The 72,089-nt window shown below is 37.4% G+C and overlaps 3 protein-coding genes across 3 annotated transcripts in view; 1 reads left to right on the top strand and 2 right to left on the bottom strand.

The window, feature by feature from the left end:
* The window catches only part of LOC574547 (muscarinic acetylcholine receptor M3-like), a 939-nt gene extending 660 nt beyond the window's left edge, over nucleotides 1–279 (bottom strand). The window contains exon 1 of the mRNA XM_774864.2: nucleotides 1–279. This exon is cut by the window's left edge and continues 660 nt beyond it. Within this exon, the coding sequence (XP_779957.1) occupies nucleotides 1–279 (279 nt within the window).
* A 20,838-nt stretch (nucleotides 280–21,117) lies between these two features.
* Nucleotides 21,118–28,808, bottom strand: LOC756005. The gene is made up of 7 exons (XM_001193049.4): nucleotides 28,060–28,808; nucleotides 26,952–27,074; nucleotides 24,807–24,959; nucleotides 24,302–24,473; nucleotides 23,358–23,930; nucleotides 22,065–22,269; nucleotides 21,118–21,644 (listed from the first exon to the last, which is right to left on the bottom strand). The coding sequence occupies exons 1-7, from the start codon at nucleotides 28,109–28,111 to the stop codon at nucleotides 21,282–21,284; spliced, it is 1,641 nt and encodes a 546-aa protein (XP_001193049.4). The 5' UTR covers nucleotides 28,112–28,808; the 3' UTR covers nucleotides 21,118–21,281.
* A 3,014-nt stretch (nucleotides 28,809–31,822) lies between these two features.
* On the top strand, nucleotides 31,823–58,700 carry LOC115920526. The gene is made up of 2 exons (XM_030976389.1): nucleotides 31,823–32,067; nucleotides 57,776–58,700. The coding sequence occupies exons 1-2, from the start codon at nucleotides 31,823–31,825 to the stop codon at nucleotides 58,698–58,700; spliced, it is 1,170 nt and encodes a 389-aa protein (XP_030832249.1).
* The last annotated feature ends 13,389 nt before the right edge of the window (nucleotides 58,701–72,089 follow it).

Below are 72,089 nucleotides of genomic sequence, written 5' to 3'. Positions count from 1 at the left end.
TCCAACCAGCAGATCCAGTATGGTGAGGTTTATGATGAAGTAATTATTGTAGGTACGGAGCCGTTTTTCTACTAGGAATGCGCCAAGACTGATGATGTTGGCAAGTACAATGAGCGCGAAAAAGACAGCGGGAAAGATGAGATTCCTCAGATTAGGTTGAGTTGTTCCAAATGGATCCAAAGATTGAGTAGTGACATTCATGTATTCACTTGCATCCTGGATATCAGTCCAAGACATCTCTGTTGAGTAGGTCTGCGTGCTGTTAGAAATATCGGCCATGATCAATGTTGCACCTCACACAGATTTGTATATACTAACTACTTCTATTAACGAAAAGCAGAAGGTTATATACAGTCATATTTAGATTCTATTTTTCTCAACCAATCAGAAGTGAGACGTGAAATTAATAAGCTGCGGAAGGTTAAATGGTAATAGCAAGTTACAGAAATGAAATTGGCAATCACTTCTTATTCAAATTCTACAATCTCTTTTCAAAGGCCGTAATATCCAGTGCAGTCTCTAAAAAAAGATGTTATCGACAGCGACATATTAAACGAACTCAACCTACGTATTATGTTTTAGTCCTTGAAACACATTCGCGTGTTCATATGAAATTGACAGGGAGAAGTTTTATTTTGATTACCGATTCAATGTTCTTTTAGAGGTGACAATACCGTTTTTCTCATCTCATTTAAATTTTGTTCGCTCAACAAAACCATCGTGGCACATATTGCAAGAAAATCCATTAAAGAAAACATAAAATAGAGAACAGTTGTAATGACTACCTCAGGGAATTGTACTATGGACTCCAAAAGGAATGAAGAGTGTTGTGGTTAAGGGGAAAACACTAAATTATTGTCCTAAGCGACATCTTTTCACAAAACACAATAAATTATATACCTCTCTTTAGTATATTGAATAAATCTAGTCATCTGATTGGTCAAAATCGGAGTCGTGATTTTAGCCATGCTCGCCTACCGGTCAATAGTTTTTAAAAGATGCCCGCATGCCCGCCTACCGGGCAATAGTTTGTTTTTTTAAGAAGCCCGTTGCCCCGGGTAACGAGCGCGGATAGCATACAGTGCATACAGGGGGGGGGGGGATAGAATTGCTCAAACTTCGCTATTGATTTTTGGAAGAAATGCTTCATAGAGAATGTTCCATAGAGCATGTTTTAAGGCTCAAAGTTTTCCGGAACCCTTAAGCCGGCTACGGACCCCACGCCGTAATGGCTTTGCGCTCGCAATTTCGTATATTTCACGCTCCCCTTTTTTTTGGTGCAAAATCTTGGATCCGCCCCTGTTAGACATGATAGAAGAATTAAACATCTAGACGATGAGAGAGTAGGTTCATTAAAAAAAATGATGAACCTTTACTGATTATTTTTTTCTCTATTGAAATACGACCTCTGCGAATTTCTAAAGTTTCATTTACTGATGAGAAAGATGTTCCCTTGAGTATGTCGTCTCTTCTTTTTACCAAGATGACATGTGATCAATAAAACCATTTAATCAGTAACTAATAGCATATTTACTAGAAGAAATGAAAATATAGAATAGATAAAGAGAGGGGTAGAGAGATAGAGAGAGAGGGAGGGAGGAGGAGAGGGGAGACCTCCATTAAAAAAGAAAACCGAAGCTCAATTTCCTTTGACCTTTGGAGGTAAAGATCTTTTTCACTGATTGAATTTCACGTAAAAAAGTGTTCTTTTGGGTTTTTAGAGACTTATATTTTGAATTCTTTGGTACTTCCGCAGTGCTGTGAGGCGTACATTCGAGGGAAAATTGTCTTTCTCCTTATTCTTTTTTCTCATTTAATATCTTGCCTGTATCTATACTTCTACTTCTACTTCTATTCTGCTACTTGTCAAAGCCTGTTCAGCATCTAGACTAGGGTTCTGCTGCCGACGGTGGACGGCTTGTGCGAATTTGTGCCAAAGTATTATAAGGTACAAGTAAAAATGAGCATCGGTGTAGATCCCGGGGGGAATGGGGGGATATATCCCCCCCCCAATAATTCACCATCAAAACAACAAAAATGAAGAGAAAAATAAATGTTGAGAGCCCGATAAGAGTAGTTAATGGTTATTACTCGCAAGATGACCATCGATTTTGCTATACACATTTTGCTATCTGATTTTCATAATACATACATAATATTATACGAAGTAAATGAGATCAAAAGTAACGCATGCAAACGCAAACTGGATGTACTCGTTTTAGCTTGATTAAAGTGTTTAGAAAACTACTTTGGAAATATTTCAACAAATTTGCTGAGAACCGATTGTGATTGCGAACTACAATGAGCGTTCCAACTACTCCAAAAATGAAAATGCGCTCTCAAACTCGAAATGAGAAGGAGAACTTTGAAGCCATTGAGCCACCGTCAAAGAAGGAGCCTGGAGCACGGGATCTGCCCAAACATTCACCGGGAGCTCGGCCGAGAGACTCCGCCTATAACTCTCCCGCCAGTTCAGGTGGTCACTCAACCGAGGACATAATGAATGACCCCCAATTGATAAATACCGTTCGGACTCAAGTGGACAAAGCGATTAGCGAAGAAACGCATTCACGTCTAATCGAAGCGATCATCGACGCAGTGAAAGAAGAAGTGACCAAACAGGTTTACGAGTCCATACAATTGGATCTTCACAAATACAGGGAAGAAATCGCGACTCTTCAATCAACGGTCAAAGACCTTTCAAGACAGATGAAGCAAATTCAGCGTTCGTGTGAAGACCAAGAGCAGTACTCGCGTAGACAATGTCTTCGTTTCCATGGTATCGCGGAAGGAAAGAGCGAAAACACTGATCAGCTGGTCATCGATGTTGTTCGTCGTAATCTTGGAATCAATCTTGATCCTGGGCACATCGATCGTAGCCATCGAATCACGCCGAGAGTTAGGAGCAGTGGATCACAGAAACCACGACCGATCATCATAAAGTTCACCCGATACAACACGCGTCATGAGATCTACTCAGCTCGATCTAAATTTCGGGGCACTGATATTTTCATCCATGAAGACCTCACCGTGAACAGACAAGCCATCGTCAACAAACTCCGCTTCCATGAGAATGTCAAGAAAGTCTGGACGCTTGACGGCAGGATCACGGCTGTCAATGCGAACGGCAAGAAGATCTCCATCACAAGCCTCGCTGATATTGACTCCAAACTGTAAGCTTATTTCGTTGGTTTGAAAACTCAATGAAACTGATTTTTTATGCCTCTAAGATATCCTTGTCTTTCTTGTGCAAAAACAGTCAGAAATAATCAGAATGCTGTAAAATGTGTAGTTTGTAATAGTTGGATTCATCTTTCATGTTCTTGTTTAGGTCTGGATTTGTTCAATTCTAGTCAAGACTGGATTAGTAGTAAGTGTATTTTTTCTGAATTGCCTTTTAATTTTCAATCTCAAGATAGCTGTGGAGAAAAAGATAGTAATATTCATTCCGTATTGTCTGATGTTCAGTCAAACCCAGTAGTTAGTGATTGCCTTCATAATAATCATGATAATCTAGTTCCAGCTAAGCTCAAAGAGTTATTTACAAAGGGTACGAAAATGGTACAATTAAATGTTAGAAGTTTATTGCGAAATGTTGATGAATTAAGAATATTATTCAACAAATATCCAATTGATATTGCAGCTTTCAATGAAACTTGGTTGGACGATTCCATTATGAACAGTGAAATAGATATTGATAATTACAAAATCGTTCGTAAAGACAGAAATCGGCACGGTGGGGGTGTCGCTGTTTATATACATGATAGCATTGATTTTGAAGTTTTAAATCATGAATCTTTACATAATTTGGAAGCTATAGCAATCCTCGTTCGAAATAAATTTTCTCACCCCTATGTCTTTATTACTTGGTATCGTCCTCCCAATAGTTACTCTGAGCTTTGTTGTCATTATGAATCGTTGTTGTCTTTTATGGACAGTTTTTATCATAGTACGGTCATTATGGGCGATTTTAATTGTGATATTCTAAAGACCCCTTTACATAGTGAAACTAAGAGATTGATGCAAATACATGAAATTTATTCTCTTGAGAACATAAATGTCACAACTAGCACCCGTGTTACTGATACCTCATCTAGCCTAATAGATTTGATGGTTACTAACAGGATTGATCAAGTTAAGTTATCTGGTGTTATCAATATTGGATTAAGTGACCATTCACTGAATTATGTTGTTTGGGGACTACCTTGTACTCACCATGTTCCTCGTACTATAACGTATAGAAAAGTGAAAGGTATTGATATTGTAAATTTTTGTGAGCAGCTTGATAATCAACCCTGGGAGAATGTTTACTTAGCTCAAGATATTGATGAAGCAGTTCAGTTGTGGGAGAATTACTTGATGGAAGTTGTCAATACTATTATGCCCTCTAAATCCAGAAGAATCAAAAATAAAATTTCTCCATGGATGACTTCTGAAATCATGAATTTGATAAAGAAACGTGATAAAGCCAAAAGAAAAGTACGGAAAAGCAAAAATAACGATGCTATGAATTGTTATCGTAAGTTAAGAAATAAAGTAACTTTTGCAATAAGAAAAACTAAAAGACAATGTAATGTTAATAAACTGTCCTCTGCTATGGGGAGATCTACTGAGGTCTGGAAGGTTTTGAAGACTGTTTTGCCAACATCTCGTACTAATAGTACTGAAGCCCATGTAAATGATTCTCATATGAGAGCTAATGAGTTTAATCTATTTTTTTCTTCTATCGGTGCAGAGTTAGCCTCTAATTTTCATGATCCTCCACATTCAATAAATGATGATGAAGTTCGTGTTAAGAATGATGCTAAGTTTACGTTTCATTTAGTCACTGAAAATGATGTTCGAAAAGAACTAATGAAATTGAAAGATAATACTTCTGTGGGCTTAGATGGGATTTCTTCCAAAATTTTGAAAATGTGTGCTCCTATTATTGTTCCATATCTTACTCACATAATTAATAGATCATTCCTCGAGTATAAGTTTCCAAATCAATGGAAGAGGTCAAAAGTCATTCCCATCCATAAATCTGGCAACAAAAATTCCCCAAATAACTTTCGTCCTATCTCAATACTACCTACGGTATCAAAATTGCTGGAAAGATTTGTTCAGCGGCAATTAGTTTCTTTTTTAGAAGAAAACAAACTTTTATCAGCAGAACAATTTGGCTTTAGGAGTAAACACTCAACAATAACGTCTTTGGTTAAAATTACAGATAGATGGATGAACGCTGTTGATCAGGGAAAATATACAGGAGCAGTATTTATTGATCTAAAAAAAGCTTTCGATTGCGTTGATCCTGACTTGCTCCTCGAAAAGCTACGTAATATTGGTATAGCTGAAGAATGTTTGCCATGGTTTAATGATTATTTACATAACAGGTTTATTTCCACTTATTTTGGTTCAACTCTTTCATCTCATTTACCCATTTCTTTTGGTGTACCGCAGGGTTCCATTTTGGGGCCTTTGCTTTTCATTATTTTCGTTAACGATTTAACTCAATATACACATTATTGTTCCATTCAACTTTACGCTGACGATACTGTTCTTTATTTTTCAGATTTTAATGTGGAAAGTGTTCAAAATAAACTAAATCATGACTTGTCATATATTTATAAATGGATGTGCAATAATAAGTTAACACTGAATTTTGATAAGACTGTATCCTTACTCATAGGCTAAATATTTCTCTCATGTTACTTGTTTTACTCGAATTTGTAATTATTATTGTAAGTTCTTATTTTGCTGTAAGTTTTCCTTACTTTTGTAATAACTATTTTCATGTTTTCTATTTCTATAGGGACCCCTCTGTAAACCAGCATTGTTATGCTAACAACGCTGAGTAGGGCCATCCCTCCGTCTTTCTTTTTTTATAAGTGTGTCTTTATGATTGTAAATATATATATATATATATATATATATATATATATATAATTTTGTTCATGTTTTTTTTAATTGACGGAAAATAAATACAATACAATACAATACAGACAACCGTAAATGAGACAAGAATAAATTAAATTTTCGCTCATACGGCTTCATCAGGAATTGATGAATTTATTCAATTTGTTCAATCAACAGCATCATAGAAATGCGGTGCGCCAAATGCTAAGACGCAGCGTTAAAAAGCAACGAGCTAAATTTTAAGCGCGAAGCGCAAAAGTAGCAATCTGCAATGCACATCAGACAATCCTGGACAGTGTAAACATAGATGAACTCTGTGACGAATTCGTAATGAGATTGGAGACAAGGAGTTCGCGCGGGAGCGGGGAAACTGAATTCATACAAGGATTTAAAGAACGGTACAACGAATCGTTTTCTTTCTCTAATAATTTAATGAAACGTCAAACCTTCCGCGCTTCGCGCGGGAGCCGGGAAACTGTATTCAGACAAGGATTAAGAGTCGAGAATGGTACATCGAATCGTCTTCTTTCTTTAATAATCTAATGAAACGTCAGAGCTTCCGCGCGTAGCGCGGAAGAAGGGGAATTACTTGATTCAAACAAGGATTAAGAGTCAACAACGGTCCAACGAACCGTCTTCTTTCTCTAATAATTTAATGAAACGACAAAGCTTAAGGGGGAAAAAAAAAAACTAAATTCAGACAAGGATTAAGAGTCGATAATGGTGCATCGAATCGTCCTCTTTCTTTAATAATCTAAGGAAACGTCAGAGCTTCCGCGCTTTGCGCGAGAGTGGGGGGGGGGGAACTGAACTCAAACAAGGATTTAAAGTAGAGAAAGGCCAACGAATCGTCTTCTTTCTCTAATAATTTAATGAAACGTCAAAGCTCCCGCGCTTCGCGGGGGAGGGGAAACCTACCCCTCCCTGCACCCAACCGCCTAGGGAGCTTGCTTCGCGTGCTCACTACCGCCCCCTAAAATGAAATCCTGGCTACGCGCTTGGGGAGGGGGTGAAATTTGCCACACGCTTCTACCTCTTGGTTGCTTTGATCCATTGCCGAAAATATTTTGGCACCTATCATCCCCCCCAACCGCGGATACAAATCTACACCCTTGAAAATGGGTATACACTCGACGGAAGGTAATCTTTTTCTCTTATTCAATTTTCTCATTTTATCTGCATCTTTATCCTTCTTATAAAAATATATATATATTTTTACCCTAGAATAGGCCACTATTCACTTCCGGCCCCGGCCGGAAGTGAAATATTATTGCGCAATCGCTTGTTAGCTGCTGGCACGCGCTTTTAATTCGAATTCGGCAGGCGTGCACTGAGGTAGTGATCATGTTTCAATATTGTTTTGTTATCCAATTGGTCTTCATTAGACTAAGGAATATATAATTTTCAAATATATTATCATAAAGATATATATTAGTTTGGATTTTTTTTAAAAAGCTTATGATTAGTAATGTGAAACACAAATTAAACGAATCAATTTAGGCCCGCGTCCCATCTAGCTAGCAGCATGTTCACGCACATGGCATGCACATGTATCAACAAAACGTCAACAATCACAACTAGCTGCTAGCCGGGTTCCGAAAAAGCGCGTGTTCACGGAACAAGAACGTCCTTTGATCATTCTCATCGGCGTTTTCCCCCGTTTTTCTTCCGAACCCGTTCATAGTGGCCGTTTCATCGGAGTCACACCGATAGACAGGCGCTGACCCATGGGGGGCGACGCCCCCCCCCCCCCCCCCTCGACAAAAAAAAAGGTTTTAAAAAAATGGTAACTTTAATTTAACCTATTTAAAACAAGAAATGGAAATGCACCTGGCACAAAAAACAAAGATAAGTAACAATATATATATATATATATATATATTACAAAAGGGGGATGTTCAAAATACAATGTGTAAAATTTTAGCTGTGTTGAGTTGAACAAACCATTATTTACAACAATCAGATACCGCATCAATTTGTGCAAGAATTATTGTACCGTCTGCATACAGTAATGTAAAAAGCCTGAGATAAACATCTATACCATTTTGATACGCAGCTGCATCAATTTTGTCAGGTAGAACATCTACTCCAAAATTTTCGCAAAGGAAATGTTTGAAGTCACTTAAAAAAAGGGCGAAAAGCATTTGAAATAACAATTTCTCCTTGTCGCAGACTCGCAGTACACCCATGTTACAATCAAAATATAAAGAAGACTTTTCTGATCCAGAAATTACGCAAACCTAAGTCTGAGCATGATTATGCTTAATTGCATTGAAAAAATTAGCATCAACATTATTCATAAGTAATTTATTCCAAAGAGAACTCCTGTCAATCAAATTAAATGCCTTCTGGTAGTCGATAAATGCATAATAAACCCTCTCTTTTGAAGAGAGATATGTAAATAGATCACTGAATGGAGAACGAAAATATGATAAAGCGTTGACCATGACCATTTCGAAAACCAAGCGATTTATGATCTTCGAGATAAGACGTAAGTCGCTTATATTCAAGACTGCTGTAAACAGCTTGTCAAGACAAATAAGCAACATTATTCCTTTTTAGTTTTGGGATCACTATGATTTCCTTTCTTCTGATAATGCATAATAAACCTTCTCTTTTGAAGAGAGATATAAATCGATCACTAAATGGAGAACGAAAATATCATAAAGCGTTGAATGACTATTTCGAAAACCAAGTAATTTACGATCTTCGAGATAAGACGTAAGTCGCTTATATTCAAGACTGCTGTAAAGCTTGTCAAGACAAATAAGCAACATTATTCCTTTTTAGTTTTGGGATCACTAGCATTTCCTTTCTTCTGATAAAGAGGGTGAATTAACCCTATTGTCCATTCCGATGGTACAATTCCACTTTCAAATACAATGCTACATAACCTAACGATTACTGATAAAAACAGAATTTGTGCTACACTTCAAAAAATCATTTAGAACTAAATCATCGCCATGTGCTTTACCGTTTTCAGCCTATTTAGTTGATGTATTTTTTCTTCCCTAGTTATAGAACGATTGATACATTGATTGTTCGAATAAACTTGATCAGGTTGAAATATGTCTGCATTATCTCTATGATTTTGGCATAGACTACGAAAGTGTTGTTCAAGAAAATGAATTTCAATTTTTCATTACTTAAACCATTAGCTAAATTAATAATTTTCCAATATGCTCATGGCTGATTGCTTTTAAGATTTCTTAATTCACCGTGGATTTTTATTTCAATTTTTGTTTGACCGAATAACTTTATATATATTTATTAAAACTTAGTATATTCATATTTAATACTATCAGATTTGTCAATCTTCCTAAGATTGTTTTAGATGAAAATACTGAGCCCTTAACCAAGCTCCATTTCGTCCAGATTGACAAGATTTCCACTTAATGATTTCCATAGGTTTTTACAATTTCGCTTCCTTTTGGGGGTCTGCCGTAAGGTAAACATTTTTTAATAAACAAGCTACATCATCGATTAATTCCTGGTCAACCTGAATGTCGTGGCCATCTAGACGATCAACAACATAATTTATATTTTTGACTAGACTCGATGTTATCAATTAAATCTTTAGCAGAATTTACACTCCATTTAATTTCCGTTGTTGTTCAAGAATCTGTTTGGATATTCAATCATAATAAAATGGGATTGTGTTTATCAGACATATATGGATCAAGTACATCAACCGCAAAATTATGGGAAAACTTGAAATGATTCGAGCGATTCGGCACAATAATCAATGGTACTTATTTTAGCGCATGTAAACTAACCCTGTTTATCAACGCTTCTCGACCATTTGCAATAATCAGTTCAAAATATCTACAAAGTTTAAGAAATCTTTTGCCATGGTTATTAATAACAGCGTCGCTGTTACATTTTCTCTAACTTATGTTAGAAGCCTGAAAATCAACAGTTTCGCAATAATCGTTATCAGAATCATTTCTGTGGTCTGAGTAAACATGCGCGTAATTAGTGTAATTGGGTTTTTACCGACGTTTATCAGTCAGAATAGTGTCATAACTTTCTGGAACTCTTTTATAAGAAAATGGGAAATTTAAAGACTCCAGGGTATATGTATAGTCTAGCCTAAATTAATGCTCACGCAAGGCCAGGGCCAAGTCATACACACATACAATTGCAGTCTCTAAGAGAAAGGAGTTATCGAAAAATGATTTTTAAGTAACTGATGTTTATTCACAAGAAACATGAAGGTGATAACCAATATATTTACTTGCCACAAACTAACAACAGCTACATTTAACTCACATTTATACTGGTTCTTGCCCTTTGGCTTTGATGATGCCCCCGAGCAAAATCCTCCCAGCTCCTTCTAACTCTAACTTAGTTCTATACAAAATCGGTCTGCCTAAAAGCTACCTCCGCTCCAAACTTTTCACACACTTCCAAAACCCCTGCCCAATCAGGGCTAGTCTCCTAATTCAGACGTCCCTTTTTAAATCGTTCGAGCATCCAATTTCTGTAACAATAGATATGATTATTCAAATTATTCTGATCTGGAAACCGACCTTTAAAGGGGGTGTAGCATGGCGAGACTACGTGACTTTCCCGTGGCCTGACTCGGGGCCGGTCGGGTATAACGACTACGGACGATGCGACCGCAGATTCACGCGCGTGCAACATTCGCAAAACTGAAGCGTGAAGAGAACTTCGGTTTGTTTCGCGAACGCTAGCGCGCTGACCATGTAAAGTACCGTTAATCAAGTCCATCGGAACCAAGGTTAGTCAGAATCAGTTTGTGGATGAAAACTGAGGGTTGAGAATACCGCTGGACAAACACGCATTGCGTTAATGTTTTTATTCATTTTTGTTTGGCAACCAGTCAGATTTCACTTTTTTTGCCACAAATATTCATTCTAATGCTATGAAATAAAACCTCTTAACCAAAAAAATTATTTTAAAAAAATATATAAAAAAAATCTTATTTTAATGCCAGAATTAATAATTTAAAATTGAAAATACCACAACGTCCTCAAATGTTAACTTCACACGGATCCCACGTGTGTGTGCGTGTGTTTGTGTGTGTGTGTGTGTGTGTGTGTGTGTGAGAGAGAGAGAGAGAGAGAGAGAGAGAGGTGTATATGGGAGAGAGAGAGAGATAGAGAGTTGTGTGGGGGAGAGAGAGAGAGAGAGAGAGAGAGAGAGGTGTGTGTGACAGAGAGATGAAAGAGAGAGAGTGGGGAAGAAGTGAAAGAGATTTGCAAGGTGCAAGTACATTGTACAAGAAGACGAAACCAATTGGTATTTTGACATCTACTGCAGATTTCCATGACAGTCATACAAAACAAAACAGCGACAAAAAAGAACAAATGGCAATTGCAACCCATTTTTTTTTGGAAGAAAAAAAATAATGGGAGCAATAGAATAATCGCAGATTGAGCATGATTTGACGGAGAAAAAAAAACTGGGAGAACATTTCATGATTTCCAATGTTATGAACAAAACCGACTTTAGTATGACAGCGTAAGTTATTGACTGCAACCTTGGCGACACATTCAATCTTCGGGCTTTATACAAATCAGTAATACCTCACTGCTTTTATATTTCCCTATAACAAGTATTAAAGCTCGTCGGTGCATGTATAACAATCTCGTTTATGATCACGATATGATTTATTGTCAAGGCGGGGGCGAAAGTAATTGCCGTCTTCAGTTATGTGGAATAGTCTGTCCCTGTATTGATAACAACTATAATCATCATCATGATGTAATGTGTTATCCCGACTATTTTTCACGATGTCATGGTTACTTGACGTCCAGAACATCCTTGATAAACCAATCTGTGACGATCCTGTGATGATCGTCTGCTAGTCTCTTTATCTTGAATGTCCGGTTGCAGAGCTTTCCCGCTAATTCTGGATAAGGGGCACTCTCGACCTTCCCCAAGACAAGATGATAGACAGAACTGGAAGTCAATGACATGTAAAGAAACAATGATGTTACCATTTGTATCTGAATAGGAACAAATTGTTGGTAGTAGAATAACCAATAATGGCGAGTGATCTATTTCAAATTTCCTCTACGTTTATCAGACAGACGGATGTGCAGAAGCCAAGACGGACAAACCAAAAACACAATGGCTTGGTCGGGATTGCCTTGGCAGAGGCATAATAGAGAATTTGGTTGTTTCTAATTTGATTCGGCAAGTTTTCCGTCGCGTTTCGACACCCACCTTTGTCACATTAACTAAGGAATATACTACTTACGGAAGAAAGAAAAAAATGTAATATTAAATGTATTCATACTGTATATGCATGTGTATCGAGGGAAATAAGATTCGTGATAATTAATCAGGTAACAAAAATACCCTAAAGGATGAAATATATGTCTGAAAAATAAGATAAATATTTGTAACAGATGAAAGCGATAGTTGACTAGACATACAGTCAGACAGATGAAGTTATTGACATACCCTGCATCGTCATCATTTGTCACAAGCCGAGTGATTTCGGTGAGAAGATTCTGCATCGTCGCGTAGTATTAAGCAGGTTTCCACGAGCATATAAAACAGACAAGGATCATAATCAAAACTTGTTAAAAACAAGTTACCATTCAATAAAAAAATAAAGTAAACAGATTAGTAAAATATACAATGCTTTCCTTTCGAACTTCTTGACGTTAATTCTTTCCCTGTAGGTCTTCCCTCTTCCTGTTTCTCTATCTCCCGATCGTAAAAAAAAAAACCTTCTCCTTGCCATGTTCTCTCTTAGATGTAGCTACCCCTTTCTCTTCTCGTTCGTTTCGTCAATGTTTTACCCGTTTGTTATTCTTTTCAAAAAATACTAAAAAGAGAATAATGAACATATCTGAAATTTATGAGAATTAAAAAAAAAGTTGACCTGTACCATAGCGCTTACAAAATTACAGAATTGAAGAGAAACAAAAATGGTGATGATAAAAGGTATTCTCTGAAATATGAAATTATCATTACCAAAGGAAAGCCGGGAAGGTCTTCAGTCTTGTGTGTTTCTGCTCTTGTGATCACGTGGCGTTCATCGTCACGCCAGCCCAGTATCACACGGGGTATACCAGCGATGTGGTTCTAGGACCAAAACTGAAACAGCTTCTTCCTTTGTGGTTTGAGGACAGGAGTAATTGAACAACTTATTTTTCAAAATGAACAAATCTTTGGTCATCATTTTGGTTAAAAAAAAGTGTAAAATCAAATATCACGTCTGTTTGGCATCATTTCATTTGTAAAACTGTAGAGAAGAAATTCACTACCCTTTGTAAACGTTATCAAAGCTCACCTTTACATTATTTCATCTAAATAATAGTTTTAACAAATCTCATTCGGTAACATACCCAATAATGAACAAAGATTTGATCATTTTAAAAAGATATACTGCATGTTAGGAGTAAAAATTAATGTATAACTTTGCAATTTCTTAACTAAAATGGAGTACATAGGTCGCAAAAATAATAACAAACAACATGTAAAGCATTGATAGTTTTGACTCCATAATGATCGAGATTTAAAATTAAATCTATAATTCGTTGTTTTGTTTTTTAAGGAAAAGATAAACAGATCCAACAGATGACAGTGGAATATAGAGATAATATATAAAGTGATAAAAAAGATGAAAATAAATAGAATGGCATGCCTTCGTACATCATGTGCATTGGAACCAAGATGTTAAAGGATGAGAATCAATATATCATAATAAGGACAACAAAACAAATAACGAACGTCCGCAGTGATGCCGCCGATATTAATCATTAGTAAAAAATTACTTGAAAATTTCGATGAAAAATATAGGCCGATAAAAAGCAAAAGATATGGCCCAGATATGGACAGGGAAAATAAAATCCATAAGGCTACGGTCACAAAGGTTCGTACGAACGATAATTTCGTACGAATCTCCCTGTTTTTCCATTGTCTTCCCGAATTTCCATTGTCTGAAAATCGTTCGTACGTTGTTCGTAGCAGTTCGTAATGGCATTTGTGACCAAGGCTTTAGACACAAGTTTTGTGATCACCTTATCCCGAACACCTGAATTAACAAGTGATTGTATGGTGACAGTAAATTTTTAGGACAGTCCATTAGCATGTGATTTGCATCCATGCGGTTTACTTCTTGAAGAAGAAAACAAAAATCAACAATTGCCAACAAAAAAGTGTAAACCTAAGGTATGAAGGATTATGCATTTATGAACAATCAAGCTTCTTAAATAGACAACCTTAAATACTACATAATACAAACAAAAAGGAATATTTTATTGTATACTGATAAAAATCCTAACCGAAAGAAAGCCTTTGACTGTTGAAGGTCAGTCAAGGCGTTGAATTCTCTGGTAGTCCTGATGTTCACGTATTTCAGATGATGTAAACCAAGATAGGTTGGCGGAATCTCTCCGTTGTCTTTGTTCTCGGCATGGACCTCGACGGCGAACATCAGTTTGAAGTCGCCGCATCGTGCCGCCATGACAGCCTCGTAGGAAAGGTTGTCGTTGATAGGCTGCGTGGTGTCTGGCTTTGACCCATTTTTCTTGAGGGAAATCAAAAATATTGGTTGAACAAACTTTAGAAATGGTAAGGGAAAAGATTATATTCCATGCTGATTTTCATGTTGAAAATAGGTAATCGTAATGGTAAGGAATAAAAGCCAAGTATTCAACCACTAAAAGCACAACCAAAAGCAAATAAATGTGGGGGAAAATGAAACAGGATAAAACTAGTCAATTATTGCGAAGTTTTATTAATAATACGTTTTTACAAATGTGTAGATCTTTTTTTCCCGCCAAATTAAACAAAATTCATAGAGCAGAACTTGGCCTGAATTCTAAATCAGACCAAACGAGGCACCTAGTTTTTAGTTCTTCCTTCGTTCAATTTAATGACAAGACATTATAATGCAGTTCATCACTCTATTCGCCTCTATCCTTCTCTCTCCCCATCTCTGCATTTACCCGGTGTTCACGAATGGTAGTGGCGTATCAAGAAGGATGGGGGCGTACCCTAGCCCTATATCTTCTGCTGGATACGCCTCTATTCTCGCACACTCACCGCTTGTACAATACTGGGCAAACTTTTCCCCGCTGTACACCTGCGTCCCGTCAGGATCGTTCGGATTGTCGTGCCGACTCAGTAGCTCCAGCTGCTCCAGATAGTAAGTTCTTTTGAGGAATGTGACTAGGTACTCGGTGCGATCATTATTTTGCTCCATTGATTAATTATGGTAATGTATGCAAATTTATTTCAAAAATAATTTATAAATCACAAATAATGCTTCTTCTCCTTCATATTTCGACCGATTTTGATTTGATTTGTGAATATATCATAGAACTAACTTTGGTACACTATACCTCTACGCAGAATTTTGAAATTGTTCTCCATTAATTAATTATGGTAATTTATGCAAATTTATTCCAGAAAAAAACAAAAATTGCTTCTTCTCCCTCATTTCTTGACCGATTTTGATTTGGTTTGCTTTATCTGGTAGAGCTAAATTTGGTTTACTAAATTTCTACACAGAATTTTGAGAATTTGCTCCATTGATTAATTATGGTAATTTATTCAAATTTTCCCAAAAATAACAAAACGTGCTTCTTCTCCTTCATTTCATTTATAAAGTTTTGTGCAAAATATTAGGATGATTATTTGCAAAATTGATCCCTCACAGAAAACACTTTATTTGTGGATTAAAAAGAAGAGAAAAGAGAGGTTGAAAATTAAATGTTCAGAACGCATTTTGTTTTTAGCAAAGCGCTACTCCCGGGCGCTATCAGCGCAAGGCCAGAATAGTCCTAGGCATGGCAATCACACTGCATACCCCCCCCCCCCTTGCTCACACACACTATGGATAGGTAGAACTATGGTAGTAGGGTCCATGGTAGAACAATGCTCACAGTTATTGTTTATGCTGGTGGCCCAATCTGGCAAAAATATAACAAGTTTATAAATGATAGGAAATATCAAGAAATGATAAATGTACTAGCGAATATAAATTTAGAGAAATGGTGGTCGATTTGTAACAGATTTGTGTTGCTTTCCAATCTGTTAATTTTGTTTTAATTCATCAGTATTATGCATGCATTGTTTTCATTCTCTTGTTACCTCCTAATTCTTCAATTTGTTTAAATATTTTAACAATTTTCTCACACTAACTCGTTTTTTTCCCTTACAAAATTGTTATTTTGCCATATTTTTCTGTTGACAATTTACTGACTATTTATACCTCTGTCCTTTTCTTATCATAATAAAAGGTGAGTATGTTTACATTTATCTCTTACTAAGTTCGAGTCCTGCTTGTCATAAAACTATATATTTTTCAACCAATTTTCATTCCATTTTATTTAGTTTCTATTTAATCGTGTACAGCTAAATAAAATTATGTCCCTTCCAGGGCATCAAATTTTTTAATTAGTTTGACCAGTTCAAAAGTGTACCACATAAAATTTACGATATTTGTTGTTGCGAGATGCGGATGAGCGCTACGTCATTGACGTTCTGGTTTTAACCTGGGATGCAGTATTTTTAGTTTATACATAATTTTGTCTTGTCTTGTCTTCTCAGACTTTGATTTTCAATCGATTGATTGATGTGTGTGTTTTGTTATTGTACTTTTATTTAATTAACGATTAAATTGTTCAGGAGAATAAATTTTCTTATTTTTATGTAAGATTTGCTAATTTTCTTTGTTTTGGCAGGAGATCCCCGACGCATATTTTTCTGTGACTATGGTAAGGAACGAACTTTCTACAAGGACGTAAACCAACCTTTTACAATGGCTCACGAGCTCAAAGGCTACATGAATAATCGATGGCGATAAAGAGCGAGTAAAACTGCGAGATATAAGCTACTTCAATGGCTCCCTCTACTGGACGAAGGCTGGCAGTCCCAAAGGCATCGCTGTCATGACTAATTACGATAAAAGCAGTCGATCATTCGACATCAAAGACAACCTACTTAACGGTGTCGCACCCTATCAATTGCTCATCATTAATGTAAATCCATGATCAATATTTGACAGAAAAGAGCCCGGTTGTCTATTGTTTATTTGTTTCAGCGTTGTCAACATTGTTGTCATTAAAATGTTGTTCTTAAATCTAAATGAATATGGGTCAAACAAACTGTGGAACGTCAATTGACAGATTCTCATGCTCAGTATGGTCTGCTTGAAGGGGCGGCCGAGCGACTTCCAAAGTGGGGAGGGGCACCAAGAAAAAAAGGGCACTATCTGGAAAAAAGGGCACCTACAAACGGAAATCTCAAAGCGAAAATATACACATTTTAGACATTGGTAAATACCCCTACATTGTGATTACAATTATCAGGGATGATTTCAATATTTGTTTCACTTTATACACCATACAAGATATTGCTTTAAGCATCATGCTATGCACTTGGGTTTGATTGTCTAAAGATCGTGTGCAAGCGAGCGAGGAAAAATGTTAAGATGTGTGAGGTCGCAGTACGAAAAATTACATCTTATAAAGAGGAAAAAACCCAATCCTAATGGGGTTATAAGCATATTCTCATAACGGAAGACTGAACAGACCTTTGAAAAGTAACGTAAATATATCATCTATTGCTCTTTAGAGTCGCTTGAAATTAGCTAGGGCGTGTTTAATGATGAGAGAAAAAGGGGACACTTATCAGGAAAGAAAAGGAGCATGTGCCAAAGTACAAAGACTAATTATCAGAGGTGAAAATGGGGCACTTCTTACACCCTCAAAAAGGGGCACTCTCCGGGGGTGAAAAACGTCAGTCATCAGAATAGGAAATGGACATTTGTCGACGGAAAAGGGGCCCCCGTCAGATTTATAAGATATTATTATATATTGTTAAAAGGGAAATTATCAGAGGTGAAAAGAGGAGCTTATCGCACCTGAAAAAGGACAATGACCAGATACGAAATGGGACACTTATGTGAATGAAAAAGGGGCACTTGTAATAAAGGAAAATGTGCCTTAGTTAAAAGAAAATGGGCACCGATCAGATTTTAAAGGGGCATTTATCGGACGTGAAGGGGGCACTTATCTGAAGTGAAAAGGAGTAACTTCTCGTACCTGAAAAGGGTCGTTTACCAGAGAAGGGGCACTTATGAGAAGGGGAAGGGGCTCTTTTTTAATGGGGCACTAGTCATTAGGAAAAGGGGCACTTATTATAGAGAGAAAGGGCACATGTGAAAATATTAGGTGCGCTTATCCGAGTTAAAATGGGGGTAGTTATTAAAATGGGAAGGGGCACTTCTAACAAAGGATAAGGGGCACTTCTAACAAAGGAAAAGGGGCACTTGTCAAATTAAAAGAGGCACGTACCCTTTTAGATTTAAATAGGACAATTATCAGAGGTGAAGGGGGCACTTCTCGTACCTAACTATAGGGGCACTAACTAGAGATTAAAAAGGGCACTTATGAGAATGGAAAATGGACACTTATTGCAAAGGAAAATGGGAACCTGTGAAGGAAACTTTTGCAAATTACTAGAGGCACTTGTCAAAGTAAAAAGGGCACTATTCCTATGTTAAAAGGGGCACTTCTTAAAAGTTAAAGGGGCACTTTCGGGTGCTTGAAAAAGTGGGGGCACTGTGCCCCCTCTGCCCCCCCCCCCCCGAGGGCCGCCTGCTTGTATGTACGATAATTCGCATTGCGTTGACTATCGAACCTTCAAACATTCTTTATGTTCAGAAAGATACTTAATCTATCTTATTAAAAGAGATCTGACAATATTAAGTCGTTTTCGCTGTGGCAATCATTACTTGCCGATTGTAGCTGGTAGATATTCAAATACTCTCCGGGAAATGAGGCTATATGTACGCTGTGCAACTTGCAATCGCTTGGGGATGAGTTTCATTACTTGTTTGTATGCCCTGCCTTTCGTTCAGACAGAAAATTGTTCATCCATAAATATTTTATTGAAAGACCGAATACACTGAAAATGGACCGGCTTTTTAACCCTAATAAGGCCGGGCTATTTGAGGTCTTAGTATGGCCGGGGGGGCATTATGGCCCCCCCCCCTTAAGATCTTGGCCGCGAAGCATGTCAAGTGAAGTGTATAGAATAATATGATAATTTCAATTTTTAGAAAAATTTACTCATTTGCATATTTATGGTAATTTATGCAAATAAAGTCATAAAACTCACATTTTTACCCATAAATCATACATTCTTCATAATTAGGCATTCTTTTTCACTACATATATTCATTAGACCATTCTGAATAATAATACAACAAAAAAATTGGAAGAGCCAGCTTATTCCTAATGTTATCCCTTGTTTTGATAATTTCTTATGTATTTCATTGTTTTTTTTAACTTATGTATTTCATTGTTTTTGTTGTTTTATTTCATTTCTTACATCAATTCAACTATTTTGACACCCAAAAAAGCACCTAAACTTTAAACTTAACACCTTAAACAAGAACCAATAACCCATGTTTGATCTGTTTTTAGGAAAAATGACTTTTCCATATGTTTTGTACACAAATCACGAAAATAAGCGATTTTCGGGCTGACATGCAAAGACAAAAGGTCACGTGACCTTGTAACCGAAGGTCCGATTTTCAAAAAAATTCTTTTAAAAGTTGCGCAAGACTCGAAAGAAAAAAGTCAGCGAGTGGCGGGGCGCCATCCATACGCGTTCTTGAGCAATCAGAAAAATTGTGGAGGGGGGGGTGGCCATAATGGCCCCCCGGCCTTATTAGGGTTAACTCCAATAATGTACAAACACGTTTAAACTTAGTAAAATTCTGTCGAAAAATAATGCTTCGTTTTCATTAATGTAAGTATGTGCAAAAAAACATGTTTATCAGTTTAATATTAACTTTATGTTTCCCTTTTTTGTCTTATATCAAATTATTAAATTGATATCAAGAATATTTTCAGTAATTCATTAATTCAAATATCAATTTACTGGTGCCAGTAACTTTTTTTCATTTGGTTCCATTAATGTCGTCATTAATTATCGTTGTAATTATTATTATCGTTTTGTTTTTAATTATTATAATTATCATTATCAATATTGTTATTATTATTACTATCATTATCATCATAATCGTTCTTACTTTTTTCGATAGTGTTATTTTGTATTAATTAACATTAATTCGATTTATATTGTATACTTTACAGTGTTGAATTGACAAATTCTAACTGATTGTAAACTTCTCCAATACCCCAATGTGGGTGACATGAGAATAAATTGTCTGAACTCATATTAAGCGTATTACACTTCATTATTACGTCATCATCAAACAAAAACCGCCGCGGAGAGGGGGGGGGGGGTTCGGTTCAACTACACAAAGTGTGCCTAACAATTAAAGACATATTACGTTGTAAATGATGCTGGTGGAATACTTAAATTTCAGACTTTGAAAATGTCTCACTCTCCACTACTTTGGATATACCGGCCCTGGCCCGCTGTGGATACAAATATGTCAAAGTGTACTCATCTTAAAGGAAGAATGCTTGAAAGTCACATTTCGACTTATTGCAGCATATATTTTCTAGAATTTAGGCTACAGCTGAAGTTAGCGTGGTTGTTTTAGAGGAACAATTGAAATGATACATTATTTCTTGTTGAGGATATGCTTTTAATAATCGATAATTATGCTCATGTTATATTTTGTTTTGCTTTTCAATATTAAATTAATGGTACCATGTAAACCCCGAGATACGAACCGTAATTTTGTATGTATGGATGGTATAAACTCCTTGAAGTGATAGGTCATGCTTGCTCGAATATATCTATCAAACTCTCATTATTTTGCTATCAAACTTTCCATACTCATAATTAAGATTTTCATATCTTGGCCAAAAAAAAAGCATGTAACATTAATTATAGTCCAATGTTATAAATGTACGGAATCTGAATACAGTCTCGTAAAATGTTGAGAATGCAGGAGTGTAACTTGAATTATCGAATTATTTACCTAGGTAAACTGATTAGAAACACTTGTATAAAAATCATTATATTCCACATACAGAAAAGGTTGATCATCCAGCATATAAGTATTGGCGTGTACTGCAAGGTTCTGGAATCATCAAAATGATAATAAATTTGGCCCAGTCTTGGTAAATTAAGTTACAAGCACTGTACACAGAAAGATGTATATGGGACTATGCGATTTCTATCAGGTCGGATCGATATAATAATTTACCAAATATATCAATTAGTAGGCGTTTTCCCGGCAAAACTTGTATCATCACGTATTGGTCAACAAATATTCTTTCACATGATTGGTAATAAGAGCTTCCATTTCATTTTTTGAGAGGGGAACGTTTCCAAAACTGGTCTTTACCTGTAATGTGGTCGGTAACGTATGTGACAAAATAGCTTGGACTTCCCCAAACACGATATAGTTTCTACCGATAATTTTGTACGCCACTGTGGCGTATACGATGATTCGTATTTCCCTAGAAAAGGGAAACATGCATGTAGATCAACGAAAGCCCAGTCATCATTAAAATCATCACCCACGAGCTTAACCCCTTAACGACCAGCAGTGACCTCCCTCTTGATTCGGTCGTGCTCTCGTTTGGTTCTGGTGTGGTGTTCCCTTCAGGATCTCGAGACCCCTCAACATGAAAGTCCTCGAGGATGACGTCTTTGCCACCTCCAGATTTCATCACAATGACGTAATATTCTTGATCATCGTCCATTTCTTTCTCAGGGAAGGACAGGATGTTCTCCTCTGCGTTGGGATCCTCTTCAAGGGCATCGGTGCAGGTCTTCACGATGAAAGCCACATGCATACTCCCGTCAAGGTGGTCCGAAATCTGCCGGATTTCAAATCAAAAGTAGGACTCTACCAGAATTTGCAAATTGAGGTACCTTTTGTGATGTTGATGTTAATGGTGATGTTGATGATTGTGAACAGTTGTTGATGTTGCTGTTGTTGTTATTTTTGTTGTTATTGTAGCCTTGGATTTCTGGGGGCATCGGCTCTGCTCCATAAAGCTGGAAAATACGCCACTGGTTTTCTTATTTCTTCATTTCATTACAAACTTTAATAATACTATATTCGTATAATCCCATTTAACATTTAGACTAGTCTCCGACTTGCGGGTGAATTCGTAGAGTGTTGCTGAAAATACGGTCGATTTTATTGCTATTGTTTTGTTTTGATTTGCAGTGTCATTATGATTTCAGCAATGGTCTAATTCTTTTTTTGTTTTACATGTGCATGTATTTATTACCTCAATACTGTAGCATTCTGCAGCGGGTAATGATTTCGCGAACTGCGTTCCATTAGCTCCGACTCTGCCATCTGAGCTGATGGAATATTTAAATCCCAACGGGTCTCTGTTTCCCGCCAAAATGTCTTCCCGCGCTTCTGCGTCGTCAAGCAGGCTGCCGCTGCGGATGAAGATTTCGACGGTTGCAGTCGATGTGGAGTCGTATCTAGGGATGAAATTAATGCAAGACATTTTTGCAGTTTCCGGCGGTCAATATTGTCTTTGCCACATTTAATGTAAATAAGATCGCAAAGAATTTTGAAAAAGTCAACTCAAGGAAATTTCAATAGCCTTATCCATCACGTATTAAAATGTGCTCACAAGACAATGAGGAACAGCCGAACATGATGATATGCATTATACGATACGGTATTGAAATTGCCCTCGAGTAGATTTCTCGAAATTTTTTGCTATTGTGTTTATTAGACTATATACCCTGTTCACACAATTCTGGCAGAACCTTTTACTTCTTGGTTCCTATTTTTGCCTAATTCTTTAAAAAATTAATTTGTGCTTGAAATGTTTTTTTCTAAAATAAAGAGTGATTTAATCAAGACTTTATGCACAAAGTAATCATTGTTATTATTTTCATGAAAATGGGATATAGTCTGATGAACAAGATCGTAACTACTTTCAAAAATGTTTAAGTCAGGGGCAAATTCAATACACTTTAGTACATCCCATGAAAATGCCCGGTGAAAATCGTGCACGGATTGCTTAATACGTATTTGTAATGTTTTTGTCCCATCCTGTCTTGTTTATCTTGTCCGTGTTATGACTTGTTTCGTCATGTCTTGTTTATCTTTTTATGTAATTTTCCTTTCCTTTGTGTCCCGTTTTGTCATTCTTTTCTTCTTGTATTGTTTTTTTTTATTATTAAGATACTTTAAAATGGTTAACGAAAATATTTTATTATATTATATCTATTTTACTGTGATTATTAAGACACTTTAAAATGAATTATGATAATAATGTTCATATTATATTTATTCTTGGGAACCTACAAAAACAAGCTATGCTTTCCAGTAGGTTTCTGTTTCATTTCATAATTTTGATCTTACTTTGTCAACTATATTCTTTATTGTGCAAACAATAATTGTTATATGAAATGAATAAATAAAATCAATCATTAAATCAATCAATCAATCAAAAGGTGACGTACAAGGCTAGGCTATTGAAATATCCTTAATATGTTGATTTGTTTAATAAGACAGTAGTTTCGATCGTGTTGATAGTATTATCAATATTTCCTACCTGTCCACAAACTGAACGCGAACACTAACTGACATCCCATCCTGACTCCCCGGCATATGCTGTCTTTTAGAATGAATAATCGCTGCTCGAGAGGCGTTTCCAGATATACCAAGCCCTTCGGTGCTGAAGAACGCAAAGTTTCGTCCATCTTGGTTCTCAAACGCCACCCATTGGTCTGCATTCCAGGACGTGTCTAATGGAGGCGAAGGCGTCTGTGACGGATCATCCAGTGCGTTTAGAAACGCCTGCTTCTGGAGATCTGGCAGGTCGTAGAAGATTCTCTTCGTGTCGCCATATGTGCGCAAGTCCACGAGTCCTCCGACGTCGACGTTGTCGCTTACCGAAGACCATACGGTGATCGAGAAAGAATCTCGAAGACCGAGGAGCCACACGAATTTGGTCCAGGATGTTTTACACCAGACTGCCCTGATTGGGAAGGTGACTGGTTGCGGGTCGAGGGGGTAGGAGTAGTACAGGTTATCGAAGATCATGGTCCATGTGTAGAGTTTATCGGCCATCAGCGGACCCCAACCAGTCGTGAAGCCCAGAGATAATGTCGTCTTGTCAAAGTACCTGCAAATTGCAAGTGTTTTTGGTAATTCTGATGATTGTTACAGATCAAGAAATACCTAGTAGTCAGTATGATTCCCTCTATTGACGTTATAAACGAATTCTGTAATATTGAAAGAAGTTGTACTCTTCCCCAATATCACTTATCACAGCATTATTTGTCCGGATTATTTTTCTTATATACTCTCATGTAACTTCTTTCTCTGGAGATTGATGTCGGTCAATGTAAGCTGTTGATATATTTGGAACAAAGTTAATGTAGGCCTGTTATCATAAGCAATTACATTATCATAGGTTAAATTTGATGAAGAAAGGCTACTGTAAAGCTATACAAATATCTTGTAAAAAGAATCCATTGACACAATGGTACTTACCTATTTGCGATGTCAATGAAGAGTTGAGGCGCCACGGGATCACGTGGTGAGTTTGGACCAATCACGATATCAGCATTGATCCAGAGTGGCGCCTTGAGTTCTGATTCGTACTCTCCAATTAGCTGCATGGAAGGTTCTAGAGCTTCCAGATACTTAAAGTCCAGTTTCATCCCTGAGTTCAATCATTAAAAAAAAACATATCATTACGATAAACATCATGGTGTCCATGCATTCAATATAAAAAAATGAACAATATGTTCTTCTTTTACTAATTACAGCACAAAATTGCATTTTCATTGATTTTTTCTGTTTTGGAGCTTGCATCTCTGATATTCAACTTTGTTCAGCAAAAATCTATAGGTTATCTCTTGCTTCAAAGCTGAGCACTGTTCTTCCTCATCTGAAATGCTCATAACTTGGTTGGGAAAAGTCAATCCACTTGAAAATTAGTGCGATCACGATTTAGATTCTATAGTTCCGAGAAAAAAAACAAGTCACTACCAACCTATGTCAGCGTATTGTGTTGTGACCTGCAGGAAGTGTTCAAGAGTTAGGTCACTATCAGTCAAGGGAGGGTGTGCATGAACGGGAATGTTGGTCTGATTTTCAGTCCCGATACCGCGCAGGATGATATCGGTTTCGAGCATCATGGTGTCGTCTGCGTGGGTAAATAAAAGTAATTGTCACACGTCTTTACGGTAACAACAGTTTAAAGAGGTTAGGAAATGCGCTGATCTTCACCAGGTAAAATGAACATAATGAAACAACAGCAGGAGAAGGTTCAGAGCCACGCAAACATATTTGTTGGCAAAAGGATTAACACATTGAAAGAGCGAGAGAAAATCATAACTTCATAGCATTAATGGTTTGAATTCTTTAGGAATTGGGTCGATTGATTTTTCAACATCGTGGTAAAAATTCATGAAAGTGAAATCAAATGAATGTGTTATGATCAACCCTATAAGCAAGGTAATAAAAATCATTGTTATTTTCCCTTGGGTATAAAAGTGTTCTAGATGAAAAGTGTTCAACGAAAAGTTCCTTATCACGCTGGGGTATTTAAAAGAAGTTCATTACACCTAGAATTAAATATATGAATATATATAAATATACATTATATACACTGTGTTTCAAAATAAAGTTAAACCAAACTCAGAGGATTAATATTCCAAGCTGATTAAACTTTTGTAATTAACATGCAGCTTAAATTGAGAGAGAAACTTCTCAGCTTTTCAATGGTCCCTTACGCACAACACAGATGTCACGCATGAAAAAATGCAGATATTGAAGACAATATATACGAATTCTATTTTTTGCAAGTAGGATGAAAGGCTGAGATGAACACTTTCACTGATGCCGCAACTGAACGAGTTCTTTGTCATTGAACATGGCCACTTTGAATGGCAAGTTTGCAATCTTTTGTATATAATGCAAAATTGAAGGGATTGCTTTTCATGACTGACAAGTGACTAATTTGGGGATTTTCGGGCTCGGTAATTATCAGTTATCATTGCCAAGACGATTAACTTACGATTAAAGCACATCATTTTCTTTATGGTTACAACATTTCACCTGTCAGTGAGTATGCATATATTCAGTTGAAATGTTGTAACCTCAAAAATATTTTTTCCCGCTCTTTCAATTCGTTGGTCCTTTCTTTTTAATTTACCAAAACTAGCGAAAATTGAAATCCCTACATGTGGTTGTTTTCATCAACAATGTATTCGGTCATGCGTGACATCAGTAATGCAAGTGAGGTATAATGGACCATTTTCATAATGTAACCAAATTTAATACACAAGTCGTTGTGAAGTGCCTCAATACAAATTATTTCATTCACCTGATAAGAATAATAGTAATTCAATAGTCGGAATGCAAACTGCATAGGTAGGTCAAGCCATAATGTTTGTCCAACCTTGCAACAACTAATGTATGCATTTTGGATTATGTCTATTGAAATACTATTATTCTTACCAGGTGAATGAAATAATTTGTATTGAGGCACTTCACAAAGACTTATGCATTACATTTGGTTACATTACGAAAATGGCATATTGGAGAGCTGAGGAGATCCCCTTTAATTTTCAGGTTCATTTCAATTCAGAAATGAAATTGAGCTATGAAACCAACCCTGTAAATTTGCATAACCTTCAATTGTGATGCATACTGTATATATATATATATATATATATATATATATATATATATATATACACTTTAGACAGAGCGAAAGAGAGAGCGAGAGACTCAATGCAAAATATTTTTTAAAAAACTCCGTTGACAAGGTAATGGTGTAACAAATTTAAAACTTCTTCAGGTTATGATACTGCGAGAGCTTATATATATATATATATATATATATATATATATATATATATATATATATATATATATGCGATATAATGCGAAAGGAAATGAGAAAATAATGGTTGTGTAGCTTAAACCAAAGTCCAAAATTGCTGTCCTTCCCTCTTTTTTTTAAAGGATTGAAAACGTGTCTCCGTCGGAAATCGATCACGGCTCACTGGTTTAGACCAGTGTCTCTGGCGACACCAGCTTATTGACCAACAGATTTTCAACCTCCATTGATTAACTCCTTTGTGGGGATACTATAGATTAGTTTAGTATCATATTTCATAGTAGCCCATACCCGAGAGACTCTGGTTGAGGTCTGCGATGCTGTTGACTCCATGGGCCCAAATCACGTTTAATCCATCCCCGTCAGTTGAAGGAAAGAAATCCAGTACATTATCGTCCGTATGAGTAGCTCCTTCTATTGACATAATGATAATACCATTAATGATGATCTGACGATAATAACAATAATGATAATAATAGTGATAAATATAATAATAACAAAAATCATAATAATGATACAAATAATAATAGTAATTATATTAATGATAATAATAATAATAATTATGATCATATCAGTGATATTAATTTAAATGTTAACTTTATTTGAATTCAATTGAATTGAATCAATTATGTGTACTGAGGGAAACCTCATTAGCAGTAATGCTGCTCTTCATGACGGCCATGCAATTGTATTACCCCAGTAATTGCCAGGTATTACAGCTGGGTGGAGTGTTTGTGGCAGATTTGGATAAATGTCTCGCAAATGACGTTAGATCCAGGCTGGGATTCTAGCACTTTACCCTTGGACTGCATGAGAGTCAAGTAAATGAACCAATATACCCAACACATCCACAGCTGTTATGTGTTGGGATCGGATTGATGTTGCGCAGTTTACTTTTTATAAATATTGTTTAGAGAGTTAATCATGAGGAACGATGACCCAAATTGATAACAACTTCGCATGTATGTAAATACTGTTAACTTGTATGAACAAAGCTCAAATAATTAATATCAACAACCTAATTACTGTTTTAATAAGTGGGAAGGACACTCTTGATATATAGCTTTAGACCCCCCCCCCCCCCCCCCAAAAAAAAAAAAAAAATCTTTGTTCGCTCGCTTTGCTACCTTGCAAGTATAAATTATCGCCTCATTACAATTAGTTTGTATCCAGCTATTCTCGGGCACGATTACATAAGCAGTAACAATAAATTCACCAATACAGACAGGAATGATAAAAGAGGTGTCAATGTTTAAAGTTTCTTTTCTTTGTGAGCCCTGCTGACATAGCTATGTAATTTTTTTTTTTTTACTTGTGAGCTCTGTAATATCGGATTTTTGTATAGGGAATGTACATGTTGAATAGTAATGTAATCTTTGTATTGATAATTTCCACTTACCTGTATAAACATGGAGGAATACGACCAAGCATATGAAGCGTAATAGCGTCATGATTAATGATGACAAATTAACGTGCGATTGTATTCCACATTGCCGGAACAAGTCATCAACATCCAATAAGCAGCAGAATATTGGCTATTGACTTCGATATGAAATGTTAATTTGCTTTGTCATAATTATCTTCGTGAGATAACGGAATGGCCTCTTGGCATGTTCATACAGTACAAGGTTCAGCTGTGTCTCAAGGTCCATTTCATTGTAGCCCCCAACGGCCTCCAAGCTATGGGACACAGATATATCAGGGAGATGACATCTCCCTGGATAGATACAGTGTATATAGATAGAGAGATGGATAGGTTCATGCGTTGATAGAGCAGACAGCATAGGCCTACTTTGAGCAGAGGGGCTATATGTGGCATGAAACATCAAGTTCTGTTTATAATACGCATAATTTTGCCCATTTGGTAGCAAATAATATAACTACTGATTAAAGGGGAAGTTGACCTTGACGCCAAGCTGGTTTAAAAAAAAAAACCATAACAATGAGAGGAACCATAGTCTATGGAGGAACAGATCAGTAAAAGTTTGAGCCAAATCTGATTAAAATAAGTAAATTATGAACTTTTGAAGTTGCAATCGATCAGACATGAATTGAGAACTTTATGGCGTATCATACGAGGTCCCTTCCCATTTGCTATGTACTAAAAATTAATTTAATGTTTATGCTTTTATTAATACCCATTTTATAAATATCGGGTAGAATTCCTCTTTATCATTTTCCGTCTAATCGGAGCGAGAAGAGTATTTACTCATATGTTTTGACACAATGTTAACACCCCTCTGGCTCTGAACAGAATATACGAAAGCACTTTAAAAACGATCGTTTAGCCACATTTTTTTGCTCCAAGCAATTATTTGTAGGTCTGAACTCCACAAAATTAAACTTGCACAACAAAACTCACACCCTAACGCTTATACTTATGTCAGCACTGTATTGGCGATAAGTCCCATCATTTCGAGAGTGAGTGTCTCTATGGGTCGAGTTTGATGGGGATACCTAAAATATTATTCAACAATAATTATTATCAAAATATTATTTTAAAGTTATTCTGAGATATTTGAACTATAGTCCTTTCCACTGTTATATGGCGCCAGCTTTCGGCACTGGACACGCAAACGACCTCACTCGACGTTTGGAAGTATAATGTATAGGATATTTTAATGTAAACGAATAGAAAATAGTTTCTGTAGAAGAATGGTCAATAAATTTAAAGAGAAGATTGAATTCTGAGAAGAGGTGAAAAATAATTTGTGAGCGTTATCATTGCATTATGTAAATGTGGAAGAACATCAGATACAAAAATGTTCCCTGAAAAGCATGGCTCTTCAAATGCCTTGATAATAATATTCTACTATATGGCGTGTAAGATCATACAAATCGGGACTGATTTTTATGCCACGACACTAACAAGGGAAATTAGTCTGTTTTCTTTTTGTTAAACGTGGTCTTTGGGTTTACCTGAATAGACAGTTCACGGTTAGCACATGTCCCATAATTATGATCCCAAATGTCCACAGATCTTTAAAACATGAAGAGGTCCCACTTTGTACATTCCGAAATAATCACTCCTACAGCGATGGAGGTGCTCAGGGGCGGCGATTTATTTTCATGACCGGGGGGGGGGGCGAAATGCGAGGGACGGGGGAGCAGTACCCTATAATGAGCAAAGACGGGGGTTGGGGGTTGGGGGTTGGGGAGGGGGTAGAAAAAAAAAATCCTCATCCCCACTCTTACATGGTACATGCAGGCCCCGCAGGACGTTTTTCAAACTGTGGGGGGGGGGGGGGCTAAAGTATTTTCGATCAGGTAGAGCAAAGCGAGCGAAGCAAGTGGAGCGTAAATTGCGTGGGGTCCAGGGCAGGCTCAGGCGGGGGTCGAGGGGCGTAGCCCCATGAAGCTCAGGGGTTTTAGGCATTTAATAACGGTCAGCTGAGCAGCCCTCGGAAGGTCAAGGGTTTTAGGCATTTAATAACGGTCAGATGAGCATCCATGGGCCCTCCTTAGAGTCCCTGATGGGGTCCAGGGGGCAGAGCCCCCGGAAGTTCAGAGTTTTTAGGTATTTAATCACGGTCAGATGAGCAACCAGGAGCCAGCCTTAGGGCCCTTGATGGGGTCCAGGCGGCAGATCCCCCGGAAGCTCAGGGAAACCCATGCCATTCCAGCAACATTTGTAAATCACTGGTATCGAGTTAGAAATTTAAAAAAAAAAAGAATTTTATTAGGGGGCAACTACCCCAAAGCCCCACCCCCATCATTACGCCAGGGCGAGGGAGCATAGTGAACGAGAGGGGTGAAGGTGACGAAAGGGACTACCCTCCTCACAGGTTTTTGAAGTTTTGTTGTATTAACAAATTACATTCCTTAGCAAAACAATAGTATAAAAACAAGCAATATATCTTTTTTAACACTCCAATTTTCTCGAATATACACTTTGAGGAATATTATGCGAGGGAGCGTAGCTCCCGAGCGAGAAGATTTTTTTCATTTTCATTTGTCTAAACGCTGCACTCTTGGGCCCTCCAGAGCCTAGAAGTTTGTTGCAGTCTTTAGTCAGTATTTGCTATACATTTATTTTTTTCCCACTTTTTCAATTTTTCAGGGGGGGGGGGGAGCAATCCCCCCTAAAAAAATTGAGGGGGGACGTGTCCCCCCGCCCCCCCCCCCCCCCCCCCCCCCCCCCCCCCGGGATCGCCGCCCCTGGAGGTGCTACATTATTAGTCTCTGTTTCCCCCCTTTTCAAAGCATACTTCCACCTGTGTATCATCATGAAGTTACTATGGTATAAATGAATAATGAGTACATAACCTTCATGAGCACGTATCCAGTTGTTCTATGCTCATGCTCAGACTGCAACCGTGAACTGGCTTATATACCAAAGAGATATCTCTTTGCTTATACCACGGACCATGCAGATTGAGATGATGTCGTTTGCGTATTAGAGCCGAAAGCTGGCGCCCTTAAACAGCTTACCATAGGCATGTGAGAGTACCGGAGAACTATTTTCTCTAATTTTTGTTTGAAGAAAAAAATGCCTAGTGGAAAGAACCAACTTTTTCCACATCAATTTTCCAGTATTAAATATAACTTGATCGAAGGCTGCGAGAGAAAGAGAAATGGAGAAAGAGAGAGAGAGAGAGAGAGAGAGAGAGAGAGAGAGAGAATATGATGAAGAGGAAAATGATGAAGAAGTAGACGAATTAGAAGAAGAAGAAGGAGAAAGAGGAGGAGGGGGAGGAGGAGCCGAAGAAAGTTATGGGTGGTGCATTGTTATATTCTAGATAATGTCGCGAACTAAGACGTAATTGTTAATGGTTGCAAGGATTATGACCAAGAGATGGAGAAAAATAAATTAGCTTCAATAGGAATCACCACCACCACCACCACCCCCACCACCACCACCAACCATTACGACCACTTCCACTTCGCGATAACCCAGCAAAGGACCCTCCCTCGGCCTCCGCCCCCTGCTTGTTGCTGCCTCATGATGCTAGGCTACAGATCGCACGCAATCGGCGCCGCAATTATTTGCAAGATACGCATATGCGCTGCATGCATGGACGGGCGCGCGTAATTTCATTGACGTCGAATGTTCTCCCACTTCCACTTCCTGTTGCAGCGGTCACGAAAATTTGACTTCATCGGGTCAGTTTTGGTGTCTTGTTTTGATTTTGATTTCCTAGACGAAACTCTTGGAAGTTATCATGGCTGATGACGAGCCGTCAGACAGCCCCAAGGCTTCGGATATTTACAACACACCTCGTGTTGTCACCATCTGCAAAAGCGAGACGGGATTTGGCTTCAATGTACGGGGCCAAGTCAGCGAAGGTGGCCAGCTGAAATCTATCAATGGCGAACTCTACGCTCCTCTCCAACATGTCAGCGCAGTGTTAGAAGGCGGGGCAGCCGAGCGAGCCGGTATCATGAAGGGCGACCGGATCTTAGAAGTGTAAGCAATCCTATTTTCACAATTTATGAATATATAAAGTTTCTAATTTATTGTTTCCTTATTATGAAAGATGAGCTGTGACTGTGTGTGAAAATGTTGTAGACATAGAAATGGATGAATGGGACTGCATTGAACTTCTAAACATACTAACATTGTGAGCAATGTTCCATGTTCATTCGTGTAATCCGTGTTGATATTGAACGTAAAATCCTCTTAAAATGCGTCGAGAATATAGATCTAGATACAGTGTGATAACTAATATTCTACACTGTCTTTGCAGAATATATAGACCTAGATCTAGACCTAGAGTGTATCTAGATTATGGCTAGACTATGTCAATGTTGAGTAATGAGACAAATTTTGTTTAGATTCTTGTTTCAAGATACCGATAGAAGTGTTGTATTTGAGTGGTTTAAGCACTTGACTTGCAAGTCAAAGGTCGTGGTTCGATCCCCGATATGGTACTAATGTCCTTTGGCAAGACATTAATCTTCATTTGCCACACTTGACCCAGGTGAGGTGAATGGGTACCTGGCAGGAATTAATTCCTTAAAACGCTGGAACGCTGTAATGGCAATGGGGTAATAATTAATGCACCTCAAAATAGAATTTCTAGATAGACGGCGCTATAGAAATGCCAATAATTATGATTATTATCTTCCAGAGAAAATAGCATGCAGCCTTAACGCTGACACCTTGTCCTTAAGTAAGATATGCACTTAACATCTATTAAGTTTGCTTGCAGATTCAAAGTTTAGATATTGAACTCTGAATAAATGCCAAGAGTTGCCTAATTTTCTTTTACAATTGCCCTTCCTCTATTTTCTAGGCAGTTACACCTCGAAGTTCGAAGTCTTCTTGTTGATTGAAATTTAGTTGTTGCATGTTTTGTTATATCAGAATTGTGAAATTTATAGTGTACGCATTAAGCAGACTCAAGTATGGAGCATCATGCCGTAAAATAAGATTGTTATTCTTCAAAGTTTGTCATTGGTGTTTGAGGTATCATTGGGTCAGAAACTCAGAACTGGACATCTGTTGCAACAGATAAAGAGAGTTATAGGACTGAAAATGCTGTTTACCCAGAATTATTATTAAACATTTTTGTGTCACATGTGCTGACAGACTTAATTGCTGTGATCTATTGGTCTCTCCTTGCAACATAACTGATTGGGGGTGTGCAGGGGCACCACTACACTGGGGTTTCTGCCTACTCTTATATGAATAGTGGCATGCAGTGGGTTCTTAATGTGAAAAGGTAGAGATTTGCCTCTTCATGGGGCTTCCATTTAACATCCTATCCAAGGGATTGTGTGTTTTCCACTTTAACCTACATGTAACCTGCGTCTACAGTGTATATAACAGGGGAGGGGCATTTCAGCACAAAACGCAGCCTGGGTTGGATTCTAACCCATAATATTTGGTTCAACAGCCAACTTACCTTTGTAAATTAGTAATAATTTTTGCAGTCCTAAATACTGATGATTCTTTTTAGGTTTAGCATGCATGTGATGATGATTAGACTAATTGTCTATGGCCATTTTGAAGTCAATGGTGAATTGCTGGATTGATCAATAATGACCAATGAACATTGAACCTAAAGGGCAGGGGCTTGGAGTTATTTACCTTTAAAAAATGATTGATGGAACCCAAATATAGACTAGTAAAGGGTCCAAGTATAAAACAACCATTTTCCTTCTCAGTAAGTTGTACATGTATAGCAAGATTTCAAATGGATTAAAATTCACAAATCCACAACATGTATGCAGCAATGGTTTGCCCAGTCTAGCATAGAAATTTGGGGATCATGCCATTTTCAGCTTCCAGCAAGAACATATAGGGGAAATCACCACGTGGTGGTGGAGATTATTACAAATCGAATCAGCCAGATTCTGGATTAATGTAAATATGTACACTACATGTATGCCACTAAACTTTATATAGTACATGTGCTTCTGTTCAAAATGATATGTTGTCATTTCTATTGGCTTTCATATGATTCTGTCAGCTTTCATGACCTCATTGACCTGCATCCCTAAATTGAATTTTAAAAGAGAGAAGGGAATCTCTCATAAACTCAATTTCTTTTTTTACTTTTAAAGTTCCTCTCTGTTTATTAAAGTCCTTTAAAACACATGTACTCATAAGACCTGGATACAGTAGTTCTATTTAAATTGATTGAATGTTCTACTGCCCTCTTGTGACATAGGCAAATATTAGTTTTGTGTGTGCTACATCAACACAGGAATAATTTAAGTTTGTGAATGCAAAGGATGTGTGTGTTTAACTCTTTACTAATCTGCAAGAGTTTGCATGTACTGTATGAGCAATTAATGAATCATATATACACCTGTACATTGACAACCATTAAGGATGACTAAACGATCCCTTCCCTTCCCCTCCCAGGCACAGACCAATTAATCATTTCTGCACAGTGTGTAATGTGTATACCGGTATGCCTTTGAAACATAACCTGTAATATGAAGGGGACAACAGGTGCCTAGGCGCTCAAAATCTTTGTCCAAACTCCTCCCCAAACTTCACAAGAAGCATCTAGCCCAACAGTAAATCGGGTTATTACAGTTAAGAGCACTAAAATGTTTAAGCGTTTTGCTGTTGTCTTTGAGTTTCGGTAATTACTATGGACTTTCAACAGAAAATCCTGCAAGACTTTCACTGGATTTCTAAACTTCATATGATCTGCCAAATGGTCTGCTACATGTATGTGCATGTACATTTTTACTATTTTGAAATATCATTTCTAGTTGTTATTACTACTACTACTACTACTGAACATGTGCTTTGGAATAAAACCTGGCAGGAATTAATTCCTTGAAATGCCAGAGTACCTAAATGGCCGCCTTGCTAAAGCCAGGGTAATAATCGGGCAGTGCCAGGATCGTCACAACATGCCGGTCATGTGGGCTATATAAGAAGCCACCATTATTATTATTATCAAATAACTAAGAGCCACTATAAACATGCCATGCACATCAATTGTATTTGTACATACACCTGTACATGTTTATTAGATGATGATAAGATTATTGCCCATCGGATTAGAAATATCAACAAACTTTAAAACTAAAAAATGTTACACACACAAAAAAAAAAAAATGTACATGTAGACATATATAGTCCTACCCTAAATCTATGCTGCACTAGTATACTGTGCAAGGTACATGTACTGTGCGTCTATTTGCCATGTCTGTGGTTTCAAGCAGTTTGTCAATATTTGGAATTGACTGAACAACAATTAATAAATCCACACAAAAGTTAAGGCAAGTGGATGTGACATTCACACACAAAAATTGAAAACAATCAGACATGTACATGTATTTTGAGTGGATCTGAAACAAATTTTATCTTGTTATTTTTAGATTTGTAATGGTAAACAAATTCTTCCATCAAGCCAGACATATACCGGTAGTTTGTACAATGTGTTCATGTTGTGAACATTGTACATACATGTACATGTACATGTAGGTCTACCCTCCTTGTGAATTAACAGCCTAATACAGAAATACAAGGTACATGTAAATGAAACCTTTAGTGATGTCTACATGTATGTCCTGATAGATGGCTAATGATCACACTTTTAAATGGTTGGCTTCGCATTTTTGCAACAACGTTCAAAGTCACATTAGGCCTGTTTTCATCAGCTTGAGTTTGCCAAATAACCTGCTATTTTCAGACTGGGGTTGGATATCATCCCAAAGCTCGAAATTCCGCTCATCACAAACTACATGTAGCTCGGACGAGTGCAAATTAGCCCGCTATTTCCCAAATAGCGGGATATTTTGGAAACAAGACCAAGATTTCTGGGATATTGTCCCGACCAAATATCCTGCTAATTGCAACTGCAGGCTAATGACGACGCAAATTAACTGGTTAATTATCGATTGCGATAAGTATTTGGCAAACTGGAGCTGATGAGGACAGGCCTATTGTTCTGTTACTTTATTGAGTACGAAGTTACCATTCCTGTCCTTGGATGGGTGCATCCCCCGTGGTATTCTGACTAATGATCATAAAACGTGCATCTGATGGTGACAGCTGGACATGTTCTGGTTGAGTCACAATTTGTGTACAAGTACATGTACAGGTATGTTCAGCATTTTGGAGTTTTGATATGAAAAGTGTCTGTTTAATACACATGACTTTTTAGTTTTCACACACAGGCACACACACAGGTGCTGTGATATAATGTGTGTATGATTGCTAGAATACTCAGCATGTGCACCTGTAAACAAATTGCATCACATTTATCTAGTGTAAGATTGCATCCTAAAAATGTTATGTAAATATAAATTGTGCTGCAAACGTATAAAATGGCAAAGTAATGCCTCCTCCATTTAATACTTGACATTTTCATTATGTGGAGGAGGTGGAACGAACATGAATTCATGTTCATATATATTCTGTGCACATAAATAATGACATTTTTATTCAAGAATTGACATAAGATCACAAGCTTTTCTTACAAATGTCATATTTTATCAATCAATGTACATGTATAATCCAGCATGTATTGTACACCATGGTAGTACATCTCCACTCATTTCCCAGGGCTTCTTTCTATTCCTCACAAACCTGTTTTGTTGATCACGTTCCGGCCGAAACGTGACCTAGTGACCTGGTTAGATGGAGCTCACAATAGAGGCTGATGGGTTTCCCTTGCATCGGAGTTGACATGGCCCAACTCCTTGGTTGAGCCAAAACTTGCACCCTGCCGATCAACTCTGAGGCACACAGTACATGGAGATTAACATACATGTACAAGTAGTTGGTGATTTACTTAACCTGTGATGCACATTGTACCATTTACATTTTTGTCAGAGGGGTGATGAGTTCCCTTGCATTGAATTTGACATGGCCCAACTCCTTGGTTAAAGATAAAGACCAGTTATGGTCATGCGATCGCATTGTAAAAGAAACGTGGAATCGATCAGAAAAGGTTAATCATCTACATGTAGCATAAAATATTAGTGTGTACTGCAAGGTTCTCGAATCATCAAAATGATAAGAAATTTGGCCCAGTCTTGGTAAAGTTACAAGCACTGTACACAGAAAGATGTATTTGGGACTACGCATATGTGCACGACACGTGCGTTATATCTATCAAGTCCAAACAGATATAATAATTCACCAAATATATCAATTAGTAGGCGATTTCTCAGCAAAATTTGTATCATCACATATTCTTTCACATGATTGATAATACATTTGTAAGAGCTTCCATTTCATTTTTTTAGAGGGGTGCGTTTCCAAAACTGGTCTTTACCTTTAAGCCAAAACTTGGAACCTGCTGATCAACTCGTAGTGATATGCTGCATTGCCCTTTGAAGATTACAAGAAGAAAGAGGAGAAGGAGGAGAAGGAAGAGGAGTATTCTGAGGTAGATTATGGAAGCTCATTTATAAAATATTGGTGCAGCATTTATTTTTTTGTTGTTGAATTGATTCAGTTGTTAGTTGGTTCATCCTTTGTCAATTGTGCCGGTATTCAAAGGAAATCATCCCAATGCTGACTTTTGCAGGTATCTGAAGGTGCCTGAAGGAAACATATAATTTTTATGTATTACATAAATGTAGCTCCATTTTATTTGACGATTAAAAAACAATTGAGGAATAACAAGCAAAGCAGTTATTGGATGTCAAATAATCTATTTCAAAAACTAACATTACACTTTTTTAAACATATACAGTACATACAAACAGTTGGTCGTACAGACTGATGGTAAACTTTCCAGAATACACCTTTATATGAATGAATGCCCTTACATATAAACATTAGATTTGAAGTAAAATACCAATCTTGAATTCAGTGCATGTACACATGTTTGTATTTTATGCATTTTCAGGTTGTGCTAGTTTTGGGTTGAACTTGAGGTTGTTCGTAGGGCCCTTCATTGTATAATCAAATTTCAAGGCAACTGTTACAACTGCCATCCCCTGAGGGCCGAAGCCATCCCATGCATAGACAAGCTGACAGGCCGGTTAAAGAAGAGAAAAGCCACAGCCTTCAGACTTTCAAGGGCTGCATATGAACTAAAACACAAGCTATGTTCACCCGGGATGGTCTAATTTTTATGATTTAAGTTTGTGCAACATCGAAATTGTAAACAACGTTCCAATAACAACAACGAGGCTTTGCATGGGGCCCAAAACTATGAGTTTTTTAAGATTTAAACTACAAGCCGGGAAAGCATTTATTTTAATTAAAAGCTTGCATCCATACGTACATAACTTCAATTAAGGACCCCCATCTGCTCGTAGTCATTGTGCTAAACCTTAATGGTTTGTAACTTCAAGGAAAGTTAAAATTATGTAACCATGAGATAACTTACTACAAGATAGCTTCAAAATTTAAAACCATGACCTAAACCTTACAGTTGTAGTTAATAGACTGCAGTGTAAACCTACCTACAGTACATGTACATGTACAAAGAAATAAAGAGAAAGCTTCAAAGTTTAAAAACCATGACCTAAAGTTAATAGACTGCTGTGTAAACCTACCTATACATTATGTACAGAGAATGCAGAATCAATGTGAGTGTGTGGGACTAAGATGTTCTGTATGTACAGCATGTGTTTTAAGTATGCTTCAATTGCAGTACCCACCTCCTGATTTCCATGACATTCTCACATCATTGCAAGTCATGCATACAGATTCGCTGAACAAGTGTGTCCCGTCTGGAATGTCAAAGAGTTTGTCAAGGTATTCTGGCAAAGAATCGATAGACCTTTGCAGACAAAGTGACATTCAATGACTCTTGATATGACAGGCAATGTTTGCCACCCACCCCCAACAGGACTGAGTTAAGAGGAACATACATGTAAGGCCTGTCCTCATCAGCTTGAGTTTGCCAAATCACCCGCTATTTTCATACTCAGGATATTATCCCGAAGCTCGAAATTGCGTCTTCACCACACTCATCACAGACTGTAGCTCTTACGGTAGCAAATTTTCCAGATAGCGGGAAACTTTGGAAACAGGACCAAGATTTATCAGGATATTTTCTTGACCAAATATCCCGCTAATAGCAACTGCGAGCTGATAAAGACGCAAATTAACTTTTTTTTTCTTTTTTTTTCTTCTGTTTTTATTGTTATTTCTGAAAAATTAAAGAGTTAAAGCAACAATATAATATATAATATCATCTTAAAACTACAAAACAGGCATGCACTCATGCACCCATAAACACGCACCCGCACACACACACACACACACCCTCACACTCACATACTTTCCCAGAGGGCAAGTTTACATTACAAAAAGTCATTGAAGATGTTAATGACAGACAACAGAGCTTTGCAAGACTACTCCTAAATTTCAGTTAAACTTGATAGACCATTTCTTATTGGGATAGTGAAAATAGCGTGTTATTTGGCAAACTCGAGCTGATCAAGACAGGCCTGTAATGTCTGCCTCTCTTTACAATGAAAAAGAGTATAGAACATGTGCAGAGGAGCAGGATGTTTTCTCTTGTCGGAAGTGTGGAGAGGGGAACAGTGTGTTCTCCAGAGAGAGGTCTTTTGTAGAAAGAGGGAAGTGAGGTAGAAGAACGGGATTTTCCCATGTTTTAAAGCTAAAGACCAGTTTTGGAAACACCCTCCTCTCAAAAAATGAAATGGAAGCTCTTATTACCAATCATGCGAAAGAATATGTTTTGACTAATACATGATGATAAACATTTTGCCGGGAAACCGCCTACTAATAGATATACACTTATACAGTATTTGGTAAATTAGTTAATCTATTGGGACCAAATAGATAATATGCATGTGTCGTGCACGTGTGCGTAGTCCCATATACATCTTTCTGTGTACAGTGATTGTAACTTTACGAAGACTGGGCCAAATTTCTTATCATTTTGATGATTCCAGACCCTTACAGTACACACCAAGACTTATATGCTAGGGGATCAACCTTTTCTGATCGATTCCACAACGTTTCTTTCACAATGCAATCGCATGAACAGAACTGGTCTTTATCTTTAAAGTTTGGTAGATATTTCCTCTTTGTGGCAATTTGGAAAGTGGAATGTAATGTTCTTTCTTGTGCCAGCTGTGGCAAGGATGTTCATAGACATTTGATGTACAGATTTACACATTTTGTAGATACAAAATACTTCCTTTTTGATAAAAGTAATATTTGTTGCAAAGAAAAACAAAATTCTGTATTTGAAGGTGTCTGATTAACAGCTACTTGCTAAACGAGATATTTGCGTACATGTAATTACACATTGTGTTTGTGGCCCTCACTGTACTTGCTTTCTTGATTGCAGATGTACCTTTGGGCTATTTGGCTGGACCTTCATTGAAAGTGTAAAACTCCACTGATGCAGGTTTTCTTTTTGAAAGCCAGAAGGACATTAACTCTTATAGTTTTGATACAGACTTGATGCTTTTCAGGGTCTCATTTGATGAGATGAAAATACATGTAACCATGTTAAGGTAGGACTATTAGCCTGTCAATGAATACTCTTATTGGGACAAGATACACAAGTAAACTTCTGCTTTTATTGACTTGGCTGTCTGAAATGATTTTATCATGTGCACCTACATGTACTACATCTTTTCTCATTTATGATTCTTGTGCATAAACATTTTACAGGTCTGATATCAGGGACACATACATTTGATATTGATTTATATGTAAATAACCATATGGCCATAAGCACATTTTAAATATGTGACTTCTTGGAAGTTCTTTACCGGTAATTACAAATATCAAATGAATGAATCGAATAGTACATGTACATGTACTTATCAATAAATCAGTAAATTGTCTAGCCACTAGCAGGGAATAATTTTCCTCAAATTTTTTGATTAGCAATTTCAGCCGATGGATAAATATTTCAAATGAAATTCTGTACATTTCTATGGAAGAAAACTGCTACACAAAAGATATTTTGTATAGCAGTCATGCAAAAATGCATAGCAAATTGCGATGCGATACCAGGAAAATTATTCCCTGCCACTAGCCACCCAGCAGTACTTAACAGACAGCATTCAAAGCAAGATGTGAGTTGCACTTTGCAGTACATGTTTCGTCCTCTTCAAAGAGTTGGATACCTGTCTAGAAATCTGTCTCTAACCCCTCTTTAGGCTCACTGCCCCCCCCCCCCCCCACCCTCCTCTCCCCACCCTCCTCTCCTCTCGATCACTTCAACCACTTCAAATCACTGACATGAAATTTCAGGTGAATTAAAAAAGATGCCACGTACATGTATGCAAGTTTCTTGGCCGCATCCAATTTCAATTTGCACCCACAAATTAATTTCGACACAAGTTCTTGGCTCGGATCGAGCTGTCAGTTTCTTCATTCTCAATATACTTCATGCAGGCGAGATACCGTTTTACGATAGGTTAGAGACGCAATATCCTAGGACCCTGGGCAGCTTTTTACAGGATTAGATTTCAATATTTTAATCATGATTTTAGATTGGGTGAGATGAACAAGACTCGATACTTTCTCCATAACTCATTTCTTTCTGTATATGTCGGTCACCAAATATTGTTAATGAGAGGCAAGATTTCGAGTTTGACCCGTACTGAGGGTTTCTTCAGTTAAAAAAAACTTTGGAAACTCGTGGATTACTGTAAGTTGTGAAAATATAGAAGAAAATTTTCCCCATACATGTATGTACATGTACATAAAAAAGTTGCCCCAAACATAGAAAAGTTGTTGAAAAACCATGATAAAATCAACATCAAGCATAGGAATATTATGGAAAAAAATCACCAGGCTGGAGGTGTTGTACATAATGTATACTTGTGTAAGTAGTTTCCAGATTTTGATATGATTTTGCAAAGCAAAGGAAAGGGTCATTGAAAATTCATGGATAAGTTACAGAAATTGATGTGTCTGGAAAATGCAGAACCTGGTAATGGTATTGAATTAAACATGTTTGTGACATTGGCAAGTGAGGGCCGTTTTCCTTTGCGCCCCATCATGAAAATTACTTTGAAAACTGCACCATTCACCAACAAGTCCAAAATTTTCTTGAAATTTGATATACTTGAGTGTCCAAGATTTGTTTCTTCATGCAACTCTTGGGAACAATTTTGCGTGTATCTCATTACAATTCGCTATGCGCCGTTGGTTTGGTTGCTATTTATATTTGAGAATGTGTGAGAAGGTTCTCAAGTTTACTGTCCACAAATTTGAGAAGAGATGAATTTGTGAGTGGTATTTGAGAGGGTGTGCACTGTTCACTCTTTTCTTAGAATTGGAAAACATTTTAAAGCTTTTCCTAGTGTGATATTCCCATGTCCAGGTTCAAATTTATTCTTACAATTTTAGTGTGGAGCCCACGCTGAACATGCTGTAGCTGGATATATTACAACACCAGAATACAAAGGGAGATCTGACATTTTCCCGGCAGCAATTGCTCCAGGCTTTATTTCGCCAAAGCTTTGGAATGGAGTTAGGGTTGCAATAGGGGTTTAGGTTAGATTTAGGGTAAGAGTAAGGGTTACAGGGTTACGGGTGATGTAGGAAATCGATTGCGGAGCAAGTTTGGCCAGAGCATGTCAGAGTGGAAAAGCAGTTCATCTTGACACCTCCTGACGCCGCACTATAGACACAACTGTCGCTGCATGGCAGTAGCAATCCCCAAGTTGGATAATTAGTTTCGCCCTCAAGTTGACAGTAGAAGTGATACGGTCGGTCGGTCCCTTGCTGTCCCTCAAGACAGGGTACTCCATAACCGCTCCAATTCTTAGAATGTTTAACCCCAAAGGAGGGAATTCTTTACACTTTAGTTCTACAGGGTCAATGAGAGATCCAAAAGGTCTCCGTAGAATTTGTTTACAAATCTTTGATTATATAATAGCAAACCAATCAAGAATGCTGAGATCCTCCATGATTTTTTAAATCTTTGAAGTTATTAGGAGCATTTATAAATGTGTTGAATAATTTGTTTTAGGATTTTTTTGAGAGTTTTGACAAACAAATGTCACCAAAAATATAGAGGTAATCAAACCTGATAAAGTCTTGCTCGGTAATGTAATGAAAGCTATTTATCAATTGTTGATTCCGGGGCATGCATGTACATGTATAGGTGACAGTAACTCCTTGGTCAGTACTTTTCACTGACAAACTTTCTAACTTGGATGCCAAACTAAACATTTTAACTAACCCTAACCTTAGAGGGATTGGGTATTTTTGCCTCAGATTCTAAATAAAATCCTGGGTTTAGCTCATGCTGCAATCATAATTATAAACCTTTACTGTAGGTCAGTCAGGATCGAATCCCATGACTTTTACAAGCTGATTGCCTGTCTGATTATCAAGATATTTATGATTGGAAATCGAAATTTCAAAAACCATTTTCCAAATGTTTTTTTTATAACACTACAGTCTATTGGGGAAAATGAGTATGATAAAACCGGTCACTCAAAGATTTTCACGTTTTTGAGGCACTTCACGATCATTTTGAAGCGTAATTTGTTTAGGGCTTCATTTTTACACCATATCACAGACACTGAAAACATATAGGGCCATGCATCTCAGGATAAGCTCATACCCAAATTGTGACCCTAACCCTGCATATTTGATGACATACATGTAAGCCCCAGACCAGTTTTTATTAGAGCAAACGTCTGGTCAATGGTAACCATAAAGATCATTGTACAGTATACATGTAATGTAACATCTCAACATCTTCAGTAGATAAATGACCACTCTACATTTAGATATGGGGGAGATGACCCTGTAGCAGATCGCTGACCACCAGTTGTTAATCAGGTCATATCACTTGCCTGAAAGCAGATGAGCTAGTTTATCCAGAAGTGAAGTGTTCTTGCAATGTGATAATTCCTTGAGTAGTGTTAATGATTTCAACCATGATCCATTGTATACACTGCGCATACATAACCAGCAGAATTTACAATTCCCTTTTTTTTAAACACATGTGTAAAATTATGTGTAAAATTCTATGAGTTAAAGCCTGTTTGGCTCCTAACAGACAATGTTATGGCATTGCAAGGTATTTCCCCACATTTATTACAATTCCCTTTACCACGTACAGTACATTGTATATGAACACGTTGCACTACATTTCACATGTATAACAACCAGCTGGTGACAATTATTTTGTTTACAGTTTACAAAAAGTGTGTACATTGTATAGAAAATTTTGATATGTGGCCAAGAAGAAAGCTGATCTTCTTTTTATGACAAGATTGTGTACATGAATGTGCAGCAGTACATATTTGCACCAGATTGAGTGTCTAATAAGCATGCTACAACTTCAAGGGCCAAAGCAAAGTACAAGTACCTATATGTAAATGCTTGATCTCTACCGCAAAGTTATTCTTTCTCCTTTATTTGCTCAGTCTGTCTCTTTTTCAAGGTTAGGAGAGAGCAGGAAAAGAGAGAGAGAGACAGATTTAGGGAGAGGGAGAGGGAGAGGGAGAGAGAGAGCTACAAATACATTTTTTTTAAAGAGAGATAGAGGGGGAAAAGAGAGAGAAAGAGGGAGAGGGGGGAGACAGAGACACAGAGAAAAGGGGAGATGGAGAGAGACAGACAGAGGAGGGAGAGAGAGCTATACATAGATTTTTTTTTTTTAAAGAGAGATAGAGGGGGAAAAGAGAGAGCAGGAGAGAGAGAAGGGGGATGGGAGAGGGGGAGACAGAGACAAGGGGAGATAGAGAGAGAGAGACAGAGAAGGGATATAGAGCTAGATAATAAAAGAGAGAGAGATAGAGGGTAGAAAGAGAAAGAGAGAGGAGGAAGGGGGCGGGGAGAGAAAGAGGCCATCATGTGAAGTGCACTTGTACTTTGATTCAGAGAATCCAGAGTTACAGAGGACAATCATGTATTTAATTGTGACGGAATGTCTCATCTTTACCTATTCCATTCAATATTCATTCAGTGCATGTCCCTGCCATGGTCAGGGAAGGAAGACGTGACGGTAGAACAAAGTGATCAACGCAAATGGGCCTCGCAAGGAAATCGAAGATGGTTGCGCAAAAGCTGCTTAGCTGCCGAGCGTCTCCGTCTTGAGTGGGCTCTTAGAGTGAGAGAGAGAGAAAGAGAGAAAGAAAAATAAAAAGAGAGAGAGAGAGAAGGGAAGAAGAAGGAGAGAGGAGAGAGACAGAGAGAGAGAGAGAGAACAAAAAGTAGAAAGAGATAGAGAGAAGCAGGAGAGGGAGAGCGAGAGCGTGGGAGGACACGTACGTGCTGGTACATGATGGAAATTCCAAGGATTAGCCGAGAACTGACAATCGTTTGATCATCGGACCAGATTGCACTTTGTTTTACTCCCCCTGAAACATGAACAGTTCCAAATGAACATGTTTCACATACCAATATGTAATATACATGTACATGTAGCGATTCTTAAACTGTCATGTATTTTTCGTATATATCTAAAAAAAAAACTTTAAAAGCAACAGCACTTTTTTTATTCAATTATAGGAAGCATCAGGGGCATATCAAACTAACAAGGGTAATGGAAATTGTTTTGATGTACATGTAGTATTCAGTGAAAGCAGGAGAAAAACGTTTTGTCGGTAGGGTTTCTAGCTATTCAAGTGTGTCCTGGAAATCAGGGAGAGTCTAGAAAATGAGAAGTCCTCTTTGAAAATAGTGATTTTATATTTAACACTGTGTTGCCATTTTAGAGACTTTAATGATTAATTATGAATTGCCCTTATTCAAGAATGGCACAACGAACTGCATTGGAAAGAGAATACAAAAATTCCTGTGCTTTTTTTGCTCTTTCTGGATCAAAAGATGATGCAAAAACATCACTATAAGGAGACACTGAACTGCTAGAGGTTGAACATGAAACTGGATGATTCCTATTTCCTAGCACCAAGCTCGCTTCATCCCTCTCGTCCCTTGCGCTCGACTAATGGCAAGTCCTCTACTAGTCTGATTGGTGTCCTAAGCCAGAGAGATAAGCCCAGCTGATCCCACTCTCATCAGAACCCGCCTGCCGCCGCGCACACGTTCATTAGGATTGAATCTCTTTAGGACTGTCTCCATCAGCTCAAGATTGCCAAATATCCCAATATTTGAACTATTCTGATCGCAAATTATCTAGTTAATTTTCGTCTTCATCAACCCGAATTAGCAACTAGTTTGCAAAATATCCCGCTATTTCCTAAATAGTGGGATAGTGTGCCCCCGTCTTCACTGAAGTACGGAGCCAAGTATCCCGATCCCATCATGCACAATGATTTCAGGTTTTCCGTGTTTGTAGCTTGTAGCACATGCGCTGCATGCATGCACAGCCGGTACTTGTTTACGTTTTACAGCGCGGGGTCGTACAGTCGGTCTCTGAAATGCGCATGCATCAATCTCGAAATTATTTTTTGAGCTAGTTTGTGATGAGCGTATCGGTGTGGTGAAGACGCGGATTTGAGCATCGGGATAATATCCCGAGTCTGAAAATAGCGAAAGCTATTAGTGAAAATAGCTGAAAATAGCAATCTTGAGCTGATGAGGACAGGCCTTTTGCTGACTCCCACCTGAAGTGGAATTGCCCCCAGCAAGTCTCGGGAGTGCGCTTCTCCCCTTATATGCATTTATGGATAAGCTGCGAACTGGGACATATTGACTTGGGCCATTTTTACACACTCGGGGAAGGATTAAACCTGAAACAATCTGTTCTTCTCCACGTTTAATCATCTCCTAGATTGCCATGACAACAAAGATTTTAACTGCATTGCTTTTGGCACGTGAATAATTTCATTAAAACTTGCATTGGTTTTAAGGGGTGTTTTTTTCTTCTTTATATTGCATTGATTTACCAATATATTGAATATTTGATCCATGAAACCTGAAATAATCCTCTCTTTTTAGGTTTCAAGATTGCGGTCTGCTAGATTACCATGACAGCAAAGCTATCAACTACGTACATGTACATTGTACATCTTCATGTAGTTCTGTCCACTTGAATAATTTCATTAAAACTTTCATTGGTTTTAAGGTGTGTTTTTTTCTTTTTATATTGCACTGAAATATAATTTTTATTTTACATATATTTGATCTCATGTGATTTGTCTATTTTATTATCTAATATATATATATTACATTGATTGATAAGCTAATGGCATTGAGATATGAGTAGATTAATGTACTGCTTCTTCTTCTATAAAAACCACAGTTTTCTTTGCTATTGGTCTTAAATTTGTTCAACATTACTGCTTATTTTTCTATCTTTAACTTGTTCTTTCAAAAGTTTTCTTTCAAAAGTATTGAATAGTATGTACACTTTTGATCCAAGTATTCAATTTCCCTTTCACCTGGTTGAGCATGATTGAGCTTGATTGTACAATGTACATGTAATTGAAGACAGAAGTTGACTGGAAATTAGGAAAGCATGATAATATACAACTTTTATGTGATCACAACCAGGGATTTACATTCGTTTTGTACTCTTTTGTTTGTTTTTTATTCAAATTTAGAAGACACAAAAATCTTGACAAGAGAATTCTAGTAATTGAGAAAAACCTTTGTCATCTATCACCTGAGATTCCAGAGAGTGTTGTGGATCACAGAATAGTGTAGACAGGCTTCTTAAAGGAAGCTGTTGAAAATGCCCTGGAGCCTCTCTGACAGGTCTCAACCCCCTAATGGCATTCGGAGGGTAGAGAAATCATCAAAGCGTAAACCATGTGATCAAACTTTCATCTTGTGCCTTTACAAATTCAGATGCTGCATGCCTTCACTTTTTCGTTGGGAAACCATGAGGAAATAAAAAGATTTCATGAAAATTGCATGAGATGACGTTGGAATAATTATCCCCCCGGGATGCTCCTGAGAAGGTTTTTTTTCCCCTGTGAAGGATGGGGGGGGGGGGGATCCATCTCGGGGACTGTTGACTCTGTGTCTGGCTTCCATTTTAATATGGTGCCCCGACATAATGCAGTGTTCACCTGTCTGCATGCATGCGATCCATCTGTTAACCAATAGAGTTCTTGGTTCATTCAGGTGCATTGACTGTTTCTTAACCCTTTTCATGCCATATGCACCAAATCCTACATTACAAAGTCTGTCACTTGTCTGCATGCTACAATTCCATCTGTTATTACCCATATAGTCTTTAGATCACTCAGGTGTGTCTGAGGTCCAATGCCATGGGCGCCAAATCCTGCCCAAGCATTTAAATTAATTCTCTGCTGACAGTTTGAACATGAAGTAGCATTCTTTTTCAATCAGGTATTTGTTATTTTGTTTTTATTGTCATCAAAGATATGTGAAGCTAAATGTAGCAATGGAATCATGGGCCCAAATTTGACTTCTGAAAGTTCATTTGTGATAAATTTCAGTAAACTTACTGGTGTAGAAGGGGTTTAAGATGCCCCATGCAGTTTGTTCTTCATGTACATTTATCTTGTTTGTAGGCATTGCATGTTAATGCCCATTTCAAAGAAGATAGAAGATCTTTAAGAGGATTCTTTCACAGAGATGTCCAGACAAACAGCCTCCAATTTCTTACACTTCAACTTTCCAAAATGGCAATAATGTTCAAACTGTTTGATACTGGGGGATGTAGGGATCATTGCTTGCGGAAAAGACCAGACTTATTTCTTTTGGCAAGTCAACATTTTCCCTCAGGTGATTATCTATAGTAGATGTGGAATTCAGTGAGACAATATACAGTTAGGTAACTATTCAGAGGTCAAATCTGTTTGGACTGCAAAAAAATGGTTTGACTTTTGCAAGGTTAGACTTAGGAAGTGTATATGAACATGTTTTGTATTGTTTTTTCAAAATATATTTATTTTACTTTTAATAAGGAAGATTTGACTTTTGCAACTTTGAGTTATGCAGGGTTATTAAACTTTATGATTAAACTTATGAGCAAGTCCAGAACTTTACCAGCAAAAGTCTCTGACAAGCGTTTTAGTTTTCAATAGAAACTTTATGCATAATATTAGCAAACGAGTCCATTACACTACACCTCCATGGGGCTTGGGGCCATTAAAAAAATTCATATTCAATTGTTGCCAGTTTTTAAATATGGCTGTATTCCTATTAGTTTGATATAGATACATGTAGGTCAAGTTTGGTTATGCAAGTCATGACGTGGATCACAGATATGAGATTTCTCTTTTCTTTAAAGCTTATCTGCCATAGTTTACAGGAGGGATTAGAGCGCTCTGCAAGGTCACTGGACAGGTGGTTATCTCATCAACTCAGCTCTCAGTTAACATAAGAAAAAGAGGATCATGGGGGACCAATGGTCACCGATTAGGCTTTGGTTGTTATATAGAGGGCGCAAGTAGCTACAAGTAGTGCAGTGAGCCTTTAAATATACTGCACGATGGTTTATTTCTCTCGTCTAATACACTGAGTTGAGATGAGAAGTGAAAGCTTTTTAGAAGGTGCGTCACATTCCTAATCCTCAAGGACTTGTCAACCTTACAAAAATACCCTATTCACCCTGTTCGTGCATTTATTTCATATTTTCTTTGTTGTAAATGCACCCACTCCTGATGTGAAACACACTTGGTTTGTTTCAGTGATATTCATAATACACCAGTTTAAGCGCTTTATCAGGAGAATTATCTGAGTTGCGGAAGAGGCATAATGCAATATCATTAATAAGAGAGAAGACAGATTGCCAAGAGTAGACGTCATAATGTATGGATACTTCATCTATTGCTCAAGAATGGTAAACAACTAAATAAACCTGTAGCAGAACTAAGGAGATGCGCAGGGAATGTGATGGAATGTTGGGTGTAATGAGGACGTCGTGGAGAAAACCTGTTGTAAATGAATGTAAATGAATGTGACTATAAAGGAATATATATATTGTCTTTTGATTGCCAAAAAGGCATTAACGCTATTTACCAGTCTCCCGCTTCTCCATCTCTCAATAGACAATATGAAAGGAATATATGTAAATGTACATGTCTATCACATGCTGGTAGCCATTATGGTGTTAAGTCACTGATTTCTTGGTTTTGTCTTTGGTGAATAAAAAATGATTATAAATCCTACCTTTTCACAGCCCTTCTCGCTTTTAACAGAAAAATGAATAATAGATTTCAGTGAACACCTGCTTGTAGTCCTACACTGTAGTATATTATTACATGCTAGTTAAATTGTATTTTTATTCATGCACACAGCTTGAAATGGTGCAATGTGTAAACAAAAAAAAGGGGGGGGGGACTTCAAATAATTACTAACCTCTTTGAAAACACATTTCACCAAATGTCATGATAGATTGATAAAGGTAGATAATCCTGAATGGGTATCTAAGGTAATTAAAGGAGAAGAACTTCCTTCGTTTGATTGCCTGTAAGACCTTTCTAAGCTTATCAAGCCCATCTCGTCTTTTCTGAGTGGAATGATGATGTGCTCTCATCCTGTCAAGATCACAAGGGATGCTAGGTCATGTCTTCATTGCCTTCTTGGGGCTCGTTATAATGTGAGTAAAAAAAAAAGAAAGGGAACACATAGTAGATGTGTCGTGGTCGAGTGGACACGTCGACGGACTGTCGATCTTAAGGTCCGCAGTTCGAGTCTCGCCGCGGCACTAATGTCCTCTGGCAAGACATTGATCTACATTTGCCACACTCAACCCAGGTGATGTAAATGGGTACCTGGCAGGAATTAATTCCTTGAAATGCTAGAGCGCCGCAGTGGCTGCCTTGCTAAAGCCAGGGTAATAATCAGGGCAGCGCCAGGAGCGTCACAACATGACGGACATGTGCGCTATATAAGAAGCCACCATTATTATTATTATTAGGTGATACGTAACGAAGTCTACGTATCACCTTTTGATTTCGTCAAGATTTTCTTTATTATTATTATTATTATTATTTCTTTTTATTCTTCCTCGAATTTGTTCGCAGGATATCTCAAGACTGAATAAAGCCATTGTCATGAATCTTTCAATGATGATAGATCTTAGTCTAACTTAGAACTGCGTGACTTTTCAAAGACTCAAAGTTATCGTGACGTCATCCAGGCGCCATTTTGTGAAAATCAACTAGTGATCATATCTTCATAACGGAAAGTTATTTTTCATTCATATTTATCATGAATAAGATCAATATCCGTCGGGTCAATTTGAGGTCAATAAATGCGCGCAAAAATGCGCGTACGCGTAGGCGCGCGCGTTAATGCGCGCGTAAAATTTTAAATTGCTCAAAATCGTCTTAAATTTTTTTTGCATACGTTTCAGGCCATTATAAGCATTTCATAAAAAATCATGCAAAACACGCATTTTTGGACGTTTTCGTTCGTCACGGCCGAACGAAAAATAATTTCTCCGCAAAAGCTTTTGACCGAATATTCCTCATATTTTTCCGGAAAATTTGATACCATGTTTAGCTCTTTATCACTATTAAAAACGGAATGAGCGTCCGTTCAAGATAACCGTCCGTACGCGCGATTTTTGTAATACATTGCATATATGGGCAAAAACATGCCTATAAAAAGTCCATTGGGATGAATAGGGATTGCCCATTTTTTTTTCATATTTAGATAGAGTATGAGTCGGAGGTATGATTTCATATCTCATTTGGCCATTAAGTACATCTTAACGTCATCATAATGGCCTTGGAAGTCAAAAATACAAAATTGCATATTATGACGTCATTGTATTTATGGAAAATGTAGTGTATTTCTCTCAATATTCATCGATTCTCTTTGAAATGTCGATATGTTGTAGATAAGGCAATTCTCTACAAGATCACTTTTCACTAAGTTTCATTTTAATGAGGTCATCATAGTACAAAATTCAATTAAAGGCCACATGTCAGAATTTTCGTCATTTGCGTGTTATGTCTATGGAAGGTGAATTTCGTTCACATCATGAATCTGCATGGCATTCATCTATGAGCACTATCTATCTTATGTGTGCTCTGTTTTCTCCCAAATTGGGGTATGTTATAGCTGAGACCATGGGCTATAAAAACGGTGCTTTTAGTTTTTTGATCAGATGATGAGATCATATCCCAATTTTCAGTTGAATGTTGAAATGATGAATATGTCACGTATGTCCTATTTGTGAAACTTAAACGTTAGCAGTGTCCTCGTATTGAAATTATGTAAGGAAACCCTTTTACTTTCTAGACTTTACTCTCAGATACTATTGAGTGACTGACTGACATCTTTTTTTCTCTGGTAATAAAATACATAAAATGAGCGTTATAGAGAACATGAGCATTCGGCTACATTAATAACCCACTCTGTTCTCATTGTTCATTTCCTATTCAAGACTTGAATAATGACGAACTTCATTCATTATTTGGTAGTAATACTACAGATACTTATACTGATATCAATGATTTAAACTATTTATCCGAAAAAGAATATGAGTTTCATTTCAGTAGGTTTCTGAACTGTAAATATTATATTGATGAGGATTTTACGACTGAATTCAGTAACACTAACTATCATTTTAGTATTTTACATTTTAATTTGCGTAGTTTAAACATACATTGTAATGCTTTATCCAATTTTATCTTTACTTATGTATAGAAACTTGGGTTAATGATAGTACGCCACTATTATTCAATGTGTCTGGTCATTCATTTATACATTTTAATCGCCAAGTAAAAAAAAAAAGAGTAGAGGTGTTGGTCTATTGGTCGCTGACAATTTCGAATATGAAATATGCAATGATATATTTATATTATACCCATCATACAACTATGAATCACTGTTTATTGAAAGCAATTTGCCGAGACATAAGAATATTATTGTAGGTGTCATATATAGGAAACCCCAATCAAATATCAATGATTTCATCCCTGTCTTTAAAAATGTTTTACTGAACATAAACAGGTTTATATAATGGGAGATTTTAACATTGATCCTGTGAAATTTACTGGCAATGCTGTATGTAATTTCTTGAGCGAAATACATTCAAATCTTTGTATTCCTTTAATTGACAAGCCTTCAAGAAAGACTGACGGATCAATATACCTCTAATCCACATTCCTTATACAGTGACAGTATATATCCATCCGATATTTAAAGATTTTATTTTCAAGCAACTAGTGAATCTCACGTCGACATCTCAAAATGATCGCTAATGTATTCTCACATTTATTTTGACTTTTCACTTACGCCGGGACATCGTGACGTCATACACTATTTATTTTTATTATTCAGGCATAAGCTCTTTTTTATCAATTACATTTTCATTTCTTTGAATATGATAAAATCGTCAAAAGGTGTTCTTCATGATGTAAATTAGAGTCAAATGTGTAACTGGTTACTGCACAGGGTCAAAGGTCATATATTGTTTCAATCTATCTTCCCTAGTTCCATGATGATCAAGGAGACACAATTTAATCTTGACATATGAAAAGATCATAATGGGAGAAGCATATAAATGGGAGAAGCATTTTACAAAATAATATATCGTGTAATGCATTATTCGTTATGTAAACCATTATCATACGTATCACCTAATTCGTCTAAGTGACGAATTAAAGTCTAGTTATTATTATTATTGTTCATGCCCAAATATCATTGTTAACGGTACAAAGAGATGATAGGCAATAAGGCACCTTGCAATAATAATAATTAATGTAAAAAAAATGCCTGTTTCCACTGTTTGGTTGAAATGGATGGTCGGCCAAAGGTACGGTTGAATAGTCTTTATTCCCATTGAATGCGTTCACATGTATTGAAAGTTTGTCCTGCTGAACACCATTCACCTCAATTCTCAAACATAGGAAAAAGGTGATTTTGACGTGCAAGTGACCAGTGTCGCACCATGAAGGATCGCAATTCGGGTGAACAAGCTATCAAATTATAAAACGCAGTACGCAATGCATTAAAACATTTAGTGCAATAATCAGTGGTGGTGGCGGCTTCATATATAACGCACATGTTCGTTTGATTAATGTCTTGCCAAAGGACATTAACGCCAGGTTCGTATTTGAACCCTCAACCCTTGGATCAAGAGGCAAGTGAATGACCACTGTACCACAACATCTCCACTTGGTTCAGAAAAGCCCAAACCCAGGAGCTCCCAGGGGCACTAGCTGTACCCCTGGATACCACCATCAAGGTCTATTCACTGCCCTTGCTCCGTTTGAACGCTCACTTCATTTTCTGCCTTTGTGGGTCATTCCATTAAGTTGGGACAAAAAATATGACAGTGTCCATGTAACCTAGGTATGAGATCTTCTACTACAAATGGAAGATGAAACTAGAATTTAATTCGTCACGAAGACGAATAAGGTGGTCTGTCTAAGTCTTATGATAGATTTGAGAATGGGACAAGTTATATAGACATGTAAACAATGATGATGATGATGATGATCTTGATAGTAATGGTGATGACGATGATGACGATGATAATGATAATGTTAATGATATTGATGATCATGAGCATGATCCTGACATCTTATCGAAAAAATGAGGGGTAAATTAGATAACATATAGTCTCAGCTACAACATACTAAAATTTGGAAGGAAACTGTTGAATAACAACCGAGATACTGGTCAAAACATATTGTCATGCAGATTCATATTTTGAAAAAAGTGACCTATAGACATAACACGCAAATATGACAAATTATGCATTGTCGCCATTAATCGAATATTTCACTATAATGAAGTCATCTAAATGAAAATAAATGGCAAAATTTTGATAGAGAATTATCTCAGCTACAACATATCAAAATCTGGAAGAAAATCGATCATAGATAAGTGAGATAATCTCAAATAAACAAAGACAAAAATGACGTCATCAACAAAATACATTTGTTTGAGTTTAGATGCCAATATGATGACTTTGTTTCACTTTGAACGAGTCAGGGTGGTATGAAATCATATCTCCAACTCATGTTTTCTCCAACCATGATATAAAAATTGGGGGTCGACGGACTATCTGAAGAGCTATTTCGATTTTTAAAATGGCATGTTTTTGCCCATATATGCTATGTATTACAATAGCTCGCACGCACGGACATTATCTTAAACGGACGCTCATTCCGTTATTAATGGGCAGAAACGGGTGAACAATGTATCAAAATGCTTGGCAAAATGATTCAAATATGATGACGGAGAAAATTTGGCGATTTTATGTTGCTAAATGCCAGGACACGCGAAAACACGCGCCCATGCGCGTGTGCGCGTTTTTTTTGCAAAATGCTTAAAATGGCCTGAAACGTATGCAAAATTAATTTGAGACGATTTTGAGCATTTTTATTTTTTGCGCGCGCGCTTACGCGCGGACGTACTCATGCGCGCGCTTTTTTTCACCTGAAATTGACCGGACGGATATTGACCTTAAAATATGAATAGGAAATGCCATTCCGTTATGAAGATATGATCCTGAGTAAAAAGTACCAAAAAAAACACAAAATGGCGCCTGGATGACGTCATGAAGACTTGGTGACCTTGAAAATGTTACTGTTACGTCTTATGACAATGTCCTATGACTGTGCCAAAATTGAAAGAAATTGACCAAACTGATCTTGAGTTATCCTCTACACAAAAAAGTGCGGAAAATAAAAATAAATAATAAATAAATAAATAAAGAAAGAAAATTCTGACGAAAACAATAGGTGGTCTGTTGACAACAGACCACCTAATTACATGTATCTGTTGAAAATAGTGCCCTGTCAGAATTGTTTCTGTTTCAGTTGCTTTTCTTCAAAATCTTTGCTTGACACACATTTCTGTTTTTACCAGCGTTACATGGATACCATATTGATATTACATTACATAAAATTTGTGTCCATAATATTTATTCACCATGAAGCTTGAGTACTTCTGAATATAGTTGGCTATGCTTTTTATGCAAAACTCAATTTGAGCAAACTTTGTTACAGTTGATTGAAGACATATAGTTTCTCACTTCTGGTATGTCACAAAAATTGCCCCAACTTTCAGGACGGACCCTTATATCTGTGAAATTTCAGGCCCTTAGACGGAAAACAAATTGGTACCCTGGCCCTGATGATCAACCATCATGCTGTTATAAAATATAATTTCTCAATTTCATTTGGTTTTTATATTGGTGCTTGTACATGCACTGTCACTGTTTTCCTTTTTTGACTCACACTGTATATGAGAGTGCCACACTGTTAATCGTATTAATGAACTGGAAGTTGCACGATCCCATCACAACGGATCCCATCACAACAAATCCCATGTCGACCTGACACTCTTGGCAAATCAAGAACGGCCCGTTGCTAGGCAACCCAAGATGGAGAACATCCATCTCTGACAAGACGGGGAGTAGATGATGACCATGGAAATGGAATCATTTGCATCAAGTTTCCATCCCAGCGATGGTTCTTGTTTAAATTAAGGGAAGGAGCTTGTCACGGATTGCATCACCATGACAAATAGGAAATCTGAGAATCTCAAGATTTGTTATATAAATGAAATTTATTTTCCATAATCGTTGTTCAAATCATATATTGGCTAATTTTTTATTGGAAATGGAATTATTTATATCAACTTCCTATCACTTTAGGAGTAAGTCCTTTGGAATGTACAACATGTACATGTACATATGTACAGGTATGTCATAATACCAACAGGACAATAAAGAAATTGCAGAATTTCTTTCTCTTCCCTTTATTCCTTAATTCTAGCTGAAACAGTAAGGCTAATATTAGGTAGTATAAATAACTATTAAGTTACTTAAATCCACATACTGTAGGTTGGTCCTTTAAATTATTCAATTTCCAAGTCTGTGGACCAATAGCAAAACAATCATTTTAGCAGGGGATAACTATGACACATTTTGGATTTTAAATTCATTTATTTAATTCACCTCTTTACACAGAGTAGCCCAGTCAGCTATCAACAAATGCCACAAATATAAAATATCTTTGTATAAAACGACTGAATGAAGCTACTATACATGTGTAGCTGTAATCAGGGTTTCATCTGAACCAGGGTGAAATATGGACAATAGGAATTGTGAGGGCCATTTCCAACGCCAATTATTCAGGTTCTATGTAAATATGCATTTCAAACAATTGACAGGAATTAATATTTAAAGTGCGCATTTTCAGAGTAACCATACATGTACATGTAAATGTAGGGGTGCAAATCATCCTCAGCCCATGTATTGTTGCTGTTTAAAAGCTTCATACTTGAAGCTCTGGTTCTAAATTTGTATGTTGTAGTATTATAATAAAATATAAATTTGTCATGCACAAACTGCAAAGTCTTTATAAAATAGTACATTTTGATATACATGCAAAAATACTAGTACTCCATCATTGATGAGGTACATAATGCATCATTCAGATAGTGGGATTTCATAGGCATTTATATTGTATTACGCGTAACGTTCGCTCTCTGTGCATCCCGAAAATGATTATGACATCTTTGAAATATTGATTGATTACAGCATGCGCCGAGTGTCTCTTCTCGTTTCTGCTCGTATCACTAAAATCACTGCCTTTATCTGCATCGATGCCATTGATATTCCATTGCTACATCCACAAATGTAAACATCATGCTGTTTGAATACCACTGCATCTTTTATATAAATGCCTACTTAGAGTGCTCCCTTCACGGTTGCAAGACAAGCGCCGTCGATGCCTGCCTCATTAAAGGGATAGTTGAGTTCTGTTGCAGAGGGCGCTACACAAAATAATTTTTTTGTGAGATAATGAAAAACTGAGTGTCAAATTTGAAAGAACATATTTAAATGACAAAATCATCTTTGTTTGATCAAAATCGGTTCAGAGGCTGCTGAAGTATAACGATTTCTAATACTTGTGTACCACCACAAGATAAGCATACCAAAGACTGTATCCTCCGTCTTCCACCTGGCTAACCGATGCGCCAACCGAGAGCTGAATATCTCACTAGATGGGTCTAGGCTGAACTTCGTCTCAACACCAAAGTACCTAGGTGTCACTCTTGACCGAAGCCTCACCTTCCACGAGCATGCCAAAGCCACAGCCCAAAAGACCCAAGCCAGAGTGTCTCTCCTAAAGAAGCTTGCAGGGACCGGATGGGGAGCTAATTTCACCACCCTTCGCACCTCCTCTCTAGCTCTTGCCTTCTCCACTGCCGAGTATGCTGCACCTGCATGGAGCCACAGCACCCATGTACACAAGGTTGATGTTGTCCTCAATGACGCTATGAGACTAATCAGCGGAACACTCACTGCAACACCAGTCAGCAACCTGCCAATATTATCTGGCATACCACCAGCTCAGCTCAGACGAGATGCGCAGTATGCTAAGCTTGCCCAAAAGCATGACAGAGATAAATGCCTTGTTCCTGCCCCCTCTGCCTTTGAAGGACAGCGTCTCCCTAGAAGACACTTTGCAACACAGGCTGCTGAGCTGCGGCCTGAGAACCCCCCCTCCACCTTAGCCACTTGGATAACAAAACGCTGGTCAGACCAGTGGAATTCGTCCACTACCAACCTGAAGGAGTTCATCCCAAAGCCCTGTGCAAAACCAAGTGGCAGCGACCTCCCAAGAAAAGCCTGGGTCAACCTAAACCGTGTCAGAACTGGAGTTGGCCGCACACAATATTTCCTACATAAAATTGGAGCCGAATCATCACCAAACTGCGCCTGTGGAGAGATCCAAACTATGGATCATGTCATTGATGATTGTCCGATCTACAAATCCCCCCACGGCGCTTCCGGACTTCGTGAGCTCGATGATGAGACGATCTGTTGGCTCAATAAGGATCTTCCTATCTAGATGATGTACTCCCTGATATTCTTTGCACGAACGAACGAACGACCACCACAAATATTAGATATTTTGAAAAATTTGAAAAAAACGTTAAAAAAAATGAAATGATGCCTTTTACGTCGTATTTCAGCCAATGCCGATGTTGGCTTTATGGTTGGCATTTTCGTGTTGCTTATATTACCCACAATTAGCCGGCTCATGTATTGTTATTTTTAATTAAATAATTAATTAACAGTCACCATTTTTTTTTTGAAAGTGGAGCTGAATTGGTATGATCGTTTTGGCCAAATTTCACACATTTTGGGGTTTAAAATTAACTTCATAGCAATTTTAGGTTCTAAAAGAGCACTATAAATGTCATAGATAGGAATAGGAGCAATAACCATGCACTTTGAAGGCATTTGCAGTCCGAAAACAGAACTCAACCTTCTCTTTAAGCCTTTGCTGAATACTCTATCGATGCATTCATGAAGAGGCATCTCTGATTCATGGAGCACATGATAGGCGTGCATATTAAAATGGTCATGCACCTGTACCGTCTACAGTGCCATTTGAAGAGCGCATAATACATGTTTGCAGTGCCCGGGACATCGTGGTTCGCTTGTAATTACGCATTCATGTACAATGTAGTAGTTAGACAAAGACAAAGAGGGTACTGGAAAATGGCTTCAGGCAGTTTGCCATTGCATACAGGTAGTCGCTGCCATTTCCGTGACAGATAATGAAATCAGTCTTTGCCTTTATAAGACTTTTACATTTACTTCATGATGTTGTGTTTTTATTCCTGAAGAATAACAATTTTATTGTGAAATATTGTTAGTTGCATAGTCTTTATGTATGGAATCATAAGTTTACCTTAGCTTTTGCTCATTAAAAGAAACTCAAAGCGTTTGCTGAGGACCAGAATAGCATTACCTCTGTGTAAAGTGATACGAGTCAATGCTGTAATAATTGGCTGTGAACAAGCAAAATTGGTGCACAGTTGAATATTTACGAGCATTTTTCATTTTTTAATTTGATTCAAATTCAACTTTCCAAGAATTTGTGAATCGGTGCAATTATTTCCTTCTCACATTTATGTCATTATAATTGTTCACATAATTTCCGAACAACACCAATGAACAGGTGGATCTGAAGGGCAAATTGCCTCATAAGCTCTTGCTGTCTCCAATATGCCTTCACATACATGTAATCTGCAAATTTAGCTTGTTAAATTGTTGTTAAATTTTAAAGAAGTTCCCCTGAAGACAAAAACAAAAACAAATTTGTTGAGGTTTGATTTGGAATGAGAAGGACCTGTAACTTTAGAAGCTTCCCTAGATACTCAGTGACAGGCATGTGTTGACAAATCATTGTTTACATTCCCTTAGTCCTAGCTGATTTATGTTTATTAAACAACATCAATCTAAGCATTTTGAAAGGTTAGGATCCCATAAACGTCCCAGCTGAATCACTTAACACGGGTCAGGAATTCTGATGGGAGATTTCGTCTTGCATCAGGGTATAGTAGTTCTTGTAAGATGTACATGTATTGTTTTAATTGATCATTCCATTTAATTGTTAGAAGTTAGATTGTGTGTATGGAAGAGTGAGGGTGTGTGTGTTTTGTATGTGTGAGAGAGATAGGGGAGGGAGGGGTGGAAGGGAAAGACAGACAGAAGGAAAGAGAGAACAAGAGGAGAAGGGGAGGGAGAGGGAGAGAAACAAAACGAAAGAGAGAAACAGAACAAAAGAGAGAACAACAGGGGACAAGAGGAAAGTGAAAGGGAAAGAGAGACAGGGAGAGAAATGGATAGAAAGAGAGAGAGAGAGAGAGAGAGAGAGAGAGAGAGAGAGAGAGAGAGAATAGGGGTGGAGAGGAGAGACGCAGACCGAAGAACTGATAATTTAACCATGCCCCTTGACATTTTTTGTCAATCTCGATCTTTGAATTATAGCCTCGTCCAATGTGCTCATTTGTGTGAAGTATTTTATGGACTATTTTATTCATGCATATTGCAAATTTGAAATGTGGATTGAAGTTCAATCATTGTCCTTTAGATCCATGCACTCACAATGTCATGCAGTTATGTAGCTTCTAATGAAAGAGGATGATTCATTTTGAGGTACCAATTTTGCTTTTACGCATCATACAGCACATACTGTATGTTTTGGCTGTTCATTAATTCGATAACATTTCATTAATGTTTGCACTACGGACTATTGGATGGTCCTTGAATAGCAGACCATTCTGTTGTTTCTACATTATCCTTTATCAGATATTTTCCAAGCAAGATCATAGTTAATGTAAATTGTGTAGTCGGTTATTGCGAAAAGCTTCTTTATATAGATGTAAACGTACACAACAGTAATACAACCATAACAGTAGATTGCAGCGGGGAGAGAGGGGACAGGGGACGGGGGCTTTGGGGAGCGGACGTCAATTTTCCTGCCAATCACCGAACTTGGGGGAAAACTCCGTAAATCATGTGAAGTGCGACGTAAGGAGTTGAGGAGATGGCGCCAGCGAGATGTTGGAACCATCTTGTCCTTCGATCATGCATCCCACCTCAAGAGCTGTTCATGTAATTTATCAGGACATCATTTCTTATCCCTTATAAACTTGTTCTTACCCGAGGAAACTGTACAGATGCTTTATCAGGCTAAATGATACTACATTAATACCATGTAGAGGCTAGAAAGAAAAAATCCCACTCAAAAAGATTTAATTTTCAAATACATTTCTCTCCCCTTTTCAAGGTGCTTTCTTCAAGCTTTAATTATAGGGGGGGGGGGGTGTTCGACAACTTGATTGCTAGCAAAAATGGTTCTTGCGAGTTTACAAAGTTGATCACAAGATCACAATGTCTATATGTACATGTACAGTATGTAGGGATAGAATGACCAGTATGGAAATCACTTTTCTCTTAAGGGGGGGGGGGGGGGGGGGGCAGGGGCACCAAAAACAAATGTTATGAGATTCGCTGCAGAAAACATCTGTTCCAGATTTGTTTTCATGTAATCCAGAGCTCCATTTTAGTTTTCACTAGCTACAATACCAATTTGTGCTTCTGTATATTTTTAATGGGATGTAAACTAAACTGTACTTGGTTGTAACTGAAATCAATAGCTTTTTTACAATGAAGAAGAAATGGGAATAGGATTTATACCTCTCCCCGTTCATGCGCCTCATTTCTATCTATTTATGGTAGAGTAAATAAGAGAAGAGAAATAGGGGCATCCGGATTGTTTGCACTCATCATCTATTACAAATAGAGATTCTGGAATGAAGGTGCATCATATACTACGGCCATGTAAGACGGATCATTGCCATTAAGAGTAGAGCGCTGACTTTTGTCCATTTCACACCACAGTATTACCTCAGAGACATCGACAAGACCAAAATGAAAAGGGAAAAAGATGAACATTACCCCCCCCCCCCCCTCCCCCATGGCCCTAAAAGATGCACAGCGAGTTTTGACCATAGCATAAAGAAGAGGAGAGAGATAGAGGCATCCAGACTGTTTGCACTCATCATAGATTACAAATAGAGATTCTGAAATGAAGTTGCATTATATACTGTATGGCCATGTATGACAGATCATTGCCATTAAGAGTAGAACGCTGACTTTTGTCCATTTCACACCACAGTATTATCTCAGAGACATCAACAAGACCGACATGAGAAGGAAAAAATGAATATTACCCCTCAATGGCCCTAAAATAAAATGCACAGCGAGTTGTGACCATAGCATAAAGAAGAGAGAGATAGAGAGAGGCATCCGGATCGTTTGCACATAGATTACAAATAGAGATTTTGGAATAAAGCTGCATCATATACTGTATGGCCATGTAAGACAGATCATTGCCATTATGAGTGAAAGGCTGACTTTTGTCCATTTCACACCACAGTATTACCTCAGAGACATCAACAAGACTGATATGAGAAAGAAAAAAGCTGAACATTACCCCCAGTAAGCCTGTTTTGAAAGCCCCTTTTTGGTAGTCGACTACACAGTGATTTTTTTGGACGAGTAGACGACTAGTCGGTAATACAGGTGTGTAAGCTGATATAGACTATTTTCAGCGTTATAGCTACGGTGGGCGGCGCTAGGCGAGCCCGCCCAGCACGGGGGATTTCCCCCACCACTCCTAGTCCTAATTAGTGCTGGGCGGAAGCAGTGTTTTTCACTTTATAAAACTTGCTTTAAATGTAACTATTTGTGAAGAAAATAAGTACTTACATTCATATTTCCGTCTTTAATCATGTTTTATTTGAAATTGTACAAGATTCCTGTTTTCAATTCGACAATAAATGAGTATTTTTAAAGATTTACCGAGTGTTGTTTGTCTAAATATGTTACGATTCACATGGGTAAATTCAATATGGCCGACCAGGCTCGTTCGATTATGTTCTTATAAATATTTATGTTTAATATAGTAAATAAAAAAGATCGTGATTTTCCATAAGTAAAAAATTAAAATACTATAATATATATTTAATTTATCATTTAAATTGTAAAATTTGTCCGAAATTCTTAAACTTTTGTATCATGTAACAAACACACATACTACACAAACTCAAAAATATGAAATACACTACAGTACTGATGTATGTATAACGGTCAGTGATAACGGTACGTATCATACTAAATTCAATATGGCCGCCCAGGCTCGTTCAATTATGTTCTTATAAATATTTATTTTTAATACGGTAAATAAAAAAGATCGTGATTTTCCAGAAGAAATAAATTAAAATACTGTAATATATATTTATTTCATCATTTACATAGTAAAATTTGTACGAAATTCTTACACTTTTGTATTATCATGTAACCAACACACATACGTACACACACTCAAAATACGAAATACACTACAATTCCCAACGGTAACTACCAGACATATATTTAGAATCGATAAACATCCATCTTCACGATAGTCAAAATCATCAATCAACCAGAAATATTACAATAATAATAGTTAAACAAATTAAATATTGCATATTTGTAGGTTCATGACAGGTATTTACATACAAAATATCGCTATAATTTTTTTTTTCTTCGTTGTCACATATTTCTTCATCTCACTACATGAATTATCACACGTGGGGCAATGCACATTTGTATTCACCGCACCTACATTGAGCCAGCCCGCTAGTTGTTTACTTCTAAATTTTTAAGGTTAGGTAGGAATTTGATTTATTTAAACTTCCTTTGAAAATGTTTTAGAAAGTAGAATTATTGTGACAGATATCTATTTCACATCCATTTAGACTCTTTTTAGGCGATGTTCTTGGGTTCCCAATGAGTCATCGAATATTCGGCTATCAAGTTCATTATTCGACTACTGGCTTTACCGGCGGGTAGTCGGTTAAACGGCTACCCGAAACGGGCTTAACCCCCAGTGGCCCTAAAAGATGCACAGCGAGTTGTGACCATGTCATAAAGAAGAGGAGAGAGATAGAGGCATCCAGACTGTTTGCACTCATCATAGATTACAAATAGAGTTTCTGGAATGAAGGTGCATCGTATTAAATACTACTGTGTGAGACAGATGGTAACCATTAAGAGTACAAGGCTGAGTTTTGTCCCTTTCATACACTGTGCAATTCAAATGAGCCTTTCATTCCATACCACAGTGTAAGTTACAACTGCCTTCATTCCTTTCATGCTGTAGAAATGTACAAACACTGCAGTAATTGTCTGTTTAAAGCCAGAAGGGCATTTACCCATATTATTTTACACAGAAGTCGGTGTCACACAAAGGCCAAAAATCCGGATTTTAGTTATCAGATTTTAGTTATCCTCTTAATTGCTGTCTGTCATCAATTATCCCATTAAAAATCCTCTAACGAAGCAAGAAAATTCTCCCTTGAAAGGATTTTTCAAGGGAGTTTTTTAAGGGATTTTTCTGTGTGACACCGCCTAATTAATGCAGAAATCCACAAACAACTCTGAAATCTACAAGTAATGCAGAAACATACAAATATGCAGAAATACTAAAAAAAACAGTACTGAAATGTAGAAACAGGGCAGAAATTTTACTGTCTATTTTTAATATATATTTTGTTCCTGCTGAATAGCCAAATATTTTGATTTTTTCCCTTGGTAGTTACCTAGTTACTTCAGATCTAATGAAGATAACTCACTATCGATGAAGGAAGAAAGACAGTTTTTCAGGTAACAAGAGAAGATGTGAACCTTTCACCTTGCTTGCAGTCCAAGATTCTACAAGGTTTATCAGGTTAAGACTTAACCCGTTGACTACTGAACTATCTAATTTACATAGGCTTAACACAGGGACCACCTGCCTCCAGTAACCAATGGGTTCATTGATATACATATAATGCATTGATGCATTGTATGCATAAAGCTGCAAATTAGATTTGTAGTATAAATCCCTTTTCTCATAAACTCTAGAGATGATAAGAGATCAGAGTAGAATTGCCAGAGGGAGGTAATTTGAATGTAAATTTGATTTTTAGGTTGAAGGGTAGCGAAAATTTGAATACAATACAAGAATGCATTATCCAATGGCAAGATGCAATATTGTGATTTATTCCGCAGGCACTGCATTACAAAATTAATCATGTATGGTTCTGCTGCTATTTCTATCTTGACTCTTTTGACTGTCCATAAGCTGTGATAATTTTTAAAGTAAAGGCTACATTTATATAGATATCAGCCGAGAGCCAGAAGAGCTTAAAGATGAAGTTGAGTTCTGGTCAAGCGATTGCATTGTGAAAGGAACGGTATGGAAACGATCAGAAAATGTTGATCATCTAGCATATAAGTATTTGTGTGTATTGCAAGGTTCTGGAATTATCAAAATGATAAGAAATTTGGCCAAGTCTTGGTAAAGTTACAGGCACTGTACACAAAAAGATGTTTATGGGACTACATGAACATGTGGTGTAAAAATCCTACCCGGATTTTTACGATGTTACATGCCATATTTAGAATAAGAAGGCATTTGAAGAGCCATGCTTTTCAGGGAACATGGTTTATCTGATGTTCTTCCAAATTTGCATAATAACAATGATAACACTAACAAATTATTTTTCACCTCTTCCCAGAACTCAACCTTCTCTTTAACTGGTATCTATCACAGCATTAGTAATTAAGTACCCTTCTTGCTCTTACCAGATAGAATCTTACATACTCTGGTAAAGTCAGGGATGATGCACACAAGATTTCTCTTTCTTGCTTTTGAGGTTGGGTTTTATCTTATAAATTGTTGAAGGGCCGACATATCAAATACTTTGAAAAGTGATACAAGATATGCCTGTTCTTGTACTAGGCAAATGTTGCTTTTTTGTAGACCTCTAGTAAGCTAGGTCATCATTTTATTTTTGTCTATCGTTGTGAGGTTTTATATCCTTTGAACACTACGGTACTAATATATTCTACATGTGCATGTACAGTATATAGTCAATTACCCATAAAGATGCACTTCATCTAAACATTAGAGATGGAACCGAAAATAATCTTTTAAAAGTGGTCCTAGTCTGCTGAATTTATCATTTACCTTTGTATCGTATATTTCAAGTCTTTATTATAACTGAAATTGGATAGATTGTGGGGGTAGGGGGGGGCATTGGGAATAAGGTGTTATTGTATTGGTCTTGTATCTCGACTGTGACGTTACTTCATTATAAACAGTCCATCTCGGATTCCATCTCCCTGTTGATTGAAAAGCGAGAAAGATTGCAACGTTCTTCTCACCAAGTAATCATTTTTCGACCCATCTGGGCATACCAGGTCCCCCGTTGTATATTTGCTTTCTTGTGTTTGCGTAGGACAGGGTTATGAGGGGGTGGGGGGTTCGGTCGCGGAATTCTGAGCCGTCCAAAGTTAAAATAGCCATCGCCATGCAAAAGAAATTGAGAGTGCATGTCGTGCATTGAGAAATCTTTGTAGAAGGTGATGTAGGGAGAAAAAAAATTTCATCATGAAATTGTATGTGCGTTGATTTTTGCTGTGGTTTGCATGTTTTTATGCCTCCGCCACCGAAGGTGGTGCCGGAGGCATCATGTTTTCGGGTTGTCCGTCCGTACGTCCGTCCGTACGTCCGTACGTCCGTCCGTACGTCCGTCCGTCCGTCCGTACGTCCGTCCGTCCGTCCCGTTTGACCGTTATCACAATATCTCAAGAACCATTTAAGATTTAAACTTAAGACTCGGGAATAGTATTTATCACCATAGGAAGACGATCTGATTAGATTTTGGAGTACGTAGGTCAAAGGTCACAGGTCACAGAGGTCAACTTATGAAATTCCTTGTATTGAGTTTGTTAGCGCGATATCTCAAGAACCATTTGAGATTTAAACTTAAAACTTAAGGATAGTATGTATCACCATAGGAAGACGATCTGATTAGATTTTGGAGCATGTATGTCAAAGGTCAAGGGTCACAGAGGTCAACTTATGAAATTCCATACATTGAGATTGTTATCATGATATCTCAAGAACCACTGGAGATTTAAACTTCAAACTTAGTGATAGTGTGTATCACTATAGGAAAACAATCTGATTACATTTTGGAGCACGTAGGTCAAAGGTCAAAGGTCACAGGGCTCATTATGTATGCAAAAACAGCTTGTGATCGCGTTATCTGAACAACCGATTGATGGATTCCTGTCAAACTTTGGTCATGTATGTATCTTGCAGAGCTGATGAACTGATTAGATTTTGGGGTCACGAGGTCAAAGGTCAAAGGTCACAGGGCTCATTATGTATGCAAAAACAGCTTGTGATCGCGTTATCTGAAGAACCGATTGATGGATTCCTGCCAAACTTTGGTCATGTATGTATCTTGCAAAGCCAATGAACTGATTAGATTTTGGGGTCACGAGGTCAAAGGTCACAGCGCACATTATGTATTCAAAAACAGCTCGTGATCGCGTTATCTGCACAACCGATTGATGGATTCCTGCCAAACTTTGGTCATGTATGTTACTTGCAGAGCTGATGAACTGATTAGATTTTGGGGTCATGAGGTAAAGGTCAAGGTCATGCGGCTCATTATGTATGCAAAAATAGCTTGTGATCGTATTATCATTAGAACAGATTGATGGATTCCTGCCAAACTTAGATCATTTATGTATCTTGCAGAGCCAATGAATGGTTCATAAGATCAAAGGTCATGGGCTCATTATGTATGCAAAAATAGCTTGTGGACGCATTCTCATTAGAACTGACAGATGGATTACTATTTAACTCAGGAAATCTTGCAGAGCCAATGAACTGAGTAGATTTTAGGGTCATGAGGTCAAAGATCAAAGGGTCATATATGTTTATGAGAAATTGCTTGTAATCACGATATTCTGAGAACATGTTAATGGATTACAATTGAACTTGAATTTGAAAAATTTCTTCCGTTTCGGTTTGTAAAATTGCTCTATGACGGAGGCATCATTTTCGACTGCGCGCAGTCGAATTCCATCTAGTTTCTGTATGTGTCGATGGACTTGCGCAGCTGGGTCGCCGTAACTCTAGATGGCGTCCAAGTATTTGTGGCGATTCATTCTTCGACCCAAGGATGACACTAATTAAATGGGTGGTGTCTATGCACCATCGGGGAGAGAGAGAAAGATAGAGTATGAAGAGCTTTCGTTCATGTGAGAAGGTTGAAACATCTGCGTCGTATTTGAGGGATCTATTGGCTTTACAGCGAGAACTGACGAGGGGGTTTAATTAAAATTTGACATTTAGTGTGTTACTAATACAAGTAGCTTTTACAATAATGAACCATACTGCCAGGGCATGCACTGAGGTATATCGCATTACGAAGAGAAGGCAAAATGTCTTGCTGATTTGTAGGAATATCATTAAAGCCTTATGTACATGTACCGGTAGGCAATTGTGCTGCCTGAACATTTGTGCAGAGTATTTTTCTTTTAAATAACAAAACCCAAAAAAGGAATTTAACATGGGCTGTGTCATGTGTATACTGTTAAGTAAGTGGCTTCTCTTGAGGCCATTCCTATAAATATGTCATACAGTTCTAACTCATTCCAAATGGTTGTAAATAATCCCCCTTATTCAATTCATCTCTTTCTTAAATCCTTCTTGTGAGTTGACTGAGAATAAATACTCTTTTTGGAAAAGAAAAGAGTGTAATGCATTGTGAAGTCCATTCCTGATTACCTTATTCACCCAATTAAATCATTAAATGAGCCATTAGAACTTAACAATTGAGTCATCACATTTTGTTTGCAATGATCGTTTGTGAACTTGATAGCATAAAAGGAATTCTGGAATCTACAAACTGTGAGATATGCCTTTCAGTCCGACTCTTGTTTCATTCTCTATTTTCACAAATATCTACGGTACTCAGGCAAACTGTGTCTTCACTGTTGTGTCATCAATATTTTGCCACACACGTATTCCATTACTCCATTCAAAACACCTCCTTTTATAGTGTGTCTCTCTTAGTTAAGATGGATGGCACTGTTTTCTTAGCGAGCAAACCCACAATCTTACTTGTGGTCAGTCCGTGATGGATTATTGCATACAGCTGTGTAAAGTGAATTATAGCTTGTTCAGACGAGAGCAAATTTATGCACAACATGTTTACAGAAACGTTATATGAAGACGTTGTAAAGTGAATAATAGAGTGTTCAGACTAGAAGAAATGTATACACAATTAGTTGACTGAAACGTCGCATGAAGAATCATCGTACACACTAGAATTACAACATTGTATGAATAAACATATTTATGAAGAAACGTGTAAAGAAACTTGTTATGAAGAGGTCTCTTGACATGACAGCTTGCCAATAATCAGTGCACGCTCACATTAAGCCTTGCTCATTTATACCATTTTCGTATTATAAGATGTGTAGACTGGAATTACACATAGATTCTTTCATTCTTTTATTCAAACCGATGCTCAAACATGTCTTTTGATATGCAATGTTCCGTTATACAACATTTAGACTAGAAAAACGTATATACTCATTGTATATTCATGCAATTTTGTATACTCATCCGATTAATGAAAGGAGACCGTAATCTGAAGAGGGGTTTTTTATGTGCTACCCAGTTTCAGCTAAGAGTATATACAGTGTAAGTGAAACAGCTTCTAAATTCAACCATTAACAAACTGCACAGATAATGAATCTACACAACCTCTGTTCAGACCACTAAAAACTCATTGTATACATTTAGCTTTATGAAAAACATATATCCATTTCTAGTCTAGAATTTCTAGAATATCGTTTTGTGAAACATTGTACATCAAAATGCATGTGTAGCCTCATTTCAAATAAAAACCCGGGTCCTCTTCGGGACTGAATGTTGCATCGTATGATAACTGGGTGTGGCTTGTTGTGAGTGGCCACTGATGATTGACCCGCTCCAGTAAAATATAAATGATAAGATTCTTCATACAAATTTATGGTTTTCTAAAGTACATGTATGAACAGACTAGCATTTTCAGCTCAGTGAAAGGAAATGTAGGAGGATTTAAAGGTTACGTTTTAACTTTGTATTTCAATCATTTATACCTGTTTATAATACTTCATCACCACTCACCACCCATCAGTCTCTAGTCCTGCACTGAGTGCGGTTACAGTCTGGAGAACATCCATTATGCCATCAATATCAAGTTTCCAAAAGAACTTGTGGACATGAGCCAAAAATCAATCACACATTCCAAGCTATAAGGGGAAAGGGAGGGGGTGGGTGAGGAGGGGGGCAATGACCATTGTGTTTTTACCTAACCAATTTCCTGAAATTGAACATTACAAACACTGTGTAAAAGTGAAGGAAAAGAAGTACATGCAAGCGGTGAGTGATTTAGCTTTGGAAAGCTCCTAAAGAGCTTTGGTAAACCGAAAGAGAGCTGTGGTGAAAAACAAAGAAACGCATATAAACTGTTGTGATGAAATTCAACCTTTTTAACACCAAATCAAAAGAGAGCTCTTGTGAGCAGTAAACAGTTTGTCACACAAGGCACCGTACTGACTGTTATTACTTTATACAGCAGGTTTGAGATGAGATGTAAAAGTTCTGAATGGAGTATCATCTGCTGAAAGCCAGAAGGGCAGTAATTAATACTTTTTCACGCAGTGTTGATGCTCTTCTTGCTCTCAGTAGATGGTAAGGTATGCACACACAGAGCCAGAAGGGCGTTAGCCAATATGCTTCCAACAGTGTCAATGGTTTTTGACCAGCAGAAAGTGCTTCTGATATTATCCTGCACTTAATCAGTAAAGGCCCTTTCACATACTGTATGCCATGATGAAGCATGGGGTTTATTCAAGCGTAATTCAGTGTACAATGCCTCATATTTTTGTATCTTTATAAGCAAGGCTCCATACTAACTTTTCTGCAACAGACTCTGAAAGGCTTTTGGTGTAGAGTGATGATGTAAATGGATTCATCTTCATTAGATGTGAAGTTAGTCAATGGGCTGTACAATGAATACAATGAATTGGATAATTGAGTTTGGACCACCTCTGTAATATAACCAAATCTAATGCATACGTCCTTGTGAAGTGCCTCGATACAACGTATTTCTTTCTCTGTAATGAATATTTGTATTTCAATAGTCAGAAAGGTAGGTAGGGCCAGCCATAATGTAATAATAATTTTTTTAAAACTACATGTATACTTCAATACACACAGTAATGTCCGGTGTTGCATTGGGAACATTGCTTCTGAAATGACTAGAGCCATTAACATGTCAAACCTCAGGGTACATGTCAGTAGACATTATATCACCCCCGACTGTACATTCAAATCAAATCAAATTAAATCAAATCAAATCTCACCGCATGTACAAACTACATACATGTATAATACCCTATGGTGCTAGTGCCAAGCATCATTATATTGCATCGGGAACATTGCTTCTCAGATGACTAGAGGCATGACATCTTCCTGCTACATGTCAAACCTCAGGGGGCAAGTCAGTAGACATTAGTGCACCTGAATGTGTACATGCTCGCTCACAAAATGAAACTGGAGACGACCGAGCATGGCAGGCAAGGTTTACATGGACTGTCAATAACAGTTCAACAGAGGAAAAGATGATGGAGAATACTCGTCGCTCATTTTTCATTGTTGTAGAATCTGTTTTGAATAGTCAATTATGCAGCAAATACATGTAGGTAAATACTTTGTTTTGTATTAGCTTTTGGAATAACTAAAATTTCATCATGTCGACCAATTCTTGCTGAAAATCAGTAACAATGAAATGCACTGAACACAGATGTGGATATATGGGACTACACTACACAAATATGTGGCATCAAAACACGGTCAATTTTATTTCAAGAACTATTTCCTGTCACAAGAGCAATCCATTGCTATTTGTGTATTCTTAAAAATAATACAAAAGAAAGCTAACGGCTGTATTTGTACTTTCTATATAACAGCATGATTTGATCACTTTGCAGTAAATTGATG

This window comes from Strongylocentrotus purpuratus, unplaced genomic scaffold (assembly GCF_000002235.5).
Source record: "Strongylocentrotus purpuratus isolate Spur 01 unplaced genomic scaffold, Spur_5.0 spur5_scaffold_9, whole genome shotgun sequence".
Classification (NCBI taxonomy): domain Eukaryota; kingdom Metazoa; phylum Echinodermata; class Echinoidea; order Camarodonta; family Strongylocentrotidae; genus Strongylocentrotus; species Strongylocentrotus purpuratus.
This window is presented reverse-complemented; position numbering and strand designations above follow the sequence as displayed.

Excerpts from the sequence above, each read along its gene's own strand:
- LOC756005 (XM_001193049.4), bottom strand. The coding sequence starts at position 28,111 with ATGACGCTATTACGCTTCATATGCTTGGTCGTATTCCTCCATGTTTAT. Across the intron at positions 24,960-26,951 it reads CCTCAACCAGAGTCTCTCGG|ACGACACCATGATGCTCGAA; the intron begins GTATGGGCTACT and ends TTACCCACGCAG. Across the intron at positions 24,474-24,806 it reads AACACAATACGCTGACATAG|GGATGAAACTGGACTTTAAG; the intron begins GTTGGTAGTGAC and ends GATTGAACTCAG.
- LOC115920526 (XM_030976389.1), top strand. The coding sequence starts at position 31,823 with ATGGCTGATGACGAGCCGTCAGACAGCCCCAAGGCTTCGGATATTTAC. Across the intron at positions 32,068-57,775 it reads GGCGACCGGATCTTAGAAGT|CATACCAAAGACTGTATCCT; the intron begins GTAAGCAATCCT and ends CCACAAGATAAG.